Source organism: Brachypodium distachyon, chromosome 3 (genome assembly GCF_000005505.3).
Source record: "Brachypodium distachyon strain Bd21 chromosome 3, Brachypodium_distachyon_v3.0, whole genome shotgun sequence".
NCBI classification, from domain to species: domain Eukaryota; kingdom Viridiplantae; phylum Streptophyta; class Magnoliopsida; order Poales; family Poaceae; genus Brachypodium; species Brachypodium distachyon.
The window spans coordinates 45,789,468-45,861,390 of record NC_016133.3 but is presented as its reverse complement, the minus strand read 5'-3'; the positions used below and the strand labels follow the sequence as shown (position 1 = coordinate 45,861,390).

The 71,923-nt window shown below is 43.2% G+C and overlaps 3 protein-coding genes, 1 long non-coding RNA gene and 1 pseudogene across 8 annotated transcripts; 4 read left to right on the top strand and 1 right to left on the bottom strand.

The window, feature by feature from the left end:
- Positions 1-22,364: 22,364 nt before the first annotated feature.
- On the bottom strand, positions 22,365-26,220 carry LOC100832479 (glycerophosphodiester phosphodiesterase GDPD1, chloroplastic). Its single transcript, XM_003574983.4, has 8 exons — positions 25,979-26,220; positions 25,681-25,862; positions 24,034-24,093; positions 23,770-23,850; positions 23,487-23,687; positions 23,260-23,355; positions 22,956-23,152; positions 22,365-22,868 (listed from the first exon to the last, which is right to left on the bottom strand). The coding sequence occupies exons 1-8, from the start codon at positions 26,067-26,069 to the stop codon at positions 22,637-22,639; spliced, it is 1,140 nt and encodes a 379-aa protein (XP_003575031.1). The 5' UTR covers positions 26,070-26,220; the 3' UTR covers positions 22,365-22,636.
- A 6,942-nt stretch (positions 26,221-33,162) lies between these two features.
- Positions 33,163-36,693, top strand: LOC100832159 (putative F-box/kelch-repeat protein At4g22430). Of its 3 annotated transcripts, none has more exons than XR_002965436.1 (3): positions 33,163-33,374; positions 33,461-34,934; positions 35,349-36,693. XR_002965436.1 is itself a non-coding variant. In XM_024462137.1 (2 exons), exons 1-2 carry the CDS (start codon positions 33,178-33,180, stop codon positions 34,590-34,592), a joined length of 1,329 nt encoding a protein of 442 aa, XP_024317905.1. In that variant the 5' UTR covers positions 33,163-33,177; the 3' UTR covers positions 34,593-34,938. The 3 variants fall into 3 exon arrangements, 1 of the variants encoding a protein (XP_024317905.1); XR_002965435.1 differs by having other exon boundaries at positions 35,268-36,693; XM_024462137.1 differs by lacking the exon at positions 35,349-36,693 and having other exon boundaries at positions 33,461-34,938.
- Positions 35,686-40,538, top strand: LOC100831562 (annotated as a pseudogene).
- Positions 40,539-46,166: 5,628 nt separating this feature from the next.
- LOC100831257 (F-box protein At5g62510) lies at positions 46,167-47,839 on the top strand. Of its 2 annotated transcripts, none has more exons than XM_003572512.3 (2): positions 46,167-46,285; positions 46,399-47,839. In XM_003572512.3, the coding sequence occupies exon 2, from the start codon at positions 46,399-46,401 to the stop codon at positions 47,554-47,556; it is 1,158 nt and encodes a 385-aa protein (XP_003572560.1). In that variant the 5' UTR covers positions 46,167-46,285; the 3' UTR covers positions 47,557-47,839. The 2 variants fall into 2 exon arrangements, with proteins under 2 accessions (XP_003572560.1, XP_024316366.1); XM_024460598.1 differs by having other exon boundaries at positions 46,379-47,839.
- A 728-nt stretch (positions 47,840-48,567) lies between these two features.
- Positions 48,568-56,462, top strand: LOC100830951. Of its 2 annotated transcripts, none has more exons than XR_002964465.1 (8): positions 48,568-48,629; positions 48,720-48,769; positions 50,289-50,719; positions 50,964-51,069; positions 51,174-51,740; positions 52,109-52,366; positions 53,152-53,334; positions 55,676-56,462. It is a non-coding gene; the product is annotated as an uncharacterized LOC100830951 (long non-coding RNA). The 2 variants fall into 2 exon arrangements; XR_002964466.1 differs by having other exon boundaries at positions 48,720-49,141.
- Positions 56,463-71,923: the final 15,461 nt, after the last annotated feature.

Here is a 71,923-nt window from a genome sequence, read left to right as displayed (position 1 = left end):
ACAACCGCCACCTTCTTCCACCAACCCATCTTTAGGGCATGGATCGCAACATTGCATCATGCCAGACCGGGCATCGACGAGCAGGACCAAGCCCCTTCAAGAAGCACGAGTTCCAAAACGATGCCTCCAAGAGGGAAAACGACAGCGAAAGTGTCACCATCGCTTGATCCGAGAGACCCAGATCTAGGGTTTCCCCTGGAACAATTGGGTGGGAGGTGGGAGAAGGGCAGTGACGACGCCTTCAACAAGGTAACGACACCTGCGAGCGCCACCATCGTCAGCCCCGAACGAATCAGAGCCGCGCCTCCCAGATTCGCCATAGGACCGAAGAGCAACCGTCGTCGCCTCTCTTGCCTCGCTCGAGAGAGGGAGCCGCCTTCATGGAGAAGATTGATCGGTGGAAATATAGAAGTGTTTGTCGGTTCTCCACACGGAGTGAGTTTTGAAACACAACAATTTCTCAAAGCTAGCCTAACAGATTGATTTGGTTTGCAAATTTCAGAACTCAAACAAAAAGAACAACTACTAGATCTAGGGCCAGTTCTTTTCGGCTTCCTGAACCGGCTTCTTGGAGAAGCCGCCCTCCCCTAGCTTCCTGGAGAAGCTGCCACCTAAATTTGATTAGGCTACCAAACTAGTTTGGTCTAAATTATTTTGGATGCCTAGCTAAATTTGAGATGCAGCTTCTCCAGGAAGTTAGGTGAGGGCAGCTTCTAGGAGAAGCCGGTCTTAGAAGCCGAAAAGAACGCAACCCTACTGTTTTTGGTTGTTTTTGGGTTTATAAACTGCAGAATTGACACTACTTAAGCAGCAAATAAACTAAAACAATCATTTAACAAAAAAAGGGCAAGAAGCAAGGGTTTAGACAGGGAAGAGCTCAGATTGGAGGGGAATTAACTAAATTCTCAAACTAGACAGCACATAAAACTGAAACTAGAACACTTTAACTGAATATAACAACAAGAACTTGAACTAGAGCAGAAATTATCACAGAATTCAACACGGCCACCACATATCTCAGCACAATTTCACCAGAAAAGGGAAGATTACAGTTAGGGTTTCGAGTTCAGGTTACACAGCAGCAAAAGAGAAGCAAGGAATTAGACAGGGGAGAGCTTGAGCTTGTCACCGAAGTGCTTAAGCAGAGATAGCAAGGAGTAGACAGGGGAAGAGCAGATCTTCAAGGCTTCATCATCAAGAACAAGAATTCACTCTCCTTCCATGGCTTTCTTCTTCCTTCTTCTTCCTTCCTCAATTCTCTTCTCCCTTCTATTATGTCACTTTCCCTTCTCGAGCACCCCCTTCACAGGCAGGCACACTGCCTTTTAGCAAAAGCATGGAGTGGATGGGATTTTTGCAAAGAAGCCCTTCAACTTATTTCAAATCTTCCCAAGTAGATCCTTCTAGTACTTGTACGTAGTTGATGATTTAGTTGGCCTTCTTCCTCTTTTCTCCCTCCAACATGTAGAATTTGTGCTTAGACGCACAAATCTGCAATAATTTACACTAAGCATGTAAATATGCTCACTTAAGAGTTAATCCTGTGTTAAGCATTAATTAAAGACTTGATTAAGCACAAAGTGGGAGTTTAGCTTCAGAAAATGATTAGTTAACAGTGAACTATTCATGCCGATCAAAGATCTACCCCAACGTCGGGCGCCAGGACCCGACCAGCAGGCCGCCGCGACCGCAAACAGCTGCCGCCAGGACGCGGCCAGGGAAGGCCGCCGCCAGGACTCAGCCCAGGCAGGCTGCCGCCTTCGCCGCCCCGCGCCGCAGCCCGTGCAGATCCTGCTGCCAAGGCCGGTCGTCGCTGTCGTGGATCCGTTCACCTCCGAGCAATTTTGTTGTATGTTGTTATTCCTTATCCATCAATTTGGAACAGTGGTGGTGGATCGATGGCCAGCACGTAGATTTCGAGGTGGAGCCACGGTAGATCCTCCTTCAGTGATTAACACAATGGTTGGCTATTGCAGTGTTTGAAGCATTTTGTGGCGATTCAAGTTTCCATGTTTTTGGAAGAACGTGGTCATGTTGCTCCATTCTTTTCATTGCTACTTTGCTAGAGAGGTGGAGAAGATCCGAGCTGCAGCGATCGAAACAGTAAAGACTAATGCATCCTAGTGGTTCTTTTTGTTACAAGAGGGCCTTTGTGGTTTTCCTTGGGCCATTATTTTCTCCTTTTATTTCTTGGTGTAATGGTTTCCATGTTCTAAAGTTTTTCACTAATTTTAAAAAATTGGATATATTTGTGTGAAAATTCTCAAATGCAGTATTCTCTTTGCGATGACCCCCTGCAGTAAAGACAGGGTCATAGTTTGCTACAAAAGTGATGGCCCTTGTCCATTTTACATGGCATCATCACAGATTGCAAAAGAGAACACATATTGCTTGAGAGAGGTAGTTATACCACATTATACCACATAAATGTGGTATAACCCATGAGAGTTCAAGGATCAACAGCACTTGGCTAGCTAAAGCATACCAAGAAAATGTGAGAACTGACTCAGATTATAAAGTATAGTCCATCATTGATGACACAATGAGATCTCATGGTGTTGATGTACACAAGATGATGGCCTACCGAGCAAGGGCTAAAGCTTGGAAAGAAGTCATGGGTGATCACAAGGGCCAGTACAAAAGGATTAGAGATTATGTGCATACAGTTATGGATACTAACCCTGGGAGTAGAGCAACAGTCAGCACCATTAATCATCCTAACTGAGCAAGAAGCCCCAGGTTTCATGGCCTGTTCATGATCAGAATGCACAGAAGGAGGGGTTCCTTAATGGTTCCAGGCCTTTCATAGGTATGTTAAATGCTTACTTAGACCAGTTCAAATTTCAGTACCTTTGCGAAGCTGACAACTGATGGGTAGGTTCTTGATGTTGAATGCAGGTGTTGATGGATGCTTTGTGAAGCTGACTACTGGTGCTCAGGTGCTGGCTGCCACTGCAAGGGATGGGAACAACAACCTATTCCCACTTGCATTTGGTGTTGTTGGCAAAGAAGACACCCAATCCTGGTGCTGGTTCCTGGACCAACTGAAGGGTGCACTTGGTGGAGACAACAGCAAATTTGGAAGATTCACATTCATGTCACAGACAAAAGGTAACAACTTAGGTTTATTTTTAGGCTATTACAATTTCAGTTTACTTCTGTTTTTTCTTATTTAGATAACACAATGTTAAATTAATTATTAGGGATTGCTTACCGCAATGCATAGAGTGTTCCCAAATTGTCCTCAGAGATACTGCACAAGACATATATATGCCAACTTTAAGACCGCTGGTTTTAGAGGGGGGAATTGAAAACCCATTTTGATTCTGCTGCTTATTCTTGGAACAAGGCTTACTTTGATGCTGCAATGGGTAGGCTTAGAGAGGAATGTGAAGAAGCTTGGGAGTGGCTTAGTAAAATTAACCAAAAACACTTGGCTAGGCATGCCATGGATACTAATTGCAAGACTGACCTAGTACGTAGTAAACAATCTCGGTGAATTGTTCAACAACTTCATTATCAAGGTTACGAACAAACCAATAGTAACAATTATAGATGCCATTAGGACAAAGTTAATTGCTAGGTTTCATGCAAAAAGAGTTAGGCTTGAGAAGGCAGAATGGGAGATAACACCATACTATGTAGAGAAGTTGGAAATTGAGAAAAAGTGGTATAAGTTGTGCAAGCCTGTGTGTACAGCAAAAGGATTATGGCAAGTAACTTCTAGAAAGAATGCATATGCAGTCAACTTGGAGAACAAGAAATGTTACTGCAGAAAGTTGTTTGTGCCATCTACAAGGCAAAAGAATCCCCAGAAGATTATGTCAATTAATTATTTAAGAAGCCATTTTACATGTGAAAGGGCATTTCTCTCCTAAGTAGTTTTGGTGGTGATGACAACGTGTTTTATTATCTTATCTTGTGCTAAGTATTTTAGGTTTTATAAAGAACTCGACACAAGATGAATTGTGGACCCCTAAAAAGGAAAGAAGCGTAGCGGTGTTTAACGTCTTTTTCGGTTGTTTTGAGTCATAGGACATCCGTACTATTAAGAGGGAATCCACAAGGGAAGGTAACGAGTGAATCAATTTCACGTACACATCCACACAAATTGCACCCACTAAAAAGCCTACCCAAAAAGGTGTGAGTCGAAAACTGTTTTCAGAAGGTGTTTCTGGCAATTCAGGATTCCAGGCGGCGGAAGTTCCGGGTGAACTTCCACCCGAACCTCCGGGTGCTCTCTGTTAGTCCCGGAGGAATTTGCGGAACTTCCGGTGAATTTCTGGAACTTCCGGTCAGCTGGAAGTTTCGGCTATTTAGCGAAAGTTCCGGCCTACCCTAACCTGTGTCTAACGGCTCGATTTTTGGGAACTCACTTATATACCCCTTCGTCCCCAACGAGCCAAAGAACCAAGCAAGCAGCCAAGAACACCCCAACTCATCTCAAGAACACCTCAAGCTTAAATCTTCAAGATCTCCCTCCCTAGCCACTCATAACTCTTGATTCTTTGAGGATTGGAGGGGAAGATCTTGCTCTAGGGTTTCATCAAGTTAAAAAGTTGATTCCCCTTGTTTTTTTTGTGGATTTCGTTTCTCTTGGGTTGTTGGGAACCCTAGACGGAGGCGGTCACCTCGAGCTCTCCCTTGGTGTGTGAGGAGCTTGAGGCTTGGATTGGCAGCCTCCTATTGAGTTGTGGAGTTTTCCCCGGTCAAGTTTGTAAGGGTTCGGCGTTCGCCCTCAAGGAAGCCATTAGTGGAACTCAGCTCACCTTTGTGGTGTTGTGAGAGCTCATCCCACCTTTGTGGTGTGGTGAGTCGGAGAATAGAGTGAGCCTTCATGGCGTCTCTACCTTTGTGGTAGAGCACTCCTCCGAACGGAGACGTACACCGATCCCAATAGGTGGAACTCCGGTGAATTTTTCGTCTCCACGTGTAGTATCATTTCCCCTTTACATTCTTGGTATCTATTGTTGCTTCGGCTATTGCATTTCATTCTAGGGTTGCATTCACTTTAGAGAATTTAGAAAGCCCTAGGACTAAGTGTTTGTATCTTTCAAGAAAAGAAAAGAAAAAGCTAAAATTTGTTAGTCTCCTATTCACCCCCCTCTCTAGTCGACCACACCTTTCAATTTGTATCAGAGCCTTGTCTCTTAATTAGGGCTTTACCGCTCTTAAGAGTATGGCCGGCGATGATGGGGAACCCACCGTGAAACCCCAAGAAACTGATGTGATAGATGATAATGCTCCACTAACTTTTAAATCCATCAAATTGGTTTTGGATAGCATGCAAAAAGTTATTCTAGATAGTGTGGACAAAAATATTAGTGAGCACCTACCTAACAAACCCTCTTCTTCTTCTTCTTCTACCGAGCCTTTCTATGCCAAGCCACCAAGTGCGGTGGATTTGACTAAGGAAGATTCGGATGCCAAAGCCCGTAACAAGGCTAAGGCTATCGAAGAGAGTGATACAAAATCCCAAGGTAGGGGTGGCTATGGGTTGTATAATGTGGTGGTCCACCACCTCAACATAATCATCGCCACCATAATTTGCCACCTATGTATAATCAAGGTGAACCCCTGTGCTAACCTCTACTAATTACGTTGATTGGTTTCATTCCATGAGGACTCACTTCAAGAGCATATCAACGGAGTTGTGGAGAAATTGTTGAAGAAGGTTACTTTGTTCATGATCCAAAGAATTTGTCACCAAGAGAGTATGTGAACAATCAACTCAATGAGCATGCCATTGGAATACTCCTAAAGGCTCTACCCTTGGAGTATAGAACATTTGTCCATGGTGTTGATTCCGCTATAGATGCTTGGAAGCTCATTGGTGACCACTTTGACAACAATGAGAGTATTAGGAAGTCAAAGTTTGAAGTGGTCATCAACGAATGCAAAAATTTCTTCATGAAGGATGGAGAAGTTCCGAATGAGCTATATTGGAGAGTCATCACTCTTGGAGCCAAGATGAAGGATCATGGAAGTCGTGACATCAATGATGAATGGCTCAAGCGTCTATTCATAGAAGCCATCTCCCCACACCGAGAGGTTCATGCCGCAATGATTAGGCAAAAAACGGACTACTATAGCTTGACTCCAAGTCAAGTGATGGGAGAGTTTGTAGCTATGGATATTCTCAAGAAAACCTCCGAGGACAACCTCATTCGAGCCAAGTTTCTCTCACAAAGCTCTAGCCTTGCATTGAAGGCCAACGTGACTCCCACCTCAACTCCATGTGAAGCACCCCGACAAGAAGAGGTTGAGATCACGGAAGAAAATTGCAACTATGAGTTTAGTGATAACATGGCTCTTGCGGCTCAAGCCTTTTGGAAGAACAAGAAGTTTGTCAAGACCAACACCTTCAACCCCAACAACTTCTACAACAACAAGGGAGCTTCAAGCTCCAAGCCCAAAGGTCAAAGATCTCGTAAATGTTATAATTGTGGTAACAATGAACATTTCGTTGCAGAGTGTATTTATGAGAAGAGAGAGGAGAATGGTGGACCCTTATACTTAAGGGGAAGACCAAGCCCTCCTTCCACAAGAAGCCAACGAAGAAGAGGCAACCAAGAATGCTTCTTGTTCAAGAAAAATATACTTCGGATGACGAAGATGATGATGATGAAGAGTCCACGGAGAGGGCGAACATTGCCAGTGCTCCTTCACTTCCATCTCTCTTTGACTCCCCCAATGAGAACAAGAACCGCTCACCCAAGTGCCTTATGGCCAAGACCTCTTCGGTAATCACTCCTCCCACCAAACATATCATTCCTAAGAGTTTATCTCTATGTGATTGAGTGGAGGAGAGTAGTGTTGTTGAGCATAGCATGAATGAGTTTGAGATTTTCATGCAAGTTTGGAAGGTGAGACCAAAAAGAGGTTTGAGGACCTCTTGGAAAAACTAGGTGAAGCTCAAGCTATTATTGAAGAACATGATGAGCTCATGGATGAAAATGTCAGACTTGAGTGCATTGCCGCTCATGAGATTGCGGAGCTTAATGAAACTCTTGAGGAAGAACAAGCAAATAGGGAAGCAATTGAGGAGTCACTTTCTAAGGAACTTGCTAAAGTTAAAGATTCCAATGATCATGCTATTTCCCTTGCTAATGAGTACTTGGGTAGGATAAGTGAAGTTGAGAATGGTCATAGGAACCTCCTTGAGTACTTTGACAAACTTGTAAACGATCACAAGTCCTTTACAAGTGAGTAAAAGTCTCTCAAAGAGTCTTGTGATCATCTTCTATATTCTCTTGATAAGGAATTAATTTCTAATGATAAAGATGCTTCAACTAACTCTTTTTGTAAGCATACATCTATGATTGAGGAGAATGCTAGGTTGAAGGCTCAACTTGAAAATGGCCTAGCCACTTGCTTCCAAGGCGAGAAGAACCTCCATGATTTTTTGAATGATCATAGAAAAGCTTTTGGATTGGAGAGAATTGGGTACAACCCCAATGAGAAGAGCAACAACAAGAAGAAGGCCAAGGCACCTCCCCACACTAATGCTTATTTTGTGAAGGAATGGGAGGCGGTCAAGGAGAAGCCAAAGAACAAGAAAGGTGGCAAGGCCACCTATGATAATAGTGCCGAGGATTTCAATCCCTCATATGTTCTTTGCCGTACTAATGATGGACATGTTTATGCCAAATTTGTTGGTTCTTCTTATGAATATGCTCATTGGTCTATTTGGGTTCCTAAAACCCTTGTTGCTAACGCTAAAGGACCTATTCAAAGATGGGTACCTAAAACCAAAACTTAAACTTGTAGGAGGATGCTTCCGGTGGATCTTCATGGATAGTGGATAGTGGATGCACTAATCATATGACCGGGAGCAAAGAATTTCTTGTGGACGCCAAAATGAGTACATCAAGGTCCAAGCAAGTTACATTTGGAGATTCTTCACAATCAACGGTATTGGGACTAGGCAAGGTTGTCATCTCTCCGGATACATCGATTGAGAATGTCATGCTTGTTGAGTCCGTTTCATACAATTTACTTTCAGTGCTTCAACTTGCATATATGGGTTTTTAATCCTTCTTTGGCACAACTAGTGTGACCCTTTTGTGGAGCAAGACTCTTAAAGTAGCATTTGTTGGATATGTGGAAAATGGTCTCTATGTGGTAGATTTCGGTAAGAAACCCACTAGAGAAGAAACATGTCTAATGGCTAAAGTTGATGTGGGTTGGCTATGGCATCGCCGTCTAACCCATGTCAATATGAGATCTTTGCAAAGTCTCCTCAAAGGTGAGCATGTGTTAGGACTAACCAATGTTTCATTTAATAAAGACCATGTGTGTAGTGCTTGTATTGAAGGGAAGTTACATGAGAAGACCACAAGACAATTATCACTTCAACGAGGCCCTTGGAGCTCCTTCACATGGATCTCTTCGGTCCTCCTACTTATGATAGTCTTGGTGGTAAGAAATATTGTTTGGTTATGGTTGATGACTATTCTAGGTACACTTGGGTATATTTCTTCAAGCACAAGAGTGAGACCAAACAAATCGTCATCGACTTTGCCAATGAAGCCCAACACCAATAGAATGCAAAGATTATGGCCATTAGGAGTGATAATGGCTCCGAGTTCAAGAATTACACTTGATTGAGTTTTTGAGTGATGAGGGTATCAAAAGACAATATTCCGCTGCGTATACCCCTCAACAAAATGGTGTAGCGGAGATGAAAAATAAAACTCTCATGGATGCGGCAAGGACAATGTTGGCGGAGTTCAAGTCTCCTTACAATTTTTAGGCCGAAGCAATCAGCACCGCATGCCATGCTACTAATCGCCTATATCTCCGTAAGATATTGAACAAGACACCTTATGAAATTCTCACGGGACGCAAACCCAACCTCAAGTACTTTCGGATAAGTGTTTTCGTGCTTAAGAAAGGTGTTCGTTTATCTAAATTGGAGCCTAAAACTTGTGGGGGCATATTTGTTGGCTATGCATCAAACTCCCACACTTATAGAGTTTACAACAAATCCACCGGATGTGTTGAAGAATCTTGTAATGTGGAGTTTGATGAGAATAATGGCTCCCATGTGGGGCAAGTTGATGTTGTGGATGTAGATGATGAAATTTCTCCCCAATCCATACGAAGAATGCCGCATAGGTCAAATTATGCCCGTTGGGGATCCCCGTATGGAAGGAGAAGGACAATGCTCTACTCAAGTGGAGCCCTCATCTCCACAAGATCCACAAGCTAACCAAGAACAAGAACAAGTCCCTCATGTCGATGAACAAGTTGATCAAGGACAAGTTCAAGCAAATGTTGATGTTGGTGATTTTTCACGAAATGATGTCCAAGATCAAGATCTTGAAGATGTTCAAGCTTCCATTGAGCCTCAAGACTTATCTCAAGAAGCTATGGAACGTCGGGCCATGAAGATTGACTCACGACTTCAACGTCAAGAACATACCTTGGACAATGTCCTAGGAAGTGTGAGAAAATGGGTAACTACTCGTAGACAATTAGCTAACTTTTGTTAACATCATGCTTTTGTCTCTTGTGTTGAGCCTCAAAAGGTACAAGAAGCACTCGAGGATCCGGATTGGCTTAATGCCATGCATGAAGAATTGAATAACTTCGAGCGCAATAGAGTATGGTCATTGGTGGAAAGACCAAAACATTGCAAAAATGTCATTGGCACTAAATGGATATTTAAGAACAAGCAAGATGCACTTGGACAAGTGACAAGGAACAAGGCAAAATTGGTGGCTCAAGATTTCTCCCAAGTCGAGGGTATTGACTACGGTGAAACTTTTGCTCCCGTTGCTCGCCTTGAATCTATTCGTATCTTGCTTGCATATGCATCGCATCATAACATTACTTTGCAACAAATGGATGTGAAAAGTGCATTTAAATGGTCCACTAAATGAGTTGGTATATGTCAAACAACCACCGGGGTTTGAGAACCCTCAATTTCCTAACCACGTGTACAAACTTGATAAAGCCTTTTATGGCCTCAAACAAACACTTCGAGCTTGGTATAAGCACCTAAATGAGCTACTAGTGGATCGTGGCTTTGAAATTGGGGTTATTGACCCCACTCTTTTTACTAAGATGGTTGGTGGTGATTTGTTTATATGCCAACTATATGTTGATGACATCATATTTGGTTCTACTAATGGTGTGTTCAATGATCAATTTGCTAAGCTAATGACCGAAAAGTTTGAGATGTTTATGATGTGTAAATTGGAGTTCTTCCTTAGATTTGAAATCAAGCAATTGAGAGGAGGAATATTTATTAATCAAGCCAAATACACCCAAGACATGGTAAAGAGATTCAAGATGCATGATGCCAAAAGTGCCAAGACCCTAATGCCTACATCAATCTCTCTTGATCTAGATCCCAATGGTAAAGATGTGGATCAAAAGGTATATCGTTCTATGATTGGTTCCTTGCTTTACCTTTGTGCATCTAGACCGGATATTATGTTAAGTGTGGGTATTTGTGCAAGATACCAATCCGCACCAAGAGAAAGCCACTTAGTGGCAGTCAAAAGAATCTTTAAGAAGCAAAATTGTGTGTCTCTCTCCACGACGGAAGCCGAGTATATAGCCGCCGCAAGTTGTTGTGCACAATTATTATGGATGAGGCAAACATTGTTGGACTCTGAAATCACTTGTGAAAGTGTACCTCTTTTATGTGACAACGAGAGTGCAATCAAGATAGCCCACAACCCCGTGCAGCATAGCAAGACAAAGCATATTGAGATTCGTCATCATTTCATTCAAGAGCACGTGGCCCGTGGTGATATTGATCTCTCTTATGTTGCCCCCGGTATGCAACTAGCGGATATTTTCACGAAGCCACTTGTTGAAGCAAGATTTCGGGAGTTAAGGCATGAGCTAAATATCTTAGATACTAGTGTTGTGGTTTGATAAACTTGCACCTGTACCCACGGTTAAAATTTGTCTAGTTTGGATGTGCGCATGGATGTAGGGGGAGCATAGCCCAATTCATGGGCAAATGCTACTCTTACTATGCTAAATTTAATTTCATACATCGAGCTTCAATGTGAGTTTTGAGTCTTGAGCCCAAGAATCTATACTGTCGCACCAGTGGCACCCAGGGTACCACCGCTGCTCGACGCGTGGCCCCCTCCCCCTGATTCCCGGGAAGGTCTCGTCCCGGGGAGCGCCAACGAGCTTCCCGGCAAGCTACCAGCCCCGAAATGGGCTAGCGGGGCCTCCCGGAATATTCCCGGCTAGGCGCCTCCCGGGAAGCTGCTTCCCGGGAGGAGGTTCCCGGGCGCGCTGGGCCCGGGTGCTTCCCGGGCCGACTTGCTGGGACTGGAGGCTCCCGGACGCGTGCCCCCGCCTCGGGTCGTGGGGCCTGCTGGACAGCGCCACACGGGAGCGTGGCGGGCGCGGAACGCGCAGTCCCACCAAGACGGGGAGTAAGGTGCGCGGCTCAGTAAACGAGCCGACCGACGAGTAGTTACCCGTCGGGTCGAAGGAACAGTGGTTGTCCAATCCTACCCTAGGGTCTTAGGCCCCTAGCAGCGGAGGTGGCACCCATGCATGCCACCCACTCACCAGGGAGAGTCGCATGCCTCCCCGTTGGACACTTGTAGCCCTTGCATCGTGGCACATGTGGCATCCCCTTGTGTATAAAAGGAGGACCCATGCTAACGGTCTAAGGGGGTTTGGACAGGTTAATCAGTTGGTCAGTTAATTGGTTCGGACGAAGTTCGCTCGATAGGTGCTTAGTGGTTCCAGCAGGCAGCCAGCAGAGAGCGGTAAGGAGTGCCTAGCCACTGAGAGAAAGCCCGGGGGCTTGCCCGGCGACCTGTAAACGTTTGATCCGTAATCAATATCAGCTAAGACAGGCAGGACGTAGGGTTTACACCTCCGGGTGGCCCGAACCTGGGTAAAAATCGTGCGTACGTCTGTTCTTGGACTAGCGCGTACCTCTAGCACTTTGCCTCGCCGGCCCAATAGGGCCTCGTCGGCCGTGCCGGCGATCATCTGGTCTCCACCCCAGACGCCCCTACCGAACCTGAAAGGGGGACGTGGCCGCACGCCCCCGGTGTCGGAGCACCGGGCGACGACATCTATTCGCGGTGTCAAGCTCATATATACTCAAATATGGTGGCTAAGGCCACCGCGCTCACTTTTGTGAGGTTGGTTCTTTTAATTCATTGCAAATCTTATATATTCAAACATGACATATTATGTATTTATGGAAATGCACTCATATTTGGTTTTTTGACTTTGCTTCTTGCAAATTGAGTGTATAATGCCATAATATAATTCCAACTTTGTGTGATCTATCCAAGCCATCTTATCTGAAAACCATCTACTCTATATGCTCAAAAGTTCCCATTTTGAATTCATTGTCTGTGTCTAGATTTGTCGGAACTTCCGGCTCCCGGGCGGAACTTCCGGTCAGCCGGATGTTCCGCCAGTTGCCCGAAACTTCCGGTGAGGAGTTTCCGGTGAAGGGGGCCGACTGGGTGGGGGTTCTATTCCCCACTCCAGCCTGACCCCCCTCTCTCTCTTGCTCCCTCCTCAAACCCTAGCTCCAAGGAAGTCTCAATCTCTTTGGATTCAACCGGAAGATCCGGTTACATCCGGTTCCTCTCTTCGGATCTGCATCAAGGACGCGTTTCTCTTCGATCTCCACCATGGTGAAATCAAGTAAATCCTCTTTTCTCTCCTTCTAGGGTTTGTTTGAATCCTTGGATGAATGTGAGAAATTAGGGCAAATTTCTTGGTGGAATTCCTTTGTTGTGTAGAATGCACGTACTAGGCTAGTTGGATTTGAGATTGTATGGCTTGATTGTTGAGGGATTGGAAGTTAGGGTTCGTCCCGTTTCTGTGGGATCTCGGAACTTCTAGTCGTGGCCGGAACTTCCGGTCGGGCGGAACTTCCGGGTTGTAGCTGGAACTTTCGGTCCCTGGACAATTTTTCTGTACAGCCTCGGCTCCAATTAATCTATTCTTTAGTTCTACAATCCTGAGCACTTATCCATTGTCCCTCGTATCTCTTTTCTGTTCATAGGGAGTACTAGTTCTCGTCAAGATAGGGGCAAGGATCCGATAATTTCTCCTTCTCCCAAGAAGCTTACAACAAAGAAGAGGGCAGAGATTGTGATGAAAGAACGCGAGCGCGAGTAGTTAGACCTCGCCAAGTCCAAGTCCTCTCGCCGAAAGTCCACTTCCAAAGCTCAGCCCAGCAAGTTTCCTATCAAGCATTGGCCCGAGCAAGTGTTTCCGGATGAGAGGTTCATTAATCCTTATTTGAAGGAGCCGGATTCAGATCTCAAGGATAGCAACCATCACTTCCATACCAACTTTCAGATTCGTATCTTTGAAGAGATATATTTGCCTCCCAAGACCAAAGTTGTTCCTCAGTGTTCTATCAATGTTGAAGCTATGCAAGCCGACAAGAAGTACTTTAGAGAAGCACTTTCTATTTGTGAGAAGCTCAATTTGTTTCCTATCATGACCTTCAATCAAGCTTATGATCAGACTCTTGTGGCTCAGTTTTATGCCACGGTGTTTCAAGAAGATCTAGATGACCAGAACATTTGTTGTGTTTCATGGATGTCGAGGAGCCACTTTTGCACTACCACATGGGCCGAGTTTGCGAGCCTCCTTGGATATGAGAATGCTGGACATTGCACCCCTTCAGGCTTTCGCCCCCATGACAATGATGCTGCTGGCAAGAAGGTTTTAAAGCCACTATACATGGAAGGAAGAGTAACTCTTGGAGGAAGCAAATTCCTAAAGCCAACCTATGACATCTTGCAACGCATCTACAGAGAAACCATTGCTTGCAAGACGGGTAACTCAGATGAGACACATGGTTTTGGTGTCAATCTCATGTTGGAAACACATAAGAGGAAGAATGGAGATACACCTTTGGATCTGATGGACTACTTATGGCATGAGCTATATTTTGCTATTCTCCATAGGAGAGTGCCTGCCTATGCCCCGTACATCATGAAGCTTATTCTTGATAAGGCACCTCTCATGCATGATGTAGACTTTGTGGTTCACCCCTCCAAGCAAATGAAGAATAAGAGACACCTTCCACCACCTCCGATCAACTTTCAAGCCCCAGTTGACATTGAGGAGGATGAGGATATTCCTTCAGATTTGGGTTTGGGACCCTCCTCTCACACTCGTGGTTCTAGCAAGCAAGGTGGTTGGAAGGGCATGCTAAGGAAGATTTTTTGCATGCAACAATCCAATGAGAGAAAGTTGTACAAGGTTGAGCAAGTTAATCATCGCATTCTTCGTCGTCAAGAGTGCATTTTGAATCATTTGGACTTGCCTAGCTCTCCTGTGTCCGATGTTGAGAACTTTGAGAGTTGGAGGAGCACCCTTGGAGATTGGAACCGTAATGATGGTCATCTTACTTCTCCAGTGCGTGGTGATGAAGAAGATGAGGATGATGATGAAGATGAAGTGCCTGCTGCCGAGGGTAGTGAAGACGAGGATGAGGAAGAAGACACCGATGATGATTTCTCCGAGTGATTTGGTTGTTTCTCTCTTGGGACGATTCTTCCCTTTTTGGTGTCTTGCTGCCAAAGGGGGAGAGTGTAGTTGTGAGGGAGAGTTTAGGGCCTCGGGGATTTGCATGGTTTAGTCACAATCTCGTTCTTATTCATGGAGTTTTTAGGTGCTTGAGCTACTTATCTAGTTTGTTGAACTATTTAAATTCAAATTCGTGGTTTGTGTAATACTTGATAACTTTGTGTGATGTAATAGCTAGCTTTAAGCTTTATGTGATGGATTATTTGCTCTAGATATAACTTTAATGCTTATCTCAAGTCTTACTAATCTTGTATGGAGATGTGATATTTTTGTGTCCTTAGATATGTGCTCCATCACAAGATCTCATTGCAAAAGGTATATGCTCAATTGGTTTTGACTTATCTAACCCTTTATTCTTCTTGGAAGACTTGCTCGATATCTTGTTGGATAAGTCATTGTAGGTTTTCATTCAAAATTGTTATGCCTTGTGGAGGTATGATCCATATTTTCTTTATGAATGAATCCTACATATCCTTATAAAGCTTTTAGTGAAATACCTTTAATCCTTTGCAATTGAGTTATTGGTGTATAAAATCTAGGGGGAGTGTTGATCCTAGTGTATGTGCTCTTTGCATATCAAGCAAATCAAATTAGTGCATACATCTAGGGGGAGCCCGTCTATATTTTATATTCCATGCACCTAGTTTTAATTGATTATTTTTTATGCAAATCTTTGTGTTGTCTTGAAAGGGCATTTCTCTCGAAGTAGTTTTGGTGGTGATGACAACGTGTTTTATTATCTTATCTTGTGCTAAGTATTTCAGCTTTTATAAAGAACTCGACACAAGATGAATTGTGGACCCCTAAAAAGGAAAGAAGCGTAGCAGTGTTTAACGGCTTTTTTGGTTGTTTTGAGTCGTAGGACATCCGTACTATTAAGAGGGGATCCACAAGGGAAGGTAACAGGTGAATCAATTTCACGTACACATCCACACAAATTGCACCCACTAAAAAGCCTACCCAAAAAGGTGTGAGTCGAAAACTGTTTTCAGAAGGTGTTTCTGGCAATTCAGGATTCTAGGCGGCGGAAGTTCCGGATGAACTTCCGCCCGAACCTCCGGGTGCTCTCTGTTAGTCTCGGAGGAATTTGCGGAACTTCCGGTCAGCCGGAAGTTCCCGCCTACCCCAACCTGTGGCTAACAGCTCGATTTTTGGGAACCCACTTATATACCCCTTCATCCCAAGGAGCCAAAGAACCAAGCAAGCAGCCAAGAACACCCCAACTCATCTCAAGAACACCTCAAGCTTAAATCTTCATGAAGCGACCGTCCCCGTACAAGGGTTCGATCTCTGTGCTTTAGTGCTAGTCCCTGGATCGACTCACTAGCACACACAGTTTCAAGATGTAATATCATAGAACAAAGGTCTCAATATTACAACGAATCATCCAGAATTTAAAGGTACTTACAACTCGCATAACCTCACGGGTTAGCTGGAAATAAAACAACTGTTTAGCAGCGGAAAACGGAAGATACAAGGGCACATCAACACCACGGTGAGAGCGTGTTGGAATGTAAGCCCGTAATCCAAACATGCAGAACGTATGTCTTACTCGTCGTCGGAGCTTCCTGCATCAATAGACGATGCAGCCACTAGGGTCAATACATTGAATGTATTGGCAAGATTTACCAGGAGTTATAACAGAACCTATCAAGTATATGCATAATGTGGCAAAGTGGAGTTCAAGGCTATTTGCGTGGAAGCAGAACATAAATTACCCTACTACAAAGGAATGTTATAATAATGTTAACTATTGGACACGGGGTAGACACATCCATGCTCCTATTAACCTAGAGCACATTGAAGTGGATTCATCAAGTGCCCCTACCCTGTTCAAACCATTCATTTTAATTAAGAAAATTGGAATGAGTGAGACTTTCCTTACAGCTCCACATTTAGTCGCTCAAATTGTCCGTTGCCGGGGACACGGCTAAGTACTTAGTTTTGACACTCTCGAGAGTTTGTACACATTCCCCACAAGAAACCGACGTGTTAATCTCTTGCTGTCCTCAAGGTAGAGTAGCAACGGCATCGATTACGAGATTTTCAGAGGTAATTCCCTAAACCACGAGAGAATCACGCTCCCCCTACATGGCTACCTCAGTACAATTCTTCGGGTTTAGGTTCATACAACTTACTCTTGTCTCGCCAGAGCCCGGCATTGTGGTTGTACTAGAAGCTTCTAAATAGGAAACTAGTCCAGTCTCGGTTACCCCAGGTGGCATTCTACATTTGCAACGTAGGCGCTCCCTGAATCCATGGGAGAGACGTCCATGGACGATCCATTCCTGAATCCACAGGAACTCGACTCAGAGGGACCCATAGAAATGGACCTGACGCCGCTAATCCTCAAAATCTTCAAAGCAGCCCACCCAGGACGGTTCATTGAATTATTTTTTTTGCCTTACATCTAACAAAAATATTTCATATAGCCAAAGGCATAACAATATCATAATGTAGTTATTTCCCCCACGATACTACCATAGCCTAGCATTCAACTTAAAACAATGGCAATTTGGTGGCAAGGTAATGGCGAGGGTAAACTATACTACCTGAGATTTATAACTAGCATAGAGGTACGAGTAATAGTCCTATCAATGCATCTCTACCAACAACACTAATGCATAAGTATTTTAAAACAACAATAATAATGGGGTATGATCAAAGTGAACTTGTCTTGTCCAAGGTTGTGGTAGTTCTCGCACTCTTCGCAACAACAATGATTACACTCCACACAATCTAAAATAAAAGAAACATACACACAATAAATACAACATTCAACACAAAAACCATGCCATGATGCATATGCCATGATGATGCACACAAAGGTTACCTCCAAGGTAAAAAGTTTTGTTTCTATTTTGAAAAGTTTTTCAAATGGTTTGGACAGATTATACAACATCAAAGTGGTAATTAATATGCATGAAACATGGATAGGGTTTAAATCAAAAGTTTGTGTGGTTTTTGCAACATAGAGCAATATTTAAACTTGAATGCCATGAATATACACAAAATAATTTCTTTTCTGGTCCTAATGGACAGAGAATAAGTTTAAATAATTTTACAGCAAGATAACATGCTCAAAACTATTTTGAAACAATTCATTTGAAATTCAAATCATATTCAACCATTCTGTAAATAGCTACTGCCTAAGTTGTTCAAAATTGAAATTAGACAGTGCCAAAATATTCTACAAGTTGTGACGATTCCAGAAAGATGCGGAACACAACTTTTAGACAAACGGTTTGAAAGATATGATGCTTTGAAGTTACAAGGGCTTTTCTGCAAAAGTGCCTTATCTACTACGGCCGAAAATAAAGTAAAAAAAAAACACTGCCACGTGGCAGAACAAGAGTGGCTGGAGCCTAGGGTTTCCGGCCGGCGGGCTAGCTCGCCGGACGGCGGCGGCGGCGGCGGGCGCAGGCGCGGCAGGCGGGTCGCGCGGGCGGCGCGGGGCGCGGGCGGCCAGAGGCGGCGTGGGGCGCGGCGGCGCGGGAGCGGGCGGCGGCGGCGCACGGGCGTGGGGCGGAGCGGCGGCGCACGGGGGGCGGCCAAGCGGCTCAGCAGGCGGGCGCGTAGGCGCAGGCGGCGGGTCGCGCGGGCAGCCGAAGCGGCGCACGCACGGGCGGCTCAGGGCGGCGCAGGCGGCCGGAGGCGGGGAAGAAGACGGCGTAGCGCTGGCGGCACTCCAAAAGCAAATTGGACCGCGTCACTACAAGCGCAACGAAGAGGGGAAGAAGATTAAGGGTCGGCGCGGGCTAAGACTCATCAGAACGGCGGCGGCAGAGAGTAACTCCGACGAGAAATTAATCTCTAACCTAAACGAAATTGATCATGGGGTTTGGGGGAAGTGGTAGAGGAGTTCGGGGGCTTCGATATGACGCGCGGGGTTTCGGATTTGGTGGTTCGTGCGCGAAGAAATCGGAACGGAATCGTGGGTGACTCGGAGTCCAAATAAAATGCAACAAAATTTGTAAAATCATATTTTCATATGATCTAACTTTTGGAACATGAATTTCCTCAAAATAAAATATTTAAAAATACATTTGCCTATAAAATGGCTTTTAGGGTCCTTAGATTATCAAAACAAATTATTTTTCAAAATAGTTTCAAAATCCAACTTATGGGATAGCTTTATATATGCATTAAATCCCTTTTTATCGTAATACCCTCATGGGTTAAAATGCAAATACTCAAGAGCAAGATCAAATCCCAAAATAAAAAAAAAAGCATCTTTGCAAAATGGTTTCGTGTTCAAATTTTAGGGTTTTGAAACTGATCAAATGCAAGGGTGACATGATGCTTATGATATGCAATGCATATGAAGGGTTTTGGAAATTGGGATGTTACACTTCAAGATCTCCCTCCCTAGCCACTCATAACTCTTGATTCTTTGAGGATTGGAGGGAAAGATCTTGCTCTAGGGTTTCACCAAGTCAAAAGGTTGGTTCCCCTTGTTTTTTTTGTGGATTTCGTTTCTTTTGGGTTGTTGGGAACCCTAGACGGAAGCGGTCACCTCGAGCTCTCCCTTGGTGTGTGAGGAGCTTGAGGCTTGGATTGGGAGCCTCCTATTGAGTTGTGGAGTTTGCCCCGGTCAAGTTTGTAAGGGTTCGACGTTCGCCCTCAAGGAAGCCATTAGTGTAACTCAGCTCACCTTTGTGGTGTTGTGAGAGCTCACCCCACCTTTGTGGTGTGGTGAGTTAGAGAATAGAGTGAGCCTTCATGGCGTCTCTACCTTTGTGGTAGAGCACTCCTCCGAACGGAGACGTACACCGATCCCAATAGGTGAAACTCCGGTGAAATTTTCGTCTCCACGTGTAGTATCATTTCCCCTTACATTCTTGGTATCTATTGTTGCTTCGGCTATTGCATTTCATTCTAGGGTTGCATTCACTTTAGAGAATCTAGAAAGCCCTAGGACTAAGTGTTTGTATCTTTCAAGAAAAGAAAAAGAAAAGCTAAAATTTGTTAGTCTCCTATTCACTCCCCTTTTCTAGTCGACCATACCGATCTTTCAACATGTCCACACACAACCACATTATATTCCTAGTATTAGGGCATCTTGATTGGACAAAAACTGACACAAGAGATGTTGACCCACCTGTCTTCGTGGTCCACATTGGTAGAAAAAAGAAAAACAGAAGGAAGAGCCAAGATGAAAACCGGAATCCAATTGGGAGAGGAAGGATGACCACATCTACATGCTCAAATTGTCACAGGCTAGATCATAAGTATACTAGTTGTGCAGTACCACTGAAGCCAGAACTTGCATTAAGAAAGTGCAAACACAAGGTAATTTCCAATGTATTATCCACCATTTTTCTCCGTTTTCCTATTTAGTGCAATTTCATTTCATTTCTAATGTATTAGCCACCATTTTTTTTCTATTTTGCAGAGAAATAGGACTGCTACTCAGTCTAGAAATGAAGCAGGGCCATCATCCATAAATGAAGTTGGGCCATCATCCAGAAATGAAGCTGGGCCATCGTCTAGAAATAGGACTGTTCATCCCTCACCTGCAACTCCTCCTGGTCCCTCACCTCCTGCTCCACCAGCACCAAGAAAACCACCAGCAACAAGGAAAAGGGCATGATGTATTCAAGCCCGCAAGGAAGAACTCTGCTCCACCTACATCTAGTACTGTTGCAGCTACTACTGCCCCAATGACAAGGTCCAGGCTGGCTGCCCAACAGCCAACTGCTCCAGCCAGACCAAGTAGGGCCACAGCAGGCCAAATGCCTGCTAGGTATGCCCAAGAACAGGCGGTGAGAGGTAAGCCGCCACCTGTGAGGTGCAGGAGGCACGCTGGAGTTCAAGCCCCTAGACTGTGGTTGTCTATGACTGAAGGTGCTGGTTGCAAGTAGTCATTGTGGACCGATGAAACACTGCTAGTTGAACTGTGATGAAACACTGATATTTTGCTTGCTGTGATGAAACTATTGTATTTTGCTGTCATGAAACTCTGCTGTGATCAAACACTTGTATTTTGCTGTGATGTGTGACATGTATGTGCTATAATTTAAGACACTATGGTTATTGGAGGTTAATGATATTCAATTCTAGATTTCTGCTGTGAATCTATGTCATTTAGCAGTTTCATATATAACTTGTTCATATTCTACATGTCTTAACTTGTTCAGATTAGATTTCTGTCAAAATGTTGTCAAAATCTCAGACTATATTCCGTCCAACACATGTCAAGATTTGCAACTGTCCTAATTCCAGACTAGGTTCAGTACATGTGCAAATTTCAGTCTAGCACATGTCACATGTCAAATTCTTGTCCAAATTTGCAACCATTCTGTCAAAATCTCAAATTACAGACTAGATTCATTCCATTTCTGTCAAAATCAAAAAAATTCGGACTAGATTCAGTCCATCCAGCTTCATTTCATCCATTAAACAGACAAGGTACGAAAGAGTACAACATTAATCATAACATTCTAACATTAAATATTACAGGTTCCAGAATACATTCAGTTCATAAATACAAGACTACTACAGTTCCAAGCTACTTCAGTTCACAAATACATAACTTCAGAAGTTATCAATTCAGAGCTAAGGTAACTACTAAAACACTTGCTAGAGTAACTGCCACAGTTATAGCTACCATGAACCAGTTGTCGGATGCGTGTAAACGAGATCGAAATGTCCTATTCTTTTGTTTTGCAGCTTTCTCCATTTCAAACCTAAGATCTGCAATCGCCAATTCCAGCCTCATCCTGTCATCAGTAGCTTTTTCCTTCTCTGCTCTGGCTTCTTTCAAATCTTGAAGAAATCTAACATCAGTTCCAGTGAGCTTAGGAATGGCATCATATCTCTGCCATAGCTCACGCAGCGCGATCTCCAAATGAGACAGCCATTTTGGATCAATCCAATACACATAACCACAATCATCTACTTCCTACACAAAAGCAAATTAAGCAATGTAGCGAATTACGAATACACACAGAGGCACCTCGAATCTGTGTCAAAGACAACTTTTTTACACAATCTTACCTCGAATGGACAGCCATAGAACCTTCATCCGGTTGAATCCCCTTGGAATGCAACCCTGGTCATCGGCAGTAGGCCATGCTTGCACCTGAGACCCAAGCCCGGATCTGCTGTCTACGTGGGGAAATCATCGATGTACATGGGCATCCTATTGCCTAACCCGCCACCATCCTGCAATTTACACCACTAAATGCTCAGATTCGCCCCAACCCAAGACCATCGACGAACCCTAATTTGAAACCAAATCGCAATACGAGATCAGTAATGCGGCGTACCTCACAATCACCAGCGAATGGATCCGGTTGGATCTTCCTCCCACCACCTATCATCGTTCTCCCCTTGCCGGAAGGAAGCAACCTCCCACCTCAACTACTATGCTGCCGAGAAGAACAATGGCGAACACCTGCGAGAGGAAGAAGAAACAATCTAGGAGGAGGGGGGCGGGCATAAGAAAAGGGAGGCTTGCCGGGTCAGGTGGGTGCTCGTTAAGATCCGACATGCCCACTTACCAGTGGGCCATACCTATCGGTTTCGCTGTCAAATAGCCAAATCTGGGTCATTTGGGTTTTCTAAAAAATTAGGCCCAAAACTTGTGGTTTTCTGTTACAAACCCCAAAACTTGTGCCCCTTGAAACCCTAACCCCAAAACCTGTGGTTTTCTAAAATTTACCCAATATTTTATTACCCCAAGTAATTGTTTATAATCTGTTGAACGACCAATTTTGTTTTCCCTTTCAGCTAGTATTGTTTTATTCTGTTAATTTTTTTATATTTCAGTCAATACCAAATTTCCACCATACCAAAGAATATTGTACTGCAGAACTGCCCATACCAAATTCAACAATAGATTTGTAATTTCAGTTAGACACGTCGTTGAAGGTACAACAATCATCCTCCTTCTGGGGTAGTTTCAATTGGACCCCTCCCCTCGCTACGACATGTACACATATAACATATCCATCACCAGTTCTCCCAAGACAAACAAAAGAGGACCTCGCCTTAGGACTTCACATAAACTTGTACTGCCCTCCCCAATGGGTTCTTCCTGTATGCTACTCCAAAGCCATCAATGGACATTGCGCTATTGTACAAGCTCAGGGATCAGCCTCAGCAGGAACGAGATCTCGCGCTGAGTGAAGTTGGGCGTAGACGCGGCATCTCTTGTCACCTGGCTGCTCGAGTCCTTGGCTTCCGGATCAGGCTCCGGGACCGCGATGAGATCAGTGACGGCCTCGGTGATCTCCTGCACGAGGTCGACGATGACCCCGTTCACCCCCATCAGGTGCTGCATGTACACTGCCTCTGGCACATTACTGCACATTTGCACATGAATGGATGGAAAATGTTGAGCATTCAAATTCAGATGCTAAATTAGTTGTTTGTAAAACTAGTGGACTTACTTCAATGTTCCGTAAGTCAGCAGGGAGAGGTCAGCCTCCTTGATCTTCGGTATGGCCGCTGGAAACCTGAATATTGCTCGGGCCTCGGACACAATACCTTGCATGCCGCTGGTGAGGCATAGCTTGACCGCCTCTTCCAGCGAATTCCTCCTCACGTCGGTGTATATCTCTGTTCCTCCATTTGTCAAGAAATAAACCTGAACATCGGAGGGATGGTGCAACAATCATTGATTAGTGTTGTTCATGGAATAAAAACTAGTGCAATGGAACTTGCCATGTGCCAAGGTAGTAGCAGTGTACTTACAGGGTATGTGCTTTGCAATTTTCGCATGAGTTGTGCAGCATCGGGTTGGAAGCTGGAGAAAATAATAGGCCTATCCTTGGCATACTCAAACACCACCTGTAATTAACAGGAATCATACACATTTTTTCGAACGAGGAATCATGCACATTGTTGAAAGCAATGGATATGTGCACATCATGTAGTAGTGCAAACAGCTGAAAAGAGAGTCGGGCACTAGTGATACGTGCCTTCAGGATGGCCTGGAGGATGCGAGAGAGCTCTTCCTCCTGGTATGCAAGATAGTCATCAAATTTCAGCTCAACATTGAAGCCCAATCTTGGATTGACCTTAGCAAATGCTTCTTGAAGCGTGCAAAGAGGATCATCTGATTGCACATTCCAATTCAACATTCTACCATCCTTCATTTTCCGCAGCAAAGGTTTCCCATTCTGAATTCAGCAAAACATGGTCAGATGCAACTCAACTTTAAATCTGTAGTGGTCAAATTAGCACAGTTGTGTTTTGCCATACCTTCCCCTGCCTATTTTGTGGGCCATACATGAGGAAGTCTTCTAACTGAAGATCTGTGACACGCTTATCTGAAATTTTACCCTGAAGATAGATAGTTGTCATGAGATTGAGTTGTTTTCACTTTCAGAAATGATTAAAATGTGAAATGCCAGGTAGCATCTTGGTGCATGTGACTTGTGGTTTCTTACCATTCAACAAGAGGCAAAAGAAATGATGGAAAGTGATGTGCGTATAAAGTAACAGGGTTTATATATATGAACTTACATGTTCTTCAGTAAAGATGAAGTTGTCATGGAAGATGATTGGACACCCGTCCTTGGTCACCTACAAAATTGATATTCACGGTTCTCTTCTCAACATCTTTGCACACTGACTTACAGTATTTTAGAGACAGAGAGAAGACCAGAAGTAAACAAATCAGTATCCTTTTTAAGGGGTAAAAACAAGATCTGACTCCATGTTAAGCAAGACTCACTATCTAAGGATAGAACAAATAAATAACCTATATCTTGCAAATAGCAAGCCACATTTGACCTCCACGATATAATACATTAGCACTGCCCCGTAAAAAACTGGATTAGCACTTGAGTACATTGACACACCAAATCAACTGACCGTGTTAAAGTTAAAATTACCATCCATATATTTGTTTGTGAAAATATTAACATTAGGCGCCCACACTATATAGTACTCACCAACTGTGGTAGAAAAGTGGACCCGTTTTCCTCATTGAAGTTTATTTGGTTCACCTACTACTTCTTCGGGCTTATTGCACTTTTGAACTAATACTACCTCGTTTGTAGGCAGACGATGTACTAAAACGTGTACCATCAGACATTTCTAACTTTGACTATTAATATGTAAAAAAGTATTTAAATTGCTCTGAATCAGATGATAATACAAGCATCGGAATTGTCAAGAGAAACGGTTCTTAGTACCATAAGTTTACCAATTATATTTATAAATAGTTTTGTATAAAAAAAAGGTTAGAGTTAACTATTGAATGTCCAAAACGTCATCTATTTATGAATTGGCCGAGTAATGATTACGTGTTTGAGAACAAGACAAGAGACCATATCTCTAGAACACCCTATCTATTTTGTAAGCCAATTTTAGTATACATTGTAGGTCGAGCATATCTGGTTTGTGTAGACATGTGATATACGTAGAGAATGAGAATTCTCCTGCCTCTTTGATTTGAAATATTTCAATCCACAGAAATCATTTCTTCATCTCTTTTATTGAATTGTAAGAAGTTTCTATAAGAACTTTTTTGCACTATATTTCATAAAAATAACCTAGCATGCCCAAACTTTTGCAACGGTTTCTATTTCCTTCAAGTATGGTGCAATCAAACCGATACTTTTCATTGTGACCAATCTTTATTCTGGTTCTATGTTCATAATCTTACGAGACACAAAGAGGTGAGGTCCCGAAGGGCTTTGGCATCCAGATTCATTGCTACCGGCAAGCCAGGGAATCCCAAATCGGGCGCTGGCACTGGTCAGATCTGCACACGGGCCCATACTCACGTGGGCATGTGCGGTGCGGAACACGAAACTGTAAACAGCGCAAAGCCCACGTGAACAGAGTACGTGTCGCCGCACCCGGCGCTCTTCCCCTGGCTACGCGGCGACCCTCCTCCCAATCAACAGAGATCTGATACACCTAGCCCACTACACCGAGGAGCAAACAGCCAAGCCAGAACCCGGCCGGCCCAGGACACCCACGTAGACCGACCGCATACACCTGTTCCTTTCGTCAACGTACGCCGCCTCTCCTCGGTACCGTACCGACGAGCAGCCTAATTTAAACTAAAGTTTCTTTTTTGTCGAGAAATTTATAAAGTTTAAGTTGGCGTAGGAGGAGATCAATTCGAGGACTAATTCGGGGATCCCTTGTTATTTTTACCTGGACGTCAAACTCGACGTAGTCGACGGGGAAGCGCGCCGCCTCGTTGAAGGACCTGACGGAGTTCTCCTTCACCTCCTGCAGCCGCCGGTCGGGCGACGCCAGCGCGTTCATCCCCTTGCCGCGGTGCCCGATCACCGCGAACCGCCCGCCCGCGCGCTTCTTCACCGCCGCGTCCACCTCTGCAATCAATAAATCAACCAAATTCCAGCGTTTAGCCACCAGAATTTAAAGCCAACAACGAACCGGCCGGAAAGGAGCGCAGGGACAATGAAAGGGAAAGCGCGTGGTAACGTACCGAGAATGCGTGCGGAGGCGGCGGCGAGGTCCGGGACGACGACGTCGAGGGTGGGCACCTCGGCGACGCGGGCGGCCTTGAGCAGAGCCATTGGTGGACCGACCGATCTGCTATAGGAGGAATCGAACGAAGAATTGGTTTGCTAGAGGCACGTGCCGAGGACGTCGGGCGTGGGGAAATTGGGCAGGGCAAAGCGCGAGGCCGGGGTGGATTGACGAGTTGCAACGGACAAAGTAAAGGAACGCGGGGCGCTTATAAAGGCCGAAATCGGATGTGAGATGCGGGGGCGGGAATATTCCGATGGTGCCATGGTTCGGCCTGGGTTTATCCTCGTGGATATTCGCTGGGGCAATGCCCTCCTGGACTGGAACAGGTTTCCGTTTCATGTCCTATTTTTTTCTTCGTCTCTCCACTTTTCTCTCTTTCATCTCTTCCTTTTTCTTCGCCTCCATTAATTTGTTTTTCCTGTTTTTCGTACGCATCAGCCACGACGGGGAACACACGCTGCACGCACGTACCAACACCACGCTCCGGCAAACACCACGTTTGCACAGAAAACTGGAGCCAGGGAGCATAATCTGGCTAGCTGAAAGGGATGACACACGTGACATCAAAAGAGGCCTGATCTCTAATCTATCCTACGGTCACCCCAGCAAAGATCGAGTCTTATTTCAAATTTGCCTATGCGGGGAAAAGAAATAAAAGAGTCAGAAAAGACCTAACTCTTGGTGAAAACTCATACTCTTAGGCTCATAGCCATATACAGTACGTAACAATTAAGAAGAAATGAAAAAAAAAAGCTTTTTACACCCAATTACTAGATCTTGGCGTATAGATCATGATCCGATTTAGGTCTAAAGGTGTCTCAAGATTGTTGGAAGAAAATGTGAACAACGTGGATTGCAAAAAGGTGGCAAGGCCATCCGTGGCCAGCAACTATAAGCATTCGTGGGTCCATATGACAAGGATCCATCTAAGTAGGGATGGAAACAGAGTGGATACAGCCGATGTCAGACACAAATAGTGCTATACACGAATATAATTAATATAAATAGTATCTGTCATCACAAATATAAATAAAATATGGAGTAAGTCAAATACACACAATCTCAACTATAAATATTGTATGGCATAAACATGGAAAGCCCACAGATCATAATATAAAGATGAGTTAGATCAATAGCTAGCATGAGGGATTTCCATATTGCAAAATAAATGGTTTCAGGTAGGGCGAAAGATCACTTACTCCAGATTAAACACAGAATCATGTTGTTTTAGGTAGCTAATCAAATTTCCACGATTGTCAGTTCATAAATAAAATTTAAGTTCTAGATTGAAAATATAAATGTGTATTTAGGTTTGTCCCTAAAAGTACTTATCATATTACAATTTCGTTAGGTTTTGCAAATGCATTTGAAGTAACAGAAATGGGCTGTTTTGATTTGAAGAACGTGGCGATATGGAAAGGTTTAACATTTGCTATGTCTGGAATTAATATTGAATATTTCACCTCAAATCTTCAAATTTATATCCCCATACATTCCAATTTTATTTTATGTAGAGTCACGGGGAAACTACTGTTCCTTGAAGTACAAATAATACAGTGGCGGTGATAAAAGATTCAGGCCAAAGCCTCCATTATTTGCTGGGAAAATTGTCCTTTGTCTCTCTGAGAAATCACTTTCATAGTACTCGCATGTAAATACAGGACAAATTCTTTTCGATGATAAGGAGCTAAGGACCATCTGCCAAGATAAACGAGAGTTGCGATGTTGCCTCGAGAGAAGGACAAGGGAGTGGCCCGGCCCCCGAAGAGGACAAAGCACGGGTCAGATACAGATCAATCACCTGTGGCTGCGCGAGAGAAATTAAGCTACTCGTACAGTCGTACATGCGAGAGAATACAGATTTTTAGATCTGTCTCTGTAATATGATAAAAAATGAAGAGAAAAGTCTATTTCCAACCCTGAACTTCTAGACAAAGTCTGAATCAGACCTTAATCTTTGAATTCCTAAATTTTAGACCCTGACCTTGCTCATCCCGGTCAATTAAGCCTCTTAATCCTGAAAATGGTGTTGGCGGACTGATTTTGTTGACGTAACATCGGGATTGCTGGCTAAGACTAGAGAAAGGACCCAAATGATGCTCTTGTATCTCTTATTTTTTTAATTTCAATATTTGTTTTACAAAATAACTAACGAGAATAAGCGTTTCTAATTTTCTTAGAGCGTCTTTTGATATATTTTTAACTATGTTGGCTAAGGTCTTCTGATATATTTCTTAGGCGGGGTGACGGCTTGGCTCGCCGCTCGCCGGAACAGGCACTCCTTGTGCGTATGGTCTGCTATTGCTGTCCAGGTCGCTGCTCGGCAGGTCGGCAGGGCTCGCTTCGAGGGAAAAATGCCGATGTCCTAACCAGATGCCTAGCAGTTTTTTTAAAAAAAAATTGTGGGTAATTTTTTCGGGTGATTTTTCAGGTATAACCGTATAAGAATAAGTAGCCGGGACCCACATATAATGCACACTCACCAGATCCTAAGACACATCATTATCCCGACGTAGCCAAACAGGGAATTTCGGGCTAAGGTTTAAATTGACCGGGATTAGATAGGTCAGGGGCTAAAACTCGGGATTAGAAGGTTAGGGTTTGATTCATACAAGTTCTACGAATTTAGGGTTCAAAATGGACTTTTCTCAAAAATGAACAGCTGGCTCGTGTATATTCCGAGCATCTGTTTTCGTTTAGCGAACTTTCATGCTATGAGGAACGTGTAATTGATTAAGTTCTGTTTTTTTTTGCTAATATTAGTTAATATGTGGTTTTTATCATATAAAAACTTATATCATTAATTTCCTAATAATTGTGGTTTCGTATAATATAAATCATACTCCCTCCATTCCACAAAGGTTGGCGTATTTTGTTTTGTTAAGACGAGGCTTTGACCGATGAAAATTCTATTGATATGTGTTTTTTTGATAAGGGGTGTCCCGATCTTCTCAGAGAGCAACGTGGATAACTTGTATGATTCTATAAATCTTCCGGCTGTTCACCCGTCGCCGCACGACGAACTTACAACCCAATGGAAATTCGCAACACCACACACTTGCGCAGTAGTCCGACCACAAGCGGTTTCACAATTTTCCAATTCCCAGCGGAATGACATATTACGTTCGAACTTTCAGTAGATAAAACACCCTATCGAAACGAATATGGTGTAGGTAAAATTCCTGATCGAAACAAAAAGGAATTATATACTTTCAGATGAATGTTTGGAGTAATTCAACAAAAGGTTCTAAATAAGCTAAAACGTGGTCTACCCTAAACCTAGGCGTACCCCTTGTTTATATAGACGAGGAATAGCCAAACTCAATACAGACTCCGACTCAAACACAAACTAGAATTCGACTCAAACTAAAACTAGAATTCGACTCAGACTTAAACATGGACACGCAGATTCAGGCGCTCCTTAGACGTGTCGGACTCGTCGTAGGCTGTCCTAGTGCGCCTCATATTCGTACACGACTTGTGGTGCATCCTGTGCATATCATCCTTGTCGTTGGCTCCCCCTTGCACACAAGACATTTTTCTAACTTGTATCCTTCATCTTCACTTTTGGTGCGCCTGCCTCCCTCTCCTCCCTCGTGCATATCTTGCTGTTGGATATAAACACTTGAGGATATGTACCCTCATCATTTTTCATACACGAAATTTATATCAATGGATTCGTCTTTAAAAGTTCTTGCTAATGATCATGATTTCATATCATATAACTTACATATTAATAAAGTAATTTTGGTCAAAAGCTTGTCTTAAGGAAACAAAATACGCCAACCTTTGTGAAAAGGAGTGAGGATATTATAATAAAGCTAATCTTGGTCGCTTTTGTTAGTGAAATCTAATAATATGACATGTATATTGAGAAAGGGAGTATTCTGCAAAATTGAGGCTGCATTAATTCGTTTTTTATGATCACTTTACATTAACAATAAACAAAATTCCTTTCGCTAAAAACAGGTGCTAAACAAAAGTTTTGTGCTAAGCTACAAACCTACAAAAACATACCACGTCAGGACTTGATCAACATATTCAGCATACTATACGTTCAGCACGCTATCAGCGGTCCCAAAAGAATCTTGCCGGATGATTTTGTTGTCCAGATATAATCTTTGTCAAATCTTGCCAGCTCCAGTTGTTTCCCTGGTAGCTGCGTCCCAAGCAAACATGACCTTAATTTATGAGCAGATCGATGGAATAAAGTGGAAAAAAATAACAGAGAGCGGCCAATTATATTCAGCGAAGAGCAAGTGCAGTACGTACTCCTACTCAAGAAAAAGAGAGCAAGTGCGGTGATGCACTTGCCGAAGTCTGACCGATTCTGATCGGTGCATGGCTGTTGCATGGTTGTGTGTCAACCACATTCGCGCTTGGTTGTTGCGCTTTTGTCACCTTGCCGAAAAGATAAGGGATTCGAGCTGGAGACACACAGGATTCACGGGCAGAAAGGCGCTTTCTATGAACATGCTTGCTTGAACCATACAGCCCCAAGTATACACGCCAAGAAGCAAGCAATTGGTTATACGAGAAGAAAAATAGGAAAGAGATCAGAGCAAGTTGCTATTGATATTCTTCAAAAGAATTCCAACTACGGCATGCTCAATGTTGTATATTGTTCGTGCGCAACACTATAGTTAGGGGCGTCTTCTCTTTTGTCTGGACTGGTGACCTTGGCGGTGATTAGATCCATTGCTTTTAATTATATATGATCTGAATATGTATGCACTGACCTGTTATCTTGTTTTTTTTTTTCTCGACGGTGGACCTGGTATCTTGTTGTGACGAGATGTATCCAAATCTGCAAACCATCCTATGATGATAATACAGTATCAGTTAGACTTAGACAAAATCTTAAGAAAAAGAACACTTAATCATCACACCGGTCTGATCTCTCTATTGTTCAAATAAGCATGTATAACAGGTTAGTACCTAGCTAGAAGTCTAGTTAGAAAGAGTTACTTCCTCCCATTCATAATAAGTGTCGCAAATTTAATAGATTTAGTAGTAAGTTAGTACAAATTTGTATAAATCTCTCACACTTGTTATTGATCGGAGGAAGTACTTAATTCATAAAGGGCAAGGATATCTTCCCGCAAAATAGCTAGCGGCCAAAAGCAAATTCCTAGCTGAAAACTATTCATATATATAGCTTTGACTAGCATGATTGTGATTGTTTAATGATCCAATCATCACCCACCTGATTCAACCATGTCCTTCTATTTTGTTGTCATCCAGCACTGACCTGCTTAATTCGTTCCACAATTAGCAAATCCAACGGCAGACGCACGCCAACACGCATGACGCATAATTGAGCCACTGAGAATGGTTTTGCTTCCTTTTTTTTAGTCTGCTAGCATTGTTGCAACGGCACGAGAAAAGCCCCCGAGTGAACTCACATGGGCAACGCGCATAGGTCCATTGGTCCCTTCAGGCAGTGGATTCCTTGTTGTTGGATCTGTGGAGAGAGTGGATTCATGTGCAAGGAACTTGACAGATCAGGCTGAGGTGCTCCTCTTATCCTCCCTTTGTTTAGCAGCTGATCAGGCACTGACTCAGCAGTCAGCAGCCATGATTTCTTTGTAGCAAAGTGCATTTTATACGCGTACTCTTTAAGATCTCAAAAATATATGGCTGACCGCGTTTTAAGTTACTTGTAATCAACCTTACAGATTTCGGCTATAAGTATAGTAAGTCCAATAATGGCGGCGTGGAAGATGGTGAAGACATAGGCAGAGGAAATTGGTAAAAACACTAGATAGAGTAATTTGTGTCACAGGTTTATAGACATTTTGTTAATAGGATAGATTGTGTCATAAAAGTAATACTAAAGGATAAAAAATAAAATTCACTCATGTATAAAATATATCTAATACAGTACACAGTTTACTTTAAAGCATTGGGAGAGAGCTTAACTGTAACGGCCATCCACTTGACATGATCCACTATGTTGTCAGGAAAATAATCTTTTTCGTTTTTTATGAGGTCATAACACGTGCCATAAAACATCTTGTATTGCACGACCAATTTAGTACTTCCTTCGTCCAACAAAAGATGTCTCAACTTTGACCAAATTTAAATGAATCTATACACCAAGTCATGTCTAGATACATCCAAATTTTGACAAACTTGATACATCTTTTGTTGAACGGAGGGAGTACAACATCTTGCAAAATAGGTCAAGTGGTACCTCTTGACCCTATTTTAGAAGATGTTACTCCCTCTGATCCTAAATTCTTAACTCAAATTTGTCCAAATATGAATATATCTATTTCTAAAAGGCGTCTATATACATGTAATATTTCGACAACAATTTATGATCGGAGGGAGTATTATTTTTTTTAGTAAAATCCGCTCTTGTTATACTAAACTACTAATGCAATACATGTTTTTGTATGGCTGATGTTATTATTTTTTCAACGATACTCTAACAATGGTTATCTATAGCTAACTCAAACACAAAAGTGTGGTATCAATAATCTATCATAGGGATGTGTTGGCAGTAAAATCAAATGAGCATGTAAATTTTTTGTTCTCTAAGCGAAATGAACACGTACAAAATATCATATGGGAATCGCAAATTCAGCTTTTGCTATTAGTAACGATCCTTAGAGTATCTTCGGTAGCATCTCTAAAATGTACCAATCCCTAAAAACTATCGCTATTCTCTAAAAGTCACAAAAGCACACTGAGAAGGCCGTCCGGCCGCCACTCGCCAGGAAGCTCGTTGGCCATCTGCCATTGGGGCTCCATCGGCGGCTAAGATGGCAACGCCGGCATGATGCCACCGCCGCCGAAGACACTTGACGTCTCGGGGAAATACCAACTAGTTTTTTTTCCTCACTTTTTACTTATTGCTTTCATTTATATTTTTGTTTTTGAGTGAAAACGGCCGAAGCTTTATTAGCTGTAAAGGTTCACAGAGATACAAATATTGGCTGGTGGGTAACCAGACATAGCGACCAGCTTCAAAAGATGTTTCTAGCCGAGCTAATCTATCTTTCCCATTTGCTTCGCATCGTTCGTGATCAAAGATGATCTTTATTGCTTCCATTTATATGATAAACGAGGAACAATTAGGTGCTCAAAACCGTCAAAGAAAAAAAGAAAAGGCCTAGAGACACTGCCCCGCAGCCCACCACGAAAATGCTCCCTGACGAGTTGAACCTTGGGCTGGGCTGGGCGTATAGGCAGGCCTGCGTCGCCCAGTTGAAAATCATCGAAAGATCCCCAATCCCGCAGCTCTTCATCTCTCAATCCCTCCCTTGCTGGATAGCGCCGCCAATGCCACCGCTACGTTCCTCCTATCGATCGCCGCCGCCCTCGTTGGAAGCTCGGGTCAGGTAAGCGAAGTAGCAGCAGCAACATTCGTCGTCGCAACCTTCTCCTTCACTGTCGCTTTGACATCTCCTCCATTTGCATCCCTCAGATTTCCCCTCTTTTGCTCAATGGAGATGGCGGCTGGCCTCCCCGTTACCGAAGACCTCGTCGTCGACATCCTCTCCCGCCTCCCCATCAAGTCGCTTTGCCGCTCCAAAGGGGTCTCACGGGCCTGGCGCGACCTCATCTCCCACCCCGACAACCGCAGCAAGTTCCCCCACACCCTGGTCGGCTTCTTCCACAGCAGCTTCTGCTGCGAGCGTTTCCCGGTTTCAGCTCTCCACTTCATCAATATTTCGGGGAAAGGACGGCCCGTCATCTCGCCCTCTTTCGCCTTCTTGCCCAAGCACGAAAGCATCGTCCTCTTGGACTGCTGCAACGGCCTCCTCCTATGCCACCTCCAGGCCCAGGGCGCTGCCCGCTACGTCGTGTGCAACCCCACCACCAAGAAGTGGGCCATGTTGCCAGACTCCGGCCTGGCCGTGGCCGACAAGATGTCTGTTGCGCGGTTGGGTTTTGATCCGGCAGTGTCGTCCCACTTCCATGTGTTCGAGTTCTTGGAAGAAGGCAGTGAGGACATGGTTGTTGCATTGGAGGTGTATTCCTCTGAAACAGGAGGATGGGTTCATAAGCAGATTGGATGGGCTGATGCTATTAGTTTTCTTGATCCAGAGTCCGCGACTGTCTTTCTTAACGGCAGTCTGCATTTTGTCAGCCTTGTGCCTGCTATAGCTGTGGTGGACACAGAGGGGGAAACATGGAGGATCATACCTGTTTGTGATATTGAGGACGACCGTCTACTCCCGGATTTGGGTTTCGTTCAGCAGTCCCAAGGCTGCTTGCACTATGCCAATTTTGAGAGACATGGTGCTAGGTTTCGACTAGTTGTTTATGTTCTTGAGGCCTATGGCAGCCAAGAATGGAAACTGAAACATAGTGCTGAAGCTTCATCGATATTTCAAGGGAGAACAAGTGTTGACCTTATGTGGAGCTTTAAGTGGATGTCAATTCATCCAGAGTGTAACTTGATCTTCTTCATTGCAGGGTGGGATAACACATTGATGTCCTATGATATGGACCGTCAGCAAGTCCATGTGATCCGCATTCTTGGACATGACGTTGAGTCCCAGTATCTGCCCTATATCCCATTGTACTCAGAGCTACCGGAACTGCACATCTGACAGCAATATGAAATTAGAGCCTATAACAATCGGATCTTCAGTACAAGTCACTTTGTTCTTGCTATGGAGCAGCTGGCTTGGCATGTCTGCTTAATTTTCTTACTGTTTTCTGTGCTTAGTGCTCAGATGTGTGCTTCTTGTTTGGGGATAATGCTGGTTCATTATGGAGCCAACGTTTTGTTTTATGTATTTGTGGCAAGAGAACTGCTACCTGTACGATGGAAAAGTCAATCTGTTGTACAATGGTTCTACGGAGTACTCCCTCCAATCCGAACTAAAACCACGACAAGAATTTAGGATCGGAGGAAGCTTATTTAAGAAGAGATATTGTGATCATTATTGGTAAGTCATCAATTATTACCATGCTGCTTAAATTTAATACTCCCTCCGTCCAACAAAGGATGTCTCAACTTTGACCAAATTTGAATGCATCTATACATTAAGTCATGTCTAGATACATCCAAATTTTGACAAACTTGCGACATCTTTTGTTGGAACGTGGGAGTATTCTATTTAGAGTTCGTAAGTGCAAGCATCTTCCATGTTTTTTGGAAAACTGCGAAGACATCTACTTTGTTTGTGGATATTCTTTTGGGTAGATGAAAAAAAGTTTGAATAAGCAATGCAGTACTAACTTTATGCGATCTATTTCTGTTCTTTGAATCATTCTTTCAGTGCAAGTCAGCATCTTACGTTGGTTACTCTGCTGTTTGTGATATGCTATGCATGTCACACATTTGCTATACTTCAATAAAGTGCCAGCGGATATACAACAAAGAGGATGTTCCTTGGGTCGATTTGGTACGGGATGCCTACTATACAGCTGAAGTTCCCCACGTGGCAAAGTCTTATGGTTCCTTCTAGTGGAGGGATGCTATGAAATTGTCTGATAACTTTAGTGCATTTCCCAAGTGCAGAGTTTCCCATGGGGAATTGGGGATACAGCCCTGTTCTGGCATGATGTGTGGGATGCTCATCTCTTTCACTATTCACATATATTGTTGAATATACTCTTTTGTGAAGGAGAAAACAGTGCTCTTCTATCAGTTTGTATTCTCGGGAGAGTTATGATAATTTTCATCTTCCTCTCACTATGGAAGCTAATGAAGAATGGGAACTGATAAAGGGATCCGTGCAAGCTCCGCCTGATGCTGAAATGGATGATACTTGGGAATATATTTGGGGCTCTAATAAGTATGCTTCAATAGCGTACTATAACTGGATTTTCAAGGTTTATACTGCACCAAGGGCTTTTCAGTGCATTTGGAAGAGCAAGTGTAGTTTAAAGCATAAGTATTTGCATGGTTGCTGATGGCGGATTGCATCAACGCCAGTGGCAGTGATATGCTCTTGAGAAGGCATTTTCAAGTTCCTGATTCGAACACTTGTGTATCATATCAAACTGGTGCTCTTGAGGACTGGCAGCACTGTTCTTCATTTGCCACTTCAGTGTGAGGGTGTGGAATTACTTGCAAATACAATGGCCAGGTGTTGGGGACCTTTCGGATATCATTCAAGCTGCAAGAAATCAGTTGTGTGTAACTTTCTCTACAGAGATAATCCTTCTTGCTTGCTGAAATATATGGAAAGTATGTAATGGCAAGATCTTTGAAACAACTACGCCTACTTTTAGGGTCTCTTTGATTCGAAGGACTTTGAAAGGAATTTTGGAGGATTCTAATCCTCCTAGAAATTTTCCTGCATGGATTATTTGGTTCATAGAATTGCAGACCATAGGAATTTTTTCCTTGGGATTTATTTGCACTAGATCTCATAGGAAAATTTCCATCTACTCCAGCCTTTTGGAAAGAATCCAATGCTCTCCTGTGCAGAATCGAATATCATTTGAATCCTGTAGTATCCAAGATGAGATGCCACTTTGCATTTTTCCTATTTCTGCGTTTTGAGAATTCTTCGAATCAAAGAGGCCCAGGGTGGGAAGAGACATTTTGTACATGATAGGTTGCACTTAGTTTTTAGAGTTAAGAAAGTAGGTCGTAGAATTTTGCAAATGTGGATTAACTTTATGTAATAGGTTACAGTTGACTCTCTAATTTATTAAATTACTGCAGGGAAATCCCCTACAGTTCCTACTAAAAAATATAGTACTTCCTACCTACCATTTTCTTTACATCTGTTTATTCCTGTAGTTTAGAAAATAGTTAATACAGAGTACTATGTCTTTTCACAATCTATTCTCGGAAGTTTCAGTGATAGCATTCCGCCAAAATGAAAGCTTGGGTCACGTGAGGGTTGTCAATTTTGCTGCAAACCTATATGACATGTCGGAGCGTCTATGTCTAGATCTGTCATCTGTCAAGTCTGTGCTGCAAAATGTTGGTGCTACAAGCATTGCACACGTGAACTGTATGAGTGCCAATTTTGTAAATAAAAGTGTTTTATCGGTACATCTGAATTTCCATGTTTAGATCCGTCACTAGTGCGCTGTAAAATGCTTGTGCTACAATTTGGCTATGCAGCTTCAGTGCAAATCGAGGGCGGAGCATTGTCCCTGGTTCTTTGTTATACGGAAGCGCGGAATTGTTTTGCCATGATCAAGCTATCTCCTTGCACAATCAACAAGATTATCTCAAAATCCACTGCGAGTATGCCACAGGGCATCGAAGGGTGATGCTTCAGAGCAAGGTACCTTTTTATATATCTTTTGCAAGCTTGCCAGGTGTCCCGCACAAACTGATCATACTGATGTATTTATTGTTTTTTTGTAATAGTGAATTGATGTATGTATCTGCAAGCTAATCAAACACGCACAAGTGATCTTTACAATACAGTATACACAAATACGGAAGAACGAAAGGTAAGGAGAGCGTCAAATCTTTTCCATCCTTAATCCGGGCCGTCCAATAGCGTGCAGCAGCCAAGGTGCTCCGGCAACTGCAACGCCGTGACTACTAGCACTGGTCGAACCTAAAATTCCGTCGTTACAGCATGTAGAATTCAAAGCGCTCTTCCAAAATGGTGAACACAAATACAGCTGCATAATAAAACACCTTCGAAGTACGGTGAATACAAAATCAGCTTCTAAGTAAACAGCTGCACAAGGCACACAGGACCAAAATGAACTTCCCACAGCATATGCATAAGATCATTTTTTTTACATTCAACTCTGTAAAAAACATTACTACATAGGTAATACAGCGAGTTGCTCTCACTACCTGCTCACAACATATGAAGCCTGTACAGGATTGGAGAAAGTGAGCTGTCGAAATAACAAGTGAAAAAAGGACAGAAAAAAATATCAGTCCGCACCTTGTGTAGCCCTGAAAGGATGGTGCAGCAATCGAATATGCCAAACCCTTGAGCAGCTTGGTTAGGCGACCTTATCAGTTTGCATGGACAAACTTCTGTTCCCTCTCAGCTGTGAAACTTTAACTGGTCTCACAATCCAAAGCAGTGCATTGGAAACTCTAACTGCACCTTGATAGCTCGAAAATTCCCCAGTCCAGTCCCATTGGCTGTTAAACTTGCTGTTCTCATGGCCCGAACAGGATTGATTAGTGCATGAGGTCATCAGCCTGCGAACTGAAATATCCTGAGTTCAATCCCATCATCTGTACATCGTCTGAAGCATCAACCGCTGTAACATCTGCGTTGGCAACAGCGTCAAGGGTCATGAAGTCGACGAAATCCCCACCAGAGAAAACATGCTGCGGCTTTGTCCCTCTTCTTCGTTTGAAGAAACTTTCCCTGTCTCTCGGTCACGGCCAACACTGGTGTCGAAATATCGGCCCCAACTACTGTTTGGGTGGATACCTGGTCTGCTTGTCTTGGATGCGACTTTTTTCTTGGGGTGGTGAAGTTTACATATAGACTTTTGTGGGCATTCTCCTGTTGCCTCGAAGCTGGGGCACACATAGCTATGTTTTTTATGACACTGCTTGTGACAGACATCATTTCAAGACCATGAAAAGATTAGTGATCATAGTTCAGAACTTAGAAAAGTGTGGAATCCCCACAGAAGCTGAGCGAGGTCTCTTTTGATGCAAAACCATGAATATTAACTAACTGCACTACAAGCTTATATAGTACAGGACAACTCCAACCACAAATATATTCAACTAATAAAAACACCATCAAATTGTGTATCAAACCAGGCTGAAAAGACATGTTGATGCAACGGAAAATCTGCAAACCCTAGTTTGGAGCAGAAACACTCCTATTGTATCAAGCAACTCCTATTGTATCAAGCAGTAAATTATGCCTACCAAGAACTTCAGATTAAGAATATTTACTTGTTACACAGAAACAAAACTGAGAACAAACTACTACTCTCTCCGACCCATATTACTTCGCAATATTACATGTATCTAAACGCTTTTTAAACATAAGTACATCCATATTTGGTATGGGTCGGAGGGAGTACTAAACTTAGTTTTATATGATTCTGTCAGGGACATTTTACAAACATTTACTTCTGATCAGGTGTAGTGATAAAAGGCTGAACAAGCATCACCTAAGCAATTTTGGAACTCAAGCTTAAGATGCGCGAGCAGAAAATAGATAAGACTAACAGATTTCGAGTTACATCATTAAATTTCATCACCAACTGCACAATACCCTTTCAAAAAGTCTTCGCAAACAGGAGCACTCGAGTTTGTTTTCACATGCCGATACGGACAGGCCATGTTGGTGCAGAGACCTGCCAGTGAGATGCCAAACGTATATGTAATAAAGGCAATGCTTGCAAACAGAATGTTAATGATGTGGTGAGAATGAAATGAATCACCTCTCAGAAAATAAGAACAATCTTGCATACTTTCTAGAAGGACCTACAGAACAGACTCTTGCCGTGAAATAAATTTGAAGTGCAAGATCATCAGTAGAATCAAGAGGAAATGTCTAACCTTGTGAGTCAGTTTACAACTAGCATCAGAACAAGAGGAAAAGAACCAAGAAACGGAGTTGCCCAGCGGCTAGCCTCACCAGCGACCTCTTCATCGAGATCATCTCTCGCCTCCCTGTCAAGGCCGGCCGTTGGCCGCGCCAAGTGTGTCTCGAAAACCTGGCGGAACCTAATCCGGGACCCCGATCGACCACCGCAGCGGCTGCCCTTTCATCTTCCCATCTTTCGACTATCTACCCACACACCAACAGATCGTGCTCTTGGACTGCTGCAACGGCCTGCTCCTCTTCCGCCTCTTTGACAGCCAGGATGCTTTCTGCTATGTTGTGTGCAATCCGGCCACCAAGAAATGGATTGCGCTGCCGAACTCCATCCAAGCCGGTGACAGCGTGTGCACCGCGCGGTTGGTTTGACCCAGCTGAGTCGTCCCACTTCCATGTCTTCGTGTTCTTGTAAGATGAGGAGGAGGACTATGTCACTGGGCTGGGAGTGTATTCGTCTGAAACAAGAGGATGGGTTTATACTTTATACTGAAGATATAGGATGGGGCGATGAGATTCGCTTCCAAGATTATCACTCAGCGTCTGTCTTTCTTAATGGCTGCCTGCACTTTGTCACCATGGAACCTGCTGTGGTTGCGGTGGACACGGAGGGGAAAACATGGAGGACAATACGTGGATGGTGGCAGCGAGGATGATGAGGCTGGCCTGGGTTATGGATTCATTCAGCGTTCCCAGGGCTGCTTGCATTATGCCAATTTTGAGGAGGACAACGAAGGGACTCGACTGGTGGTTTATGTTCTCAAGGACTATGGCAGCCAAGAATGGATATTGAAGCACTGCATAGGAGTTTCATATGTATTTCAATGGAGAAGAGTTAATCTTTTACTGGACTTTAAGTGGGTTGCAATTCATCAGGAATGTAACTTGATCTTCTTCACCCTGGGGTGGGATAACACATTGATTTCCTATGATGTGGATCGTCAGCAAGTCCGTGTGATACGCAATCTTGGATATGACTCTCATCCCCAGTATCTGCCGTATGTGCCATTATACTCGGAGCTAGAAGCTTTGCACATATGACGTCCATATGGGATATGTACCTTTATAGAAAGTAATCTTCAGTAGGAGTTAATTCCTCTTGCTGTGGAGCAGTGGGCTTTGCATATCTGCTTAATTTGGTTCCTATTTTGTGTGTGGAGCGATTAGGTGTCTTTCTGCTTTCTCTTTGGACGGCAATGCTGGTACGGTGTCAATGAAGATTTTGTGGTTAGTTACCTTCTCTTTTTAACAATGTTCTAGAAATTGCTGGATCCACATGTTGCTAGTGTTTAAAAATGATCATTATTGGAACGGCATGGTTCGTTTTCGTTGATTCTAATTAAGTGTATTCTGTTTTATATAGGAAAGGAAGTTGGCTGGATGCCTGGATTACACCGTAACGTCGAAAGCTGTCATTACATCACAAAGTTCATTGTTTTCCTACCCAAGTTCTGCGTTTTGGTCTAATACAACTCTAATTTTCTCTTTATTAATATATGTTTTAGAAGACAGGGAATTTATCCTCTTTGTTTGGTAATGAAGCAAGGTAGTGTGCTTAACATGGTTTTCTTACATCTATTCATACTTGCAATTTAGCAATTCCTTAATCTGATTCCGGATTTCAAAGGAGCTCAAATTCGACCAAAATCAAAAAACGAATATCCCTAAAACATTGTAAAAGAAATAAAATTTGGAATTTTTGCTTTTCTCTATCATAATCCCTCTATATAACTGCTCGTAATATGCGAGCTTGAGACATGATTGAAGCAAAAAATCATGAACGCACACCAACACAATGTTTCAGCTCAGGATCCAATCTCATTCTTTTTTTAAGGCTGGGTTGATAGCAAAAAACCAACACCAAGAGTTCTATTGCTTCGGATGCGCTTAGAATCATACTGTGTCTGAATAAGAGACACACCAGAATCAGATGCCATCCTACTGGAAGAGATTTTCCCATTTAATTACAGAGAAATACAGCAGGCTATATCAATTCGTATGTTAACGTTCCACGTGTGATCAATGTTGAATCAATACACTATTAATGCCTTGAGTGCGCATGATAATACACCATACTTGGCAGTGAGCCGTACCTCCTGGTAGCAAGAGGCACATGTGGAGGTAGATCTATATAGAATATGATTTCCCTTTTAATCTTTTGTGACCTCATTGCTATGTCTCGTAGTGGAGTATGAACTGTTCAAAATAAAAAGTCATTTAGTGGAGTATGAGCTTTTCGTGCGTAACTATGGTTCTTAAAAAATTTCTGGATCCACATGTTGCTAGTGTTTAATAATGAAAATTATTGAAACGACATAGTTCGCTTTCCTCTATCTAATTATGTGTGTTCTGTTTTAAATAGGAAATGAAGTTGGCTGGATTACACCATAATGCCGAAAGCTATTATTACATCACAAAACTTATTGTTTTCCTGCGAAACTTCTGCCTTTTGGTCTAATACAATTTTAATATTCTCTCTAATATATGCTTTAGAAGACAGGGAATTTGTCCTCTTTGTTTTTGTAGTTAAGCAACGTAGTGCACTTAACATGGTTTTCTTACATCTATTCATACCTGCAATTTAGCAATTCGAAACTTCTGCCTTTTGGTCTAATACAATTTTAATATTCTCTTTAATATATGCTTTAGAAGACAGGGAATTTATCCTCTTTGTTTTGGTAGTTAAGCAATGTAGTGCACTTAACATGGTTTTCTTGCATCTATCCAGACCTGCAATTTAGCCATTGGTTAATAAATATTTGAATAATTCAACTGGTGTGGAGTTACTTTCGAATAAAACAAGTGTTTGTCACTCTTTCAGATACAAGCAATGAACATAATGCTACTTTTGCAACCTATGTGATGGGTCCCTTTCGTAGTGCTATGTATAATTGAATAATTAAGAAAATGGGCTTTTATTGTACAACTGTTATGTTATTAGGATGGGTTGATCTGGGGATTGCTTTCACTTTAATACATAAGTACTCCCTCCGATCCTAAATTGTTGTCGTTGTTTTAGTTCAAATTTGTACTAAAACAACGACAAGAATTTAGGATAGGAGGGAGTACATAACATTGAAATGTATCTGAGCTGACACTGAGTGAAAATAACAAAACGATAGCGCTGTCACTTGTCAGCGGGCTTTCGGTATCTGCCATATGTGCCATTATACTTGGAGCTAGAAGCTTTGCACATATGGCATTCATATGGGATGTGTACCTTTATAGCAAGTAATCTTCAGTAGGAGTTAATTCCTCTTGCTGTGGAGCAGTGGGCTTCGCGTATCTGCTTAATTTGGTTCCTATTGTGTGTGTGTGGAGCGATTAGGTGTCTTTCGGCTTTTGCTTTGGGCGGCAATGCTGGTAGTGGTTCAGTGAACATTTTGTGGTTGGTTCCCGCCTCTTTGTAACTATGGTTCTTAGAAATTTCTGGATCCACATGTTGCTAGTGTTTAATAATGATCATTAACGACATGGTTCACTTTCCTCAATACTAATTATGTGTGTTCTGTTTTAAATAGGAAAGGAAGCTGGCTGGATTACACTGTAATGTCTGACATGCTTCCCTTTCCTCGATACTAATTATGTGTGTTCTGTTTTAAATAGGAAAGGAAGTTGGCTGGATTACACCGTAAAGTTGAAAGCTGTTATTACATCACAACTATTGTTTTTCCTATGAAACTTCTGCCTTTTGGTCGAATACAACTTTAATATTCTCTTTAATATATGCTTTAGAAGACAGGGAATTTATCCTCTTTGTTTTGGTAGTTAAGCAATGCAGTGCATTTAACATGGTACATCCATTCAGACCTGCAATTTAGCAATTCGTTAATAAATATTTGAACAACCCAACTGGTGTGGAGTTACTTTCGAATAAAACAACTGTTTGTCACTCTTTCAGATTCAAGCAATGAACTTAATACTGCTTTTACAACCTGTGTGATGAGGCCCTTTCGTAGTGCTATGTGGAATGGAATATTTAAGAAAATGGGCTTTTCTTGTACAACTGTTATGTTATTAGGATGGGTTGATCTTGGGATTATAACAAAACGATAGCGTTGTCACTTATCAGTGTGCTCTCGGTGTGGGGGTTGAAGTAGGTGGCCATTTTCTCATCCGTTTGCTTGTTCTTCACATGTTGACCGGAAGCTGTCACATAGATGGCAAAGTTCTTTTTCCCAAGAGTTAATCAACTATAGTTCAGGTTTTCTCCATCTTGTAGTTTATATATGCTCTTCCTTGAATTATATCTGAAAAGTTTGGTTGATTTGTTTATGTTGTATTTACGAAGATCTGTAATGAATGTGAAGTTGCTGGATATCCCTTCTGAAATTTGGTAATCCTGTTCCGAACGTTGTTTATGTAGCTTACACCCCGTCCGCCTGGATGTAAGAATTTAGCTCGGAATTGAAGAATTTGAATCGTGATTCCTATTTCCAACTCGAAGCCTGTTTTGTCTGTTTTGGAATCCAATCTTGGAATTTGACCTCGGTTCCACGGCATATTGTTATAACTACAAGCTTGGTTCCAATTCCGAAGATGAGCATTTTTACTCTAGAATGGCCACACTCTTCCGTCTGCAAGGTCTTGTCGTCAACGTCCGCCGGTGAATTCAAACTCCTCCAACTAGCTCGTGCGGTCGTGCCGGTGACTGTTGTCGCCGCTGGGTCGTCGAGAGATCTCTGAACTGCGACTGCAGTGCATCCGACATCTTTTTCTCCATCTCTGGGCCGCGAGCTCCCTCAGCAGTTGTCGCCTCCGATTTCTCCGTTCTCATCTCTGGCGCCAACCACCAGCATCTCCTCGACCTTTTCAGATTCCCTTTCACTGGAAAGGCTGGCTGGTACGTGGGCATTTCGTTGAGTAGCAGGATCCGGAGGACGTGGGAGCAGCACGCCGGCGGCGGCGCGATCGGAGTGCAGTACTAGAAGCGGCGGTTGCTGCCACGCTGCCTGGCTATGCGTGCCCGCATACAGCTATCAAAATCATTGATCGGTCGATGTAGCAGTTAAAGACAAATACTCACTGACAAAGGAGGATTTAAAACGCTCATGATCATGCTCACTGACGTCCAAACAGAATTTGGTATTGAATTTGTCTTAATTCCACAGAACAAATTCATATGACCACGAATAAATTTTCGTTTTGTATATATATAGAAATTATTACTATTAAGAAGTGTTTTTCAATAGGAATCTGATAATATCACTTTTAGGCCATAATAATCTCATACTATTAATATAATATTGATAAAAGATTAGCATAAAATTTCTCATGGGCCTTATAAACTCGGAGCGAGGCAGGCGGCGGCATGAACGCAATAGGCGCTGACTTATGCAGATGACGGGTGGCGGAGATCGGGTTTGAACCGACTCAGATGGAGGTGGATCGACAGTGGTGCGATATTGATTGGAAGCGGGATGTTATGTGACGTTTCTGGCTTCCAGCACCCCTCCAGTGGAATCCGGTTAGAGAGATGTGAGTCGGGATGGGGATTGATGGCTTTAATGGCATGTATGCATGCCTAGTGGAAACACAGGACTTTTGGTCAGGCAACGTCGACGTCCGTGCGCTGTGCCTTATTGAAGGTGGTGGATCAAAATTCGGCTTTGGAGAGAAAATCCCGAGTTCAATTTATGGCCGGAATCACCACTATCGGCGTACGTGCGGTGAACTCTTATTGAAGGCATCGCTTAGGAGTTGTGTCATTTTCATTTGTTTTAGTCACTTGTTATACGGTTTGTGGTAGATTGTAGCATGACTGGCACAAGGCAGACGATATCAGGTTAGTTTTTTTAGGGTCGACTTGTTCGATATTGTTATTGTGTAACACTTAATAAATAATATATAGTTGTATGTATCAACCGATACAGAGACCGGGATTTTCCCCTTTCCAAAATAGATGCCAAGCAAAACCTAAAGCCTCGGCTTAACAGTGACACACGTACGCGCTCTTTCCACTCTCGGAAAATGCGTTTCTTTGATCCATATTTATACCTTTGCTACCGCGCCATATCTTTGGAACTATGACCGCCGCCTGTTTGGTTCGTATTAATTGAGAGGAAGTAGTATACCTAGCAAGTTGCAATGCTCTTTTGTTAACAATTGATAATTTTCTATTGCCAAATTAAGATCAAATACTTCAGAGTATTTTTTTGGATGATTGGAGTAATGCTAATCGTAACAAACCAATTTTGAACTTTGTGGTTGGACCCATATTTGGAAAAGTAATTATGCACCAAGTGGAGGTTTTTATAGTTACGTACTCCTTCTGATACTAAATTCTTGACTCAAATTTATCCAAATATGAATATATCTATTCTTAAAAACCGTCTAGATACATGTAACATTTTGAAAACAAATTAGGATCGGAGGGAGTACCTTATTTTTTTAAGGTAACGGAAAGAGCATTGTCTGATATTTTCACAATTGAACGATTTGGATTACGAGAAAGAAAAAAACAAATCAATGAAATGACAAAGAATGCTGCAAATGTATTACGGGTAGTACTCTCCAGCCCAGCCCAGCCCAGTACTCTCTCCCAGAGGCCAGAGCGCCTTCCCGTCATGGGCTGCCTCCTGCTAGATTTGATTCTCAAAAAAGGAAAACATTTTTCTACGGAGTATAAGTAATCCCGTAGACCTTCCTCGCTCGATTTGATTCTAAAAAAAAATAAACCCTTGCTCGGTCGATAGCGCCGCGCCGCCGCTTCCATCCTCCCGGCGGGTCGTCGGCGCCGTGCCGCGCGGTGCTCTCTCTGGCGCGTCCTCCGCTTCAACTCATTTCCGGTACGCAAAGCAATACGAGCATGGTCCATCTGCGCACAACCTTCCTCCTCCTCCTCCTCTTGACCCGTTCTCCATTTACGTTTCTCGGACTAGACCTCGCTTTTTTGCTGCAGATGGCCAAGAGGAAGAGATCCAAGAAAGGATGGTCCGAGGAACGGAGTTGCCCAACGGCTAGGCTCACTAGCGACCTCTTCATCGAGATCATCTCTCGCCTCCCTGTCAAGGCCGTCGGCCGCGCCAAGTGTGTCTCGAAAACCTGGAGGAACCTAATCCAGCACCCCGACCACCGCAGCAAGCTCCCCCACGCCCTGGCCGGCTTCTTCTACAACAGATACAACGACAGCGTAGAGCGACTCCCATCGACCATGCCCAATTTCACCAACGTCTCAGGGGACGTCTGCCCTTTCAACTGCCCCTCATTCGACTTTCTACCCATACACCAACGCATAGAGCTCTTGGACTGCTGCAACGGCCTGCTCCTCCTCCGCCTCTTTGACAACCAGGATGCTGATGCTTTCTCTTATGTTGTGTGCAACCCCGCCACCAAGAACTGGACTGCCCTGCCGAACTCCATCCAATCCCGTGTCAAGTTGTGCATTGTGCGGTTGGGTTTTGACCCAGCTGTGTCGTCCCACTTCCATGTGTTCGAGTTCTTGGAGGATGAGTATGAGTACGATATCACTGGATTGGGTGTATATTCGTCTGAAAAAAGTGAATGGGTTTATACTGAAGAGATAGGATCGGGAGATGATATTATTCGCCTTCTTCATGATAACTCGCCGTCTATCTTTGTTAATGGCTGCCTGCATTTTGTCACCATGGAACCTGCTGTAGTTGCGGTGGACACAAAGGGGAAAACATGGAGGATAATACGTGCCCCTGATGGTGGCAGCGATGATGAGGAGGCTGGCATGGGTCATGGATTCATTCAGCATTCCCAGGGCTGCTTGCATTATTCCAACCTTGAGAGGCACGGTGAAGGGATTCAACTGGTAGTTTATGTTCTCATGGAATATGGCAGCCAAGATTGGATATTGAAGCACAGCATTGATCTTTCATATCTATTTGACTGGAGAAGAGTTGATCTTTTAGTGGACTTTAACTGGGTAGCAATTCATCAGGAATGTAACCTGATTTTCTTCACTGCCGGGCCAGATAACACACTGATGTCCTATGATATGGATCGTCAGCAAGTCCGTGTGATGCAAAGTCTTGGACATGACTCTGGGACGCACTATCTGCTGTATGTGCCATTATATACTCATAGCTAGAAGCTTTGCACATGTGACATCCATACGGGATGGGTACCTTTATAACAAGTAATCTTTGGTAGGAGTTAAATTGCTGTGGAGCAGTGGGCTTTGCATATCCGCTTAATTTGGTTCCTGTTGTGTGTGTGGAGCGATTAGGTCTTTCTTGTTTTGCTTTGGGCGGCAATGCTGGTAGTTTGTTAATGAAGATTTTGTGGTTAGTTCCTGTGTCTTTGTAACAATGGTTTAAATTGCTGGACCCACATGTTGCTAGTGTTTAATTATGATCATTATTGAAACGACAGGGTTCGCTTTCCTCGATACTAATTATGCGTGTTCTATTTTAAATAGGGAAGTAAGTTGATTACACCGTAACGTCAAAAGCTGTTATTACATCACAGAGTCTATTGTTTTCCTATGCAACGTCTGCCTTTTTGTCTAATACAACTCTCTTTATTAATATATGCTTTAGAAGACAGGGAATTTATCCTCTTTGTTTTTGTAGTTAAGCAACGTAGTGCACTTAACATGGTTTTCTTACATCTATTCATACCTGCAATTTAGCAATTCGTTAATCTGATTCCAGATTTCGGAAGGAGCTCAAATTCGACGAAAATCAAAAACAAATATCCCTGAAACATCATAACATAAATCAAACATTGGGAAATTTTGGTTGCCTCTAACATAATCCCTCTATATGCCGGCTGGCAATATACTAGCTTGAGACATGATTGAAGCAAGAATCGTGAACACAAACCAACACAATGTTACAGCTTAGGATCGAATCTCATTCTTTTTTAAGGCTGGGTTGACAACAAAAAACCTTTACCAAGAGTTCTATTGCTTCGGATGCACTTGCACTCATACTACATCTGAATAAGAGACACACAAGAATCAGATCCATACTACTTGAAGAGAATTTTCCATTTAATTACAGAGAAATACATCAGGTTATATCAATTCGTACGTTAACATTCGATGTGTGATCAATGTTGAATCAATACACTATTGTTGCCTTGAGTGCGTACGACTCCACCCAATTCATGGCAGCGAGACGTACCTCCTGGTACCAACTGGCACATCTGGAGCTAGAGGTACGTAGAATACGATTTCCCTTTCAATCCTTTGTGATGTTGAATCAGTACACTATTGATTCCTTGAGTGCGCACGACTCCGCTCCATAGGTGGCAGCGAGGCGACCTCCTGGTACCAAGTGGCACGCGTGGTGGTAGAGGTATATAGAATACTATTTTTCAATCTTTTGTGACCTCATTGCTATGTCTCGTAGTAGAGTATTAGCTGTTCAAAAGAAAATGTCATTTAGTGGAGTATGAGCTGTTTGTATGAGCTGTTTGCCTCCTCACTCTCCATCATTAATTACCTTGGAGTAACTGGCGTATACTAATGTGGTCAGCATGAACCATTCTAGAAAACATCTCTCGATTCACATCTTTGGAGAACCCTCACCATAGCCCTTCCAATCTTGTGTCCTCTCGCTGCCATATATATTTTGGGTCTCCATCGCTGTGTTCAACTTAGTTCTTTCTTTAATCTTGGTTCTCTGTGAGTCTCTTGTTTCGCAACGAGATGGAGACGTATATTGATGGTAAGACAATGTTCCATAGCCCTTCCAATCTCGTGTCCTCTCGCTACCATATATATTTTGGGTCTCCATCGCTGTGTTCAACTTAGTTCTTTCTTTAATCTTGGTTCTCCGTGAGTCTCTGTTTCGCAACGAGATGGAGACGTGTATCGATGGTAAGACAATGTCATGTGTCTCGTAGTTTGGTTTAATTGTAGTCCGTTTATTATTTCCCTCTAATATATGATTATTCTGTTCGCACATGAGTATTTTTTTTCATATCATGGAGACCTAAAATCTGCAGTTTATGCTAGTCAATCCCCCCTTTCTCAAAGGAGAATACGATGTCTGCCTTGCTGCTGTCTGGTCTCCTGAACAGCAGATCAAAGGGTTTTTTCTTCCTGCTGTATGTTTAGCTACAGTTGCCGTACAGTAAGATGCAATTGTCAAATCGTCAAATTTATAGGGGCTACCTTAAGAATATGCACACCTGCAAGTTGTTCATCGTAGTCGTAGAGGTGGAGTCTCGTGTTACACATCTTTTGGCTTTTGCCGTAAAGAATACACTCCCTGCTGCCTGAGTGGTCATTCATCAACAAGTTGTTACTTCTGATAGTATAGGGTCAAATATGAAACCATCCAATTCCATCTCCATGAAGTTGTTAACCTAAACATGCGCATGCGACTGAAAAAAACGTGCACCCACACTTGACTTCGCACCTCCATGATTACTTGTAAAGATTTTTCTGGAGGATTAGGGTGGGGCCAAGGGAAGTCGGTTGAAGTTTCACATTGTTGGAATTGACTGTGGCCACCGTAGTTCAGCACATAGTTGGTTCACAGGTAGGGATAAAGCTTCATCTTCTACAAAATTATTTAAGTTTTTAGTTTATATCGATGTTTCAAGTGAAAGAAAAATATACTCCCTCCGATCCATAATAAGTGTCTCATGTTTAGTACAACTTTGTACCAACTTGCAGCTTTAGGAGCACATCAAACTTAGTTCTGACAATTAATTTAGCTCGTGTTGGCTCATCGTAGTAATCGTGCCATGATTTTATTATGCCAGCACAGTTGAGTCATGCAATTTCATATGTTTTGTGTTAATACATTGTGTGTCATTGCTCATGTCTAACATTTAAAATGTACGGTCATCTTGCACTTCTTGCAGGCCAATGTCCAGTAGAGCAAGTACAACTGATTGTACCTACAACGGATGATCCAACACTCCCTATGCTATCATTCCGAGTATGGCTCCTAGGGGTCACGGGCTGCATCCTCATCTCTTTAGTCAGCGTACTGACTTCTTTCAGGCAGAACCCGATTAGTATCCCAGATTTTGTAGTCCTACTGTTGTGCTACTCTCTAGGGAAGCTAATGGCAGCTATGCTTCCAGCAAAAGTTGTGAGAGTTCCTGGAACCAAAATTGTGTTCTCACTGAACCCTGGTCCCTTCAGTATAAAGGAACACGTACTGAGTTGGATAATATTCGGTTCCGGGTTAGGAACTTCTGTTGCAACAGATATTTTGGCTGCCACAAGGGCCTATTTCAGAAGATCTATTCATCCAGCTACCTTCTTTTTGCTTCTATTCACAACAACCGTAAGTACCAGATCTTCTCCCAAATATGTGAAGCATCAACAGTAGCATCTGCTAGATAAGATCAACTGAAAGGAAGACCTTGTTTTTCATTTCTTAAGTTACCACTGACATCAAGTGTATATGATTGAACACAAAAAAACTAGTGAAAGAAAAAACAATTTGCTGAAACGGTTAACAAAAAATAATAATTTTTCTTTATATAGTCTTAAGGCACTTTCTTATAATGTTCTTGATACGTACACAGAATCTTTCATACTTTCATATGGATTTGCTGGCTTGTTCCTGAAATTCTTTGTGAACCGCTCAGAGATGTGGTGGCCTGAGGTCCTGCCCCTTGTAAAATTGCTTAGGTTTGCCCTAGCATTTGAGCTCAGTTCTTTATTTCAGTTGATACTTTGTATTCTATTAACATGGTAATTATCATGGTCATCATTACTGTAAATTTATTGTGTAGGACATTTCATGTGGAGGAAAGATCAAAGGAAAATTTATCAGGAGTTAAATTTTTCTTCTTGGTCTTTGTCATTAGCTTTTCATACTACATCGTTCCGAGCTACTTCTTCCCTTCAATTAGCTCATTGTCATTTGTTTGCTGGATTTGGAAAAGGTCTGTCACTGTTCAGCAACTTGGGTCTGGTCTCAATGGTTTGGGTGTCGGTTCATTTGGCCTTGATTGGTCATCAGTGACCGGCTTCACCGGCAGTCCTCTGATGTTCCCTTTCTTTGTAATTGCCAACACAATGGCTGGATTTATTTTATTCATGTACATTGTCATCCCTTTTGCTTACTGGACCAATTCTTTTAAAGCAAAGAGCTTTCCTATTATCAGCACAGAAGTGTACGATGTCTATGGTGGTAGATATGACATGTCCAGGGTTTTGGATGAGAGGTTTCAATTTAAGAAAGAAGGCTATGAAAATTATTCAGAACTGTACTTGAGTATTACACGTGCATGTTCTATTGGATTTGGATTTGCTTCTCTGGGTGCATCTGTTACAGATATAGTACTTTCTCATGGCAGGTAAGAAAAACATTACGCCTCCTATTTGCATATAATTGTACTCCCATGTATTTATATCATTGTCATGGTCTGCAATAGAACGCACTCCCTCTGTTCCAAACTATAAGATGTTATAGGTTTTTCCTAGTTCGATTAAGTTTATACAAAAATGTACCAACATCTACAACTCCAAATTTTAGTTTTATTACATCCATCATGAGTCTACCTTCATGTTATACTTATCTGATAATTATAGAGATTAATATATTCTTCTATAACTTAGGTCAAATTTTAAAAAGTTTGACTTATGACAAAACTAGAACATCTTTTAATTTGAAATGGAGGGAGTAATATATCTTTTACATAACCTATATTTTCCGTGCATATAGGTCATTTTGGGACCAACTGAACCAATCAACTGAAGACAGAGGCAGTTGTGATGTTCACGTGCAAATGATGAATAAATATCGCAGCATTCCGACGTGGTGGTTTGTTCTGCTTCTATACCAATGATAGGTCTGACAGTGTTTACTTGTGAAGGGTTCGGAAATGAACTTCAGCTTCCTTACTGGGGAGTTATTCTAGCATTCTTGCTGGTACTTCTCTTTGTACCCCCTCTCGCAGCACTTCGTGCCACTGTTGCTCAGGTAGCCTCCTCAACTACAGACATCTCTTATGAAGTTGTGATTACATTACCAAATTGATCAACACAAATTACTTGGGAACAAATGAAAAACATGAAATATATTGGATTACCATACTCTAAAACATTTGCATTTTCTTATTAATTTTTTTTATCTCAAATGTTTATTTTGATCTTGAATAATTGCGGTGACCACATCACTGTTTGTTTTATTATTTTTACAAACTTCATCAAAAAGGCAAAATTTTCTGGCAATGCATATAGAATGAGATAATTGAACTTGTTTATCAGAAAACCAGGCCGGAAAGCCTTAAAATGCGTGGTTGATTCGAAGAATGCATAAAGAATGAGATAATTGAACTTCTTTATCAAAATGGCAAAATGTTCTGGCAATGCATCAAGAACGAGATAATTGAATTTATGAGAAAACCTGGCCATAAAGCCTTACAATGTGTGGTTGATTCGAGGATAACTGACGAAACCTCTGACAAAGCAGCACAACACGCAGGAGCGCACCCCTCATAGACGCAGTCAGCCGCGTCATCGTCCTCATGGGCTTTGCCACGGCATTGCCGCCTAAAGATATCTCCCCGCCCATTACACCGTGAAGGAGAATAAAGTTTGGAAGGGAACACACCTGTACAACCTGAAACCACTGGCACCATGCCGACCTTGCCATTGTTGGGACAGCCCTTAGAGCGATACATGAGCCACTTGTTTTAGTGTTGCATGACATTTATTTCTGTGTTTATTTATTACCTGATTTAACGTCTTTGTGGATTTCTGCAGCAACCGTTTACTGAATTGTTTGCACATATCATCATTGGGTACTTGTGCCCTGGACGACCATTGGCGAATGTGGTGTTTGAACTGTACAGCTCGAGAACTATTGAAGCTGCTCTTGAAGTTCTTTCTACTTTCAAGCTTGGATTTTACATGAAAATTCCTCCAAGAGAGATGTTCTTTGCTCAGGTAACGAAAAAAGAGCGGCATAAATTTTATTCTATTTTTCTCATTTTATTTGTTGCTGCATTTGTTTGCCTTGTTGTTCCCGAATGCTTGTTCTGTTTTACAATCTTCTGTTTCTTCTTGAATTCCATGTGAGCTGGATCAGTTTAGAGTCTTTAATTTCAAAGGATCCAGAGAATGGACCAACCACAAATATCAATATAAGAGCGAAGGGCATTGTGTTTAATACCTCAATGTTCTGGCAAACCATGTTCCAATCTTTCAACGTAGAACCCATTGATAAAGGTAGCTGTTGCAGGATCCCCAAAGTAATCAATACAAAACCAGCCCACGATAGAAGGCACATGTTCATCTAGCACAAAATTAAGATAAAGGTGATATGCAAGCAAGGCCGCCACGCGATTTAAATCGAGGATGAAGCTGCCTCCTGGGGAGCCTCCTACCTGAAGAGAAGCAAGGTGACATTTATTCCAATACTCTGAATCCCAAGGGAGTTCCACAATTGGCCGAGTTGCCCAACCAAACAATTCACCATTTCTCTGTCTGTAATGAAATCATGCCGGGCCGATAAAGAGCTATCTAATGCATTATTAGGAGGAACCAAACATTAATCAACCGAGAGTCCTTTCAGAGCGAGCTAGCCAATTTCTGAAACTGTAGCCCATTTGCTGCAGACCCAGAAGAGACAGAGTGAACAGACACACTGCACTCTGTCCTGTTGCCCATTTGCTGCAGCTCTCCCTGCCGGTGCTGGGAAAGCTCCATTTTGGTGCAGCCACACTGAAAGACGATGCTGAAAATTCTGTTCTGCCGTCATGAAGGGACCATGGATTGGGTGTGGAGGATCGTCTCCTGTAGAGGGTACTTCATGAGTCTCGTTTTATGAACAGGTTTGGACATATCATAGAGAATTTATGGTCGTACACACCGAAAATGAACGAGACGCTGAAGGCGATACAACTTTACGGTTTTAGAGTGGCGGAGCCTTATTTACTTTTAATGTGGTCCTGATTTTTCATCCATCCATATAATTAAAACTAAAGGACAACAAGCCACCATGTTCCCCGACATAGACAAAATAATCTACTCCTTTACTAGCAGAAAATTCCTGTTTCGGGAGTTGTCCGATTAGTATAGGAATTGTAGTTTATAATTGCATATGAATTATGCCATTGCTCATGTAGCCAATTGATCATCTGCTTGGTCTGTATTAGCTTCTACCCTTTGTATGTACATCACGGAGTAGGTTAGTGTTTGATGTCAACTTTCTTGAGCGGATAAAAGGTACAAGTATATTTTAAATATAAAACTAAAATTAAAAATGAATACTCCCTCCGTCCCAAAATAAGTGACGTCCACGTGAATTAAATACACAATGATTTGCTTTCTATAAAAATATTAAATTAAACATAGACAAAAACATGAAATAAAATACATGCCGATTTCCATTTTATAGAAAGTGGTATCACAGGTGATGGATGGCCAATGTCGACTTGTAGCATCTTCCAAATTAGCAACTGCATGGATTAGTTGCATGTATCAAAATGTATGATTGTTTTGGCCGTATATGAAAATCTGCCGGAACAAAGACAGAGATGTATAAACTATGCGAGAACTGGTGGCCAGCTGGTTACCGACAAAGTTCATAGTTGCTCGATACACATTAAAATGTTAGAGTTGGAAAAATGAAAGAGTATATGGAAATTAAGCATGCAACAGGGGGGGGGGGGGGGGCAAGGAATGCATGTCATCAGATAAGGAGATTGTTAATTTGATATATGCCACTGCAATTTTGGCGAATTCGATAAATGCCACTGCAATTTTCATCTTTCAAAAAATCTCATTGCAAATCTACAGATTTTTTCCAAAAATGCCACTATAATGGGTCAAGAGATGCCACTGAAGTGGCACATTTCGAGGGTTGAGAACTGCAGTGGCATTTTTCCATTCGGCAAAATTGCAATGGCATATATCAAATTAAGTCATTATTTTAAGTCTTTAATTTCTAGAAAATACATTGATGGGATGTTAGGCACCAAGGCATGGAAACAGACAAACCCTTATGCATTGGTCTGTCTTATATTGTCGATACGTACCAACAACCTAATTACTCAATGGAAGTAATTCTACCGAGGTGCAATGTTGTTGATATAAGATATATGTTTTGGCTTTGAGTGGCAGTAGTTCACAATCTGACAAAATATCTTGAATTAAAAATTAAAAAAATATTTAAAATCTAGCCGTGCAAAGGTGTGGGTCAACCGCTAGTTTGTTTATGAAAAATTGTAATATTCCAAAGTTCCATTTCTCAAATAGTGATTAATATATTACACAAATGAGGCAGGTCATTGGCTCGTTCATAGCAAGCAGCACTGACTTTGCGGTGACATGGTGGGTATTTTCGTCTGGAGAATTTGTGTCGCCCCGACCTGTTGCCTAGAGGCAGCCCGTGGTCATGCCCCAGTGAGCGTGTATATTACAACAATATGGTCGTTTGGGGTTTCATTGGACTGCGGCGGATGTTGTACCCTGCGGGAGTATACTCCAAGCTAATATATTTCTTCCTAATTGGCGTCATTGCACCAATTCCCGTATGGATCCTCGCCCGAATGTTCCCAAGGAAGAAGTGGATCAAGCTCATCATTGTTCCTGCCCTTTTCATGGCAGGTTCTCGTATACCTCCAGCTTCACCAGTTAACTACATATCCTGGTTTGCAGTAGGATTTGTTTTTAACCATGTTGTGTTCCGGAGACGCAAAGAATGGTGGGCAAAATACTGCTTTATATTCTCCGTTGCCATGGACACTGGCGCTGCTGCAATGGCATTCTTGACGACGGTGACTCTGCAGATGCAAGGCATCAACGGGGTCAGGTGGTGGGGTTCGGCCGTCTCTGATCATTGCCCACTAGCCACATGTCCGACTGAACCAGGAGTGCAAGTTAAGGGTTACCCTGTTCCTGTTTAGTGTTCTTAATCTAGCATATATTTTTTTTTGTACTTGATCAAATAAATTCCATGTAATTGCCGTCAATGTAAACAACTCAATTATATTGTGGTTTACAGTATTAGTAATTAGCATTGCAATGAATTACAGTATGATTGCATGGTGAAATCCCCAAATAAAACAGTTCCGCCCAGAAGTAGAAGTTGTTAACAATGATTTAGCATGCTTATTCGCGTGTGTCTGCCATTTTCCAATGTTTGTCCACAATCACGTAACATCTTGAGGGCAGGCCTTATGCATGCTACATTTTGTTACATTCGACAGAACATCAGACCCTATTATTTTGCCTACAGTCACTTGTCCTTGTTGCTATTCCTCCTTCAACATTGTTGGATCGGTTAGTATTGCGAGACAATGCCGTGAGATAAGATATCGCCAAAGTGGCTAGGATATGAGGTTGAGGTTTGGGTTGGGGGTGTTTTTCGGTGCTCCAGTGGTCTTAAATATCACCAAAGGGAACGTCTTCACCGTGCGACACTCTGCATGATAAGACTCAAGGCTCTCTTGGAACGTTGGCTTGTCTTGAACATGCACTTGTGAGTTGCGCTCAGAAATCCAAAAACCTTCATATCCCTTTGTGCTGAGTTTCTAGAGCGATCCGGAAGCTCTTCCGGAACCTCCGGGTCAGCTTCCGCTATTTAGAAAACCCTGGAAACAGTGAGTAAATAAAAGCTTTTTGATGGAGCTTGGTTTACCAAGTGCTTTTCGACCATTGCTGAGTGCCTCAGACGCTCAGCTGTTGAAGTCGGTAGTGATAGAACATGTAACTGAGGCATTGGGCCTATTTTTTTCGTCTTTAGAGGAGTTTAGGGAGAGTTTAAACTGGACTGTTATCCGGGTGGCGTCATGTTGGGTTTGGCTTCCAAGCCATGCTGGACGCGGTTCTATAGAAGTCAATGGAACGTGAGCCAGAGCTGTGAGTTATTGCAGCCGAAAAATACATCTTCCTCGAATTAGAGTTTAATCAAAGATCGTATTCTGTTTTTCAGGTTTCTGCCGTGACGCTGCCGCGGCAGAGATTTAGGCCATTTTTTCCTACCACGACACAATACTCTGTTCTGCAGGCTGTAGCCGTGAGCCGTCTGCTGATTCTGCAGGCCGTAGCTATTGGCTGAACGATTTGAAACCTTACAGTACATAGTCATGATGATCGGTTAACATCTATTATATACCATATATAAAAGTACATGACGGAGCAACAAAAAAAAATAGACCTCCTAAAAAATCTCACAAAAAAGTAAAACATCTGGCCATCTATTTTAACGTATCTGAAAACCACAGCCGTTGGATCGTGATAATAGGGCTTTCTTTCGAAGTTCACAGAAATTACCCGCCTATGCCACACCCTGACCGAACGCCCGAACCTCTAGCCCGATCGCAGCCTCCTAGCGCAGCACAACCTCCCACCCCGATCTGTCTAAAAGTACATGACAGAGCAAGCACAAAAAAAATAGACCTCCTAAATAATCTCACAAAAAAGCAAGGACACCAATAACGCGCGACCGTACGCACGATTGGGTCGCCGCGCGATCGATGCAAGCGCAACCGTACGCGCTAAAAAGCCCAGTGCGCGATCGTGCGCGCTAAAAAGCCCCAGCGCGCGACCCTTTGTTCTGTCTGGAGTTTGAAGGGAGACATTGGGCCGAGCGGGAGCCCACGAGCTAGATGGGCTCGCCCAAACAATCCAGGGAAAAAGCGAGTAGATGGAAGCTACGAGCCTGCTGCAGCGCTGCCAGATTCAAGAGACCTTTTACTCCAACTCGACCACACACAAGAAAAAGATCGCCCAGATCCTCTTGTCCGTTTCTTCTCCATCTCGATCGCCCAGATCCAAAAACCCTTTTCTTATCCAAGTTACCCCCTTGATTGAAACCATTTTAGAAATCGCCCGAAGAAGGGGTGGCAGCCATGGCGATCGAGCCAAAAATCCCATTACAAATTCCCAGAAAAATCACACATAACCTGCAATCTACAAGAAGAAGGTACATAATTAACCTTGCTAAACTTCAGAACTTAGAGATTCAAAAAAGGGTGATGCTAGACAAAAATAGTATGAAACTAATCTTCACGGATTGAAGTTGCCATGGCAAAGATTCTGAAATAACCATCCCTGTAGCCATGAAGCTACCCATCATGAAACTCGTCCTTCTAGATGGGAGTTACCATGCTAAATTTCTAAAATTACCTTCCTTGTAGCCATGAACTACCCATTATGGAACTCATCTTGTAGGTTGAATTTGGCATGCCAAAAAATAGTAAAATTACCATGCCTACTAGTATGAAATTACAAGTGAGACTCTCAGACTTCTAGATTGAAGTTTCCATGCTAAATAGGTTCTAATTACCAAGCCGACTATCCTAAAATTACCAATGAGATACTTATCCTTCTATATTAAAATTGCCATGCTAAAGGGAATGAAATTACCAAGTATGCTATTCTGAAACTAACACTCATCACTCTAGATTGAAGTTGCCATGCTAAATAAATTAGAATTACCATGCCTACAGTGCTGAAACTACCAGCGAGACTCGTGGGAAACTAGACGTACTATTTTGAAACTATCATTGTGAAACTTATAATTACATGTAGAAGTTGCCATGATAGAAAATAATCTGAAAATATCGTACCTGGTAGGCTAAAAATACCATCCTTACAAATCATATTATTCATAGGGAATATACACTAGACATAAAAAAAGGGTTAGACAACTTACAGTTTTCCTCGAAGAAATATATCACATCGCAAACAACAATACTAGTCACCAAAAGTATAAAAAGTATGTGCATATATCTGTCATTTAAAGATGTAGTTTGAGTCGTTAATAGAAAATATTCAGAAATCATCGGTTCCTATTGGTAAAAAAAACACAAAAAAAGTTGGTCAGGACTGAAGGAACCATGTTAGCATGCAGAAAGTTGCCAGTGAAATCTAATTGAAATTGCCATGATATGTACATACTAAATAGTTGTGAAGTAGATAGTAAGTTATAATTCCATCAAGTTATATATTACCAATGCATTGTGACTGAAATTGCCATGTTATATGAAGATAAGTTGTTAAGCATTGGACAAAACAGTTACCATGACTAAAAGCATCAAATTGTCGGTGCACTGTGATCGGAACCCCCTTGATATGTTATTATAATTTTATGTGTAGTAGTGAGTAAGTTGCCACTCCTAAATGTACAAAATTGCCAGTGTATTATGATCGGAATTGTCATGCAATGTGGAGATAAGTTTATGCACGGTAGACAATAAGTTACCATCACTAAATGCACCAAGTGACCAGTCCTGTCTAATTGAAATTGCCATGTCATGTAAAGATAAGTTGATGAAATCATGCCTAAAAGCATCAAGTTGCCAACGTGCCAAGAAAATTTCCAAAGCTCCTTATCCAAAGCTAAGTTGTAAAATTGACAGTAATGTGCCATCTCTTAATAAACCAAGTTACCAGTGCATAAAAAATGAAATTTCCATGTTGTTTGAACCTAAGTTGTCGGTGCATTCTAATTGGAATAAACAACAAGTAACCATGCGTACATGCAGCAAGTTGCCCGTGCATTCAAATTGGAATTGCCATCTTCCGAAAACTTAATGTATGTGATGTAGCTGATGGGAATGGACCTGCAAGGCAGCAATCCGTTTGAAGGCGAAAGAATACACCCTTGACAGTACCGAAAACACGAAAAACCCTTCCCATAACGCAATCCCTAAAATCAAACCAAGAATTGGTAAGCTCCGCCACAACAAGGGGCAGAAATAGACCTATCACCAACAAATTGAAACCAGAAAAAATAATTGAAACCTGCATGCTATACACCCAACCCAAGAGTTACTATGCAGGCTCGGACGACAAACTAGTCACCACACTATGTACACCAAAGTCCTCCCTCCCCCACCACACACACACACACCCCTCCCACCCGATACAACATACACATTACAAACCACCACCCAATGTAGTTTCCATTAAGCTTGTACCGTAGTTATCATGTTGTATACAGCAAAGTAACCACATGATTTAGTCTATGCTACAAACTACCAACCCAAAAACTACCATGAAGGCTGCAGACTACATTTATATATATGCACCAAAATTACCACCTATTAAGTCACATAGTAGCAGACCATCACCCACATGAGTTGCCATATAACTTGTATTATAGTCATCATGACTATATACCCAAGTTACCAGATTATGCAAACTATGCTACAAGCTACCAACCCAAGAGCAACAAAGTTACCATCACAAAACTTCCAAAGTCACCAGGCAAAAGGTTGCTACTTGCTACCACCATAATACATTACAATCTACGTAGCTAGCACTCTCTGAATGTGGCTAGCTTTTCATCTCAAGGTTTCATGATTAGAAGAACATACAGAAGCCTATATCCAACATTTAGCACACTGACTTAGCACCCTCCTTGCCGACTAGCGTCTATTTTCACAGAAATTATGTATTTGCTCATAAATAAGCATTTGTCAGTATTTTGCATATGCAACACAGAAGCTTCAAACCAAATTAAAGTAGGAAAAATTAATGGGGGCGTAGAGCACTAACAAGCTCAGATAGAATGAAGCAAACTCAGGCCTACAACAATTATGATTAGACGGCATTGTTTTACTCTCGAAACCACCAAAGCATCCGGCCTACTAGAATCACCACATCGGCAACCACTGGTGTGCCTCAACTCAACTTGAATTGACAAAAGGGAATGTCACTAACACATCCTTCTAAATAGAATTGACAAAGCTGACAACCACCCACTCCTTCTCTCTAACAAAACTGACGATACATCACAAAACACGCATCCTCCTCCACGCCAACCATCTGTAGCTTCATTCTGCTCGAATTGATGAAGGGAGTGACCAGTAGCCCTTCAATTTCACTCGAATCGGTAAAGCAAATGACCACCCGTGCCCTGTCTCAGACCAAATCAACGAAACTCGACACGCATCAACAGTGTCTCCTCCGCCGCCTCAGAATCGATGGATGATGGATGGTGGCACCACCCCCATCTCCTCTTAGCTCTGAATCGCTGACCCACACACATCCCCTATCCCTCCAAACTCTGACCCGCAACAAGCCGCTCTCGAATCGAGAAACTACGACCACCCACAGAAAAATCATCGAAATACCTTATAACTCTGGTCTCCTGGGTCACTCGGAGGGCGCAATCACGATTTTGCCGGTCGCCAGAAAGGGCAGTGAACGAGCGCGGTGGTGCGCTTTGGCGGTCGCCGGAAGCATCAGCGCGCGAGTGCGGTACCGATCGCCGGAAGCGGCAGCACGGGAGCGCGGTGCCGGTCGCCGGAAGCGGCAGCGCACGAGCCGGAAGCAGCAGCGCGCGAGGGGGGTGCCGGTCACCGGAAGCGGCAGCGCGCGAGCTCGGTGGCCGTCGCCGGACGCGGCAGCGAGCGAGCTCGGTGCTAGGTGGAGACGGTCGCTGGAAGAGGCAGTGAGTCAGTGGGGGCTGTATGGAGGCGTTGTGGGAGAGAGAGAGGAAATGGGGTCGGCTCAGCTCAGCGTTGGGAAAGAATCAGACGGAATTTAAGACGTGCTTGTTACTCTTCGCATCGGATGGACCGGAAAGAATCAGGCAAGACCGACGAAGCAGAAGCGATCGCGCGAGACGTCGTAATGACGACCATCAGCTCATTAAGTTTTAGGAAACATCCGGCCATCTATTTTAAGGTATCTGAAAACCACACAGCCGTTGGATCGTGATAACAGGGTTTTCTTTCAAAGTTCACAGAAATTACCCGCCTGCGCCACGCCCTGACCGAACGTCCGAACCTTTCTCCCCATCGCAGCCTGCTAGCGCAGTACAACCTCCCACCCCGATCCGCTCCTCTGCTCCGCCGTCATGGCCAGACAATTTGCAGGCAGGACGCCCCCAACCACCCCAAGTCTTCTCCCTCCGTTCCTCTCTTGCGGCACCATATCTCTGACCCGCCGCCCCTCTTCTACGACGTCCCGTACTCAGGTCTCCAGGCTCCAGCGTCTTGGACGGAAGTGGCCGTTCATGTGTTGTGTTGTGCAAATAATTCATGAAGTTCTTTATTTCTTTCTCATATATATCAACTCTAATTAAATTTGATTCCTTCTGAGTTGACTCAAAATAGCGTGATATCTATCTCGGGTGAACTCTGGATTTGATTCCTTTAATTCTGTGTACGTGCTTTGATGCAAAATAGTGTGGCCTTGATTCAGAGTACTTTCATCTATCTTCTATCCTCCTTATGTTGCCATGGTCTATAGATGAAGTATGTTTTTTCATATTGGTCACATTTATTCACCCAATGCATGCTTATATGCAAACAAGCCTGATTTTTTTTTCCCATGGAGTGATACAGTTTTGCAGTCTTGGTATAATGGTTTCATTGTACGCTAAGGAATACATCGCCATCACTTTTGGCTGGAGGATACACAAGAGCTGCATGGCAGGGCATTACGAGGATTGTAAACCAAACATGCCTATACTGTCTATATTGTTTAGCACTGTCGCTTGATTTCATTTATGAATAGAGGCATGCATACCATTATACGTGCAGACTGGATATATGCTAGCTCTGCAAGTAGTACTGTGGTTCACGTTTTTAGCTTACAAATTGTTTATTGTGTTATCTGTTTCCCAGGTGGATCCACCTGAGATTATTTTGTATCATGCACACGGAACACATAGCAAGAACTTCAGAAAGCAATTTCTGATCCTTCCATTGGTGTCCACTGCATGTTTTTCCTTTAATTTCTTGACCTGCACGAAGGAACTCCCTCCGTTCCAAAACACAACTCATATAGATTTGTGCACTTGGACCAAGACATGTCTTGTTTCTAGTGCCTGACCACTCATATTGGAGTAATATTAAATGTATGTGAGTAGTTATTGGTTGGGTGCGGATTTCAATAGAAAAATGAGGTGTGTTGTGGAACAAATGAGAAAAATCTATATGAGTTGTGTTTTGGAATGGAGGGAGTACACTGTTAATATGAAGCCAAATATATAGAGTAAATTTCGCAAAACCACAGTTTTTGGATAGTCGTGTTGCTGAACCACAGTTAACGAAAAACTTTTCGCAGAAACACACTTTTTAAATCAAGTTGTCTCAGTCAGCCTGAAACCGGGTGGTTTCGCGGTTTTCCTTGATTTTTTACCCATGAAGCCCACCCGCCGGACGCCACTTTGGCCCCGAAAACTTGCGGGGGTGAGAAGAGAGCGGGGGGTTTTATCGTGGGCTAACGGGTCAGCTCAGGTTGGGACCGACGTGGCGTACAACAGGTGGGCCCACCTATAAGAAATCAAGCAAAACCGCCACAAACCACTCGCTTTCGGGCTGACTGAGACAACTTGACTCAAAATATGTGATTCTCTGAACGGTTTTCCGTTAACTGTGGTTCAGCGACACGACTTACACAAAAACTGTGATTTTGTGAAATTTACTCTATCATATATGATTATCAACCACTCCCTTAAGTTTGGAAACTATGTAAGGTATGTACGACATGCACTGATGGTTCGTGGTGACAGACATCTGAGACGCAATAATTTATTATGTTGTCTCCAGTTGCATTTGAATTGATGCAACTTCTTACTCCAAATTAATGTCCATGTCTCCAACTGATATAGCCACTACAACATCAGCAATACAAACTGAGTCAGGGTTCTATAGAAACATCACCAGCATGCAAAAATTACTATGTTAGATCACCACACCTTTTGTTTCAAGAGCAATTGTTTTTTATTCCCATAGCCAAGCACATGGTATACACTGAAATCTATTATATGATTATTCACCTTTAAGAGATAGTTGCCAAAGGGTGTACCTATAGCATATATCAGAATGGCAGCATCAAAGTATATGCCTAGGTTATTATAGTTTTTTTTTACAGTTTTACAAACTATATAGCTAAAATATTTTATACTGCTTCTCTGAAATTCCTATAAAAAAAGTACATTCATGTTGTCCTATGTTTCCCTCATAATTCAACCATAGCTGGTAGTATAATTCAGATCTATTATTATACAACTTACATTATCTTTCCTTATAGTTTGTGTTTCTTGTGGAAGGGTCCCAAGATCGTCAGAAGCCTCGGTGAGAGATTTGGGTTAGTCGCAGGTGATAGCACTTCAACTGCAACTGATCCAAGCAAGAAGAACAAGAAGAAAACCAATGACGCTACACCAACAAAGAAGCAGAAGAAAAAGTAGAGATGGTGATCAGAAGCGCTTGCAGTCCAGACACACTTGCAGTTATTTTGTTTGCTTCTATATTTGTAATAAGCAGTCCTCTCTGCTCTATGAACACCCCCACACTCTCTCTATGGATTATACATTTAAAACTTTTATTTGGTCATGTGATGTAATATTCACTATGTTTGCATCATTTGCCTTTTTCATTTTCATTGGTTCCCAATGAGTTGCAAAGAATGGAAAATTATGTCCTGGAATATCAGATGTCTGAATGGTAAAGATAAATGGACCCAACTGAGAAAGAAAATTGAGGAGTGTGGCTGTTCCATCATTTACCTGCAAGAAACTAAGAGAATGGAAATTGACTCATCATTCATCCAGAACTTCTGTCGAAGGCGCTTCAATAAGTTTCAATACTTGCCATCTGTAGGTCGATCTGGTGGCCTCTCAATTATATGGATTGGATCTGCATATGATGGAAATCTTGCATTCTGCAATGAATTCTCTCTCACTGTTGAATTCACCTGCCTCACTTCACACAAGCAATGGCTTCTTAGCAATATTTATGGTCCCCGCCAAGATGAGAAAAGAGCTGACTTCCTTGAATGGCTTCAAAATATTGACATGCCTAAGGACATGAACTGGCTGGTCACAGGGGATTTCAACACTCTGAGATCACCGGATGACAGGAATAAACTAGGTGGAAACATTAATGATATGCTCAAATTCAATGAAATTATTAGTCAGCTTGGGTGGATTGAACTTCCACTTAAAGGTCGTAAATATACCTGGAGCAATATGCAGGATTCTCCTCTACTGGAGAAACTTGACTGGTGTTTTACATCACTTAGCTGGACCATCAACTTCCCTAATACAGAAGCATTCCCACTGGCTAAACCCATCTCAGATCATATCCCCTATGTTATTAGCATTGCCACTGATATCCCCAAGGCTCAAATCTTTAGATTTGAAAATCATTGGATGAATCGACAAGGATTCCTTGACATGGTTAAAGCTGCATGGCAAAGCAACACTAGCATTGACCAAGCTGACAAAAGAATTGTATTAAACTCAAGAAACTCAGGTGTAACATGAAAAAGTGGCTGAAAGTTAAAGGAGAAATGGATTCAGTAATTGAGGATCTCAATGCACTCATCTTACTGCTTGATGGTGTTGAAGATAACAGAGGCCTCACACAAGATGAAAATAATCTCAGGGAAGAAGTCAAAACTAAACTTCAGGAATGTCTCAATAATCAAAATGCATATTGGAGACAAACGGGAAAGATTAAATGGGTCAAATTGGGAGATGAAAGCTCAAGGTTTTCCACTCACTTGCCACTATTCAGCATAGGAAAAATAAAATTGCTTGTCTCAAGAGGGAGGATGGATCACTGGCTTATGACCATGAGATTAAAGCTAATATGTTTTGGCTAGCATTCAAGGATAGGCTTGGTACTTCTCAGGGAGAGAATTTGATTCTCCCGGGCTAGGAATTATTCCACAACAGCACAAATCTGTCAGATCTTGAAGCTCCATTCACCAAAGAAGAAATTGATCATGTTGTCAAGAACCTACCCTCAAACAAATCTCCTGGGCCATATGGTTTCAACACTGACTTCATTAAAAAATGTTGGCCAATCATCATGTCGTACTAGTGGCCCACGGGGTCCCACTGATACGGGATGCATGGGTCGTGAGTAACAAAGCCCCGCCAGGTTGGCCTCCCGGGAAGGATAGACCTGGGAAGCCCGCCTCAAAGAGACGGTCATTTGCGAAGACAAAGCCAAGGACCGGAACAGGAGAAGCACCCGCTTCGGTGGGTACCTGGGAACTCTGGTCCCGGGAAGTGGAAGGAACGCTACCCCGGCAACTGGTTGGGTGCGCTAGCCGGGAAGGGGCTCCCAGCAACCTGCGCTCAGGCGTGCAAGTGGTACCCGCGGAACAGTGAAGACAGGACGAGACAGCGGCCGCAGTGCATTTAATGCACCGATAGGAGTCACATCGGCAGGGCTAGTCTTGCTCAGCAAGGCTAGAGCGTCCACCCTATAATCAATTTTTGTCTACCTTGTACAGTGGCCTAGGCGTTGCATGGCGCTCAATGTGGATCAACAGTAGAGTAACTCCTGTGGCGATGACACGCGTATAGGAAACGTGTCGCGCTGCATTGTAACATCCCAAAATTTCAAACCTTTACATGAGCATTACATTCATAAGCATCATGCCACAATTGCATATTTGAATTCAAATTTGAATCTCAAAGGGCTTTGGAAACATTTTTGTTTCATTTTAAACCCTAGGGTTTACACCCATTTGAGCTTTGGATCTTCAAACCATTAAGGTTTAAGTATAAAAGGGGTTTATTGCATATATATGCTATCCCATATTTTTTGGATAATTATTTGGAGTTGAAAAAGTATTTTATTTCAATAGGTATATATAGCCCTAAAGGCATTTATAGGGCAAATGTGTTTTTATATATTTTATTTTGAGGGAAAACTACTCCCAAAAGTTGAATCATGGTAGAACATGATTTTACAAATTTTCTGGAATTTATTTGGACCAATTTGGAGTTCAAACTCAAAAGATATCAAAGAAAAGTGAAAAACAGAAAAAAGAAAAGGTCTAAAAGAAAAAAAAGGGGTAACCGGACCAGCCCGGCCACTTTGGGCCGAACCGGCCCAGTCCGACCGCGCCCGACTGCACGCGCGCCGGCCCCGCCCGCCCGGCCGCCCCACGTGCGCACCCGCACCTGCTGACAGGTGGGGCCCACCTGTCAGGGGCTTCTTCCCCGGAAGGAAAGCGGCCGCGCCGCCGCCGCGATTTCCGGCCGCCGTGCCCGCGCGCCCGCCGCCGCAATCTCCTCCTCCGGCCTTCCTTTTTCACGCCCGAGCACGTCTTTATAATCCCCGCGACCCCCCCTCTCCCCCCCCGTTTGACCTCGCTCGCACGCCGCCAGGCCGCCGGAATACCTCGCCGGAGCCGCCCCGCGCCGCCGCGTCTTCTTCGACATAGGCGACGACCCGCGCCGCCCGAGCCCATGCCAACCGCGCCCCCTTCTCCGCCGTGCCGCGCCGCGCCTCCCCGTGACTTCCCCGAGCCGCCCGCGACGCCGGAGCACCCCGCGCCGCCACGCCCATGCCCGCGCCGCCGTCTCCTCCAACTCCGGCAGCCCGCGCCGCCCGGTAAAACCCTAGAACTCCCCTCGTCCGTCCGATCTAGATCGATGGCTAGGATTAGATCATTTATAAGACGAACCGGTACGCACTGTGGAGCGTCCGATCTTTATAAGTTCGATCTAACGGCTCGGATTTATTTATAAACCGAACCGGAACCGTCCAATAATAATGCGCCATGTGGCACCCGAGTTATAAAATGAAAATGTAATTTTATTTCCCCGGAATAATTAAAAGGCACTTTTGCAGAAAAGCCCCTGTAACTTCAAATGATCATAACATTAAATCCGTTTGGCCAAATTTAATGATCCACACCTTTTTGGAATCCTTAGAAAATTTAGAATCTTTTTGCACTGTCCAATTTAAAATTTGAATATTTGAATCACATTCAAATTACAGATTAGGGTTTTATGCCATTTAAATCATAACTAATTATTTAGGAGTCCTTTTTGAATGAAACCAGTGCCCAAATTTTTTTTTTATTGTCCTCTGTCCAATGGGACAGAGAACTAAATATTTTGAATTAAATTGTTTTGCAAGTGCAAATAAAACCTCATTTCAGGGTTTAAACCCTAACCTTTGTTACTAGTTTAAAACCCTAATTGCATGTGCTTTGGATCAGTAGATCACTCAAATAAAATAAACCGAAACTCATGTCACATGATTTGCATTGCATCATGGCTTACATATTCTTTGTTTGTATGGTGTTTTACGTATGTGTATGTTTGCTTGATTGTATAGTTTTCTCGGAGAGCGAACGGTGTGACTGTGAAGAGTGTCTGAATACCAACTACTATCAAGGCAAGTTCACTTTGATCATTATCCCATTATTTTTATTATGCACTAGATTTTCATTAGTTGCATTTTTAGGATTATTATTGTATCTATGCTAGCTATGATCTCTCCTAGTAGTATAGGACACCTTTGCCATTTCCTCACCACCAACTGCCATCGTAGTAGTAAAATGCTATGCTATGATAATAAACGAGGGCGGTATTATTACAATGTGATACTATTGAATTACAAATATAGTTTTCCTAGTGTATGGCAAAACAAGTAATTCAATGAACCGTCCTGGGTGGGCTGCTTTGAGGAATTGGAGATGTATGTGGCGTCAGGTCCATTTCTATGGGTCCATTTCTATGAGTCGTCTCGCCATTTCTATGGGAGCGCCTGCGTTGCAACCGAGGAATGCCACCCGGGGTATCCAGAGACCGGACTAGTTTCCTGTTTAGTAGCTTCCAGTACAACCACATGGTAATATGGGCTCTGCCAGGATGGATGTAAGAAATATGAACCTGGATCCGAGGTGACATCGGTATGTAGCAGTGTAGGTGGGGGCGCGTCCCTCAGGTGGTTTGGGGGAATATGTTCTGAAAATTCCTGTAATCGATGCCGTTGGTACTCTACCCTAAGGACAGCAAGGGATTAACACGTCGATTTTTTGTGGGTAAAGTGTACCACCTCTCGAGAGTGTCAAACTAAGTACTTAGCCGTGTCCCCGGTTATGGACAATTATGAGCAACTAGATATTGGAGCGGTAAGGAAGGTCTCACTCATCCAAATTTCCTAATAAAATGAATAGTTTAACTGGGTAGGAGCATTGATGTTTCTACTCAATGTGCCTAGGTTAATAGGAAGATGGGTGTTTCTACCCCGTGTCCAATAGAATTCAAAGCTATTTATCTAAAAATGATAGGATTTGAATAATGATGCTTTTATGCAAAATAGCCGAACCCCACTTAGCCAAACTATGCATGTACTTGGTAGGTCCTTTATAACTCTAGTGAGTTTGCCAATACATTCAAATGTATTGACCACGTAGTGGCTGCAATTAACAATGCAGGTGGATCCGACGATGAGTGAGATTCGTCGTTTTCTCATGGGTCATGTGCTTACATTCCAACATGCTCTCACCTTGGAGTAGTGTTGCCCTTATGATCTACCCTTTTCCGCTGCAGTATTTTGAAACATTGTTTTATGATGTTGAAACAGTATTTGTTTTATGCTGGCCCCAGAGGTCATGCAAGTTTGTAAGTACAATTTAAGTTCTGGATGATACGCTGTAATAAAATACTTTTGACCTTTGTATCTTGGTATTACATCTTGAACTGTGTGTGCTAGTGAGTCGATCCAGGGACTAGCACAAGTAAGCACAGAGATCGAACCCTAGTAAAGGGGAGGATCGCTTCATGCATGCATCGGCACGTGTGGTATCCCCTTGTTTATAAAAGGAGGACCAATGCCACCGGTAAAAGGGTTCGACCCTAGTTAGTAGTAGCAAGGAGTATTGCTCCTGTTCATAGCAAATTCTCTTAGGAGAACAAATAGCTCCCCCGGGAACCCCTCCCCCCGGGGTAATCTGTAAGAACACACACATTCTCGTGAATACAACTCCAAGCAGGACGTAGGGTGTTACACCTCCGGGTGGCCCGAACCTGGGTAAACTCACGCGTAGACACTTGTGTCCTTCGTCACGTCGGCGATCGCCGGAGCAATCGCCTCGCCCTCCACCGAACCAAGAAAGGGGGTGCTCAGCATCCCCGGTGCCGGGACCCGTGCTTCGACATCTGGCTTGCCAGGTAGGGGGACGTGCAGAGAGCTTCGGGTGACCGCCGGCCTCATCGTCTTCGTCGGCTTCTTCATCAGCGACATCGCCCACGACTAGCTCGCCATGCCACCCAAGAAGGCAGACGAGCCCCGGGTCGACTTGTGCGACACGCTCCACATGCGCACTCGATCCCACGACGCCGCATGTGCCTTGCAGGGCCAAGGGGACCAGGGGTCCCCTTAGCCACAGCAGCAACAACCGTAGCTGCCACCCCCACCTCCTCGGGCGTCGACGGACAACCGTCCGAGGGGGCCTGCGGCGCCTAGTGCCGGAGCCAGCCGCACGGGCAACCTCAACGTCGCACAACCCAGCCAGCGAGCTCACTCGCGGGCTGAGGACGCACAGCGACAGCTGCGCCACGACCACAGCACGTCGCGTGCGACGCCAACGGAGTTTCGGCACTCACATCCGAGGGCACCAGGCAACCGGGCGGAAGGCAGCCGGTCGGAGAACCGACAGCCTCCCGCCCAAACTCCGGCGGAAGCTATCATTGCTGTGCGTGTCATGGTACGCTACGAGCCACCGCAAGGCACGCCAGAGCACGAGGCGTGGAGCGCGGAGCTGGACGCGCTCCTCGCGCTCGCTGCCCAGCAGCCGCAAGGTGAGGGCGGCCCGCCCGGTTCGGGCCGGGGACAGAACCCGGGACGAGAAGACGCGCCCCGCGTCTCGGGGCATGGAGAGCATCCTCCACCATCCGGAGGGCAAGATGACGAGGATCCCGAGGACTACTCAGACTCGTCGCCGACCGTCACTGTCGTACCAGTGGCCCATGGGGTCCCACTGATACGGGATGCGTGGGTCGCCAGTGACGAAGCCCCATCAGGAAGGACTCCCGGGAAGCGACGAGCCCGGGGAAGCCTGCCTCGAGGAAACGACCCCTAGTGAAGCTAAAGCTAAGGGCCGAGTACAAGATGCTCCCGGGAACCCTGGTCCCGGGAAGCCGAAGGAACGCCTCCCGGCAACTTGCCGGTGCGCTAGCCGGGCAAGTGCACCCCAGCAACCCGTGCACAGGCATGCAGGCGGGACCCGCAGAACAGTGAAGACAGGACAAGACGGCGGGCGCAGTACATTTAATGCACCGACAGGAGTCTTATCAGCAGGCCTAGTCTTGCTTAGCAAGGCTAGAGCGGCTACCTTGAGAACCATTTTTTCTACCGTGTACAGTGGACCGGGCGCTACATGGCGTCCAGCGTGGATGAGCAAAAGTGTATTCCATGTAGCTGCATGCATTGGCACCTGTGGTATCCCCTTGTCTATAAAATGAGGGCCAATGCCACCAGTCAAAGGGTTCAGCCCAGTTCAAACCCGAGTGAGTAGAACATAGCATAGCGTTCACCTAAGTAGCCAACCCGGGAACTCCCCGGGTGATCTGTACGCTCTCAAACTTGTGAATACAACTCAAAAAAGGACGTTGAAAGATCGGTATGGTCGACTAGAGGGGGGGGGTGAATAGGCGACTAACAAGTTTTACTTTTTCTTTTCACTTTTATTGGATACAAGCATCAATACATGGGTTCACTAAAACGTCTAAATGATCAACACTCCTAGTATGATGCAACAGCCGAAGCACGAGCACAAGTAATAGATAATTAATTGAAACTTGCTTGAT

Coding starts and splice junctions, on each gene's coding strand:
- LOC100832479 (XM_003574983.4), bottom strand. CDS start 26,069: ATGGCTCTGCTCAAGGCCGCCCGCGTCGCCGAGGTGCCCACCCTCGAC. Junction 23,851..24,033: donor TCATCTTTACTGAAGAACAT/GTAAGTTCATAT, acceptor ATCTATCTTCAG/GGTAAAATTTCAGATAAGCG. Junction 23,356..23,486: donor TCCTCCAGGCCATCCTGAAG/GCACGTATCACT, acceptor TGTTAATTACAG/GTGGTGTTTGAGTATGCCAA.
- LOC100832159 (XM_024462137.1), top strand. CDS start 33,178: ATGCTCCCTGACGAGTTGAACCTTGGGCTGGGCTGGGCGTATAGGCAG. Junction 33,375..33,460: donor TCGTTGGAAGCTCGGGTCAG/GTAAGCGAAGTA, acceptor TGCATCCCTCAG/ATTTCCCCTCTTTTGCTCAA.
- LOC100831257 (XM_003572512.3), top strand. CDS start 46,399: ATGGCCAAGAGGAAGAGATCCAAGAAAGGATGGTCCGAGGAACGGAGT.